The sequence below is a fragment of the Aplidium turbinatum genome, chromosome 7 (genome assembly GCF_918807975.1).
Source record: "Aplidium turbinatum chromosome 7, kaAplTurb1.1, whole genome shotgun sequence".
Classification (NCBI taxonomy): domain Eukaryota; kingdom Metazoa; phylum Chordata; class Ascidiacea; order Aplousobranchia; family Polyclinidae; genus Aplidium; species Aplidium turbinatum.
In genome coordinates this window covers 23897102-23969190 of record NC_137478.1, presented here as the reverse complement: position 1 = coordinate 23969190, position 72089 = coordinate 23897102, and the positions used below count along the sequence as shown (strand labels likewise).

General features: G+C 38.2%; 2 protein-coding genes and 1 long non-coding RNA gene across 3 annotated transcripts in view; 1 reads left to right on the top strand and 2 right to left on the bottom strand.

The window, feature by feature from the left end:
• The window catches only part of LOC145774776 (kelch-like protein 26), a 15195-nt gene extending 6883 nt beyond the window's left edge, over nt 1-8312 (bottom strand). The window contains exons 1-2 of the mRNA XM_082586085.1: nt 8206-8312; nt 1173-1331 (exon numbers count right to left, since the gene is read on the bottom strand). Of these exons, the coding sequence (XP_082442211.1) occupies nt 1173-1331; nt 8206-8248 (202 nt within the window). The 5' untranslated portion in view covers nt 8249-8312. The remainder of the gene's footprint in view (nt 1-1172; nt 1332-8205) is intronic.
• Nucleotides 8313-32347: 24035 nt separating this feature from the next.
• Nucleotides 32348-34974, top strand: LOC145774047 (uncharacterized). Its single transcript, XR_014290000.1, has 2 exons — nt 32348-32406; nt 34819-34974. It is a non-coding gene; the product is annotated as an uncharacterized LOC145774047 (long non-coding RNA).
• Nucleotides 34975-35227: 253 nt separating this feature from the next.
• LOC145773870 (kelch-like protein 12) lies at nt 35228-52929 on the bottom strand. Its single transcript, XM_082584991.1, has 9 exons — nt 52814-52929; nt 46032-46105; nt 45039-45162; nt 43049-43202; nt 42289-42506; nt 41492-41641; nt 37542-37644; nt 35586-35642; nt 35228-35406 (listed from the first exon to the last, which is right to left on the bottom strand). Exons 2-9 carry the CDS (start codon nt 46088-46090, stop codon nt 35228-35230), a joined length of 1044 nt encoding a protein of 347 aa, XP_082441117.1. The 5' UTR covers nt 46091-46105; nt 52814-52929.
• Nucleotides 52930-72089: the final 19160 nt, after the last annotated feature.

Genomic DNA, 72089 nt, shown 5'->3' with positions numbered 1-72089 from the left:
AGAAGAGAAGTTAATGCAATGCAGCAGGTCTACTCATGATCAACAGAACTTGTTGAAAGTTTTGCAAAACTAAACTGCAAAACTTGCAAAGTTTTGAATTTTTGGGACTTTGTAAGATTTGTGTCAAATTGAGCAATGTTAGTTTGACCATTGACATCCAAGAATCATCCACATTTAGGTCACAACCCAGTGGTTGAGTAGCACTGAATCAAGTTGAAGTTCCCGTGCCTGGTTAGGCGTAGGGTGGCGCCAATCTATGCTTTGTCATCCTTTGTTCACATAACTTCTCAAAGCGCCGGACACGCCACACTCAATGCGTTGGACTGGCCTTGTGACGTAATCTTGTGTACACTTCCTCCAAACTGCGCTGTTCTGAACGCCACGAAGGAGGATTGTGAGTACCGGGTTTGGTTTGTTTTAAAACTTTGATACTTATTTCGTTTGTCATGGAACCCAAGCTTGTATAAACAAACGATCCAGATACTAAGCCAATGAAATGGTTACTAAAGTCAAACATGGCCACCTGAAGATGCGGCCTGATTTGTCACATTTTGCAGATTTTGATTACCGTTGCTGCTAGTGTTTGATTGACATTTTCTGAATTTTTTTTTACATTTTGCGGTCTCTTAATGATATAAAAGCTTTTTGTTGCCTTGGGGAAGCAGTAGCAAATGAGAAAAAGTAAGTTGAAAAACGCTCAATCAGACTGTTATTGAAAAATTAACAGTCTGACTAAAATCTTCGAAATCAAATTGTCTTTGTTTTTCATCATCTGAGAATGTTTAAACCCATTGTATCGTCTGGGGAAAACAGTAAAGAAAGCGTAAAAATATAATATTTAGAAAAATTCAATTGAACATTTGCCTAATGTTGGCAAAATCTGGAAATTTCTGCAAAATGTGACAAATCAGGCCGTATCTTTAGGCAGCCATGAGTCAGTTCTCAAAAGTTGAGAAAAAACTCGTTAATTAAATCATTTAATTTAACATTAACTTTTTTATTAATCAACTTTGAAAGCTTTTCTCATGCTCGCCTGGTGCTTAGTTGCGTATGTTCTATTAATTATATTGAGCTACTCAGCAAAACTTCTGATTTTAGAGTCCTAGTTTTTTACAAACAGATTAATATAAACATGGCAACAAACGTTGATATAATAACACAATCAATCCTACCCATTGCATAGACTTGATCGTTCAAAACAACTGCAGATAAACCAAATCTTTCAACTTTCATGGACGGAATTCTTCTCCACCGACCTTCTCGTGGATCCATGCATTCCACTGTGTTCAACACCCCTCCATCATTATAACCACCGACAGCGTATATCAACCCTGTTGGAGATTGATAGTTTGTTAATAATAATATTCCAATTTTATCCTCATATTTTAAATATAAAAATGCAACAAATAGTGATTGTTGCGACTGTGTCAATAATAATGATGGAAGATGCGACGACTACAGGAGTGCTGCACACCAGCAACTACATCCGTTCATTTTACGAACTCAAAAATTTGGCATTAAATATTTCCGTTCCAAAAGTTTTTAAATTTGAAAAAATATTTTCTCTTATTAAACATGAATATAAACCAAAATAAAGTGCAACAAAGAAATTTGTTTTGATAAAAGTCAAGAAAAAAATTATTACGTTAGCATTGTAACTTCATCATCTTTTGATAAGCAACAAGTGTGATTGTACAAAGGCCTACACAAAGAATTAATAAAGAATTTGTAACACATCTTTATAGGCTATTATTTTAAAACAATATGGCGCCATATTTCATAGCAACACAAATATGGCAACCTCGACAAAATGTCAAATTCGGCAATTGTCAGTGACAGCATTTGCATGCGTATGTTGCCGTTCCCATGATGAAAACGGGCGAACATCATTACATACATTAAACAAAAATAACTCAATGAACCAATCTAGGACTGAGTTATTTTTGCATAAAAATCGATTCGATGAAAATCAAAGCTATGGAGTCGAACGAAAATTTGCAAATTCTTGATTTCTAACTGTACGACTAAGTCCAATCTAACGTTCAAAACTGGCACTTTTTTCAAATTCCAAGCTGCATTGTGAGAAGAGTGATCGGTTTAATGATGTTCTTGGTATATCGTCACTTAACTACCAAAAATCGTTATTTAATTTGATATGAAGATACATAAAACTTGTAAGAGAGTGACTAAAACAATGAAAACTATTAATACTACAAAAAGTGCTGAATGCCAAGCAAAAAGGCAAAGCAGAGCAAATTAAATCAAATATAGTTATTACTATCTGAAGCCTTTACAAATTGTTTCACCTAACGGATCATCAGAAGGTCTTAATCAAATAGATTCTATTTGAATAAGACCTTCTGATGATCCGTTAGGTGAAACAATTTGTAAAGGCTTCAGGTAGTAATAACTATATTTGATTTAAGAGAGTGACTACATATATTTAAGCATAAAAGTGTCCGACACGAAAACATTTCAAAAATACTTCAATTACTTTAATTTGACGCAAAAGAGTTTGTCTTAACTGAATTTAAAATTAAATGGCCAAGAATTTCGTTTTCATTGTAAAAAAAACGTCATTTCGAGCAAAACATAAGCTACTGTACGTACCACTAAGTCAAAAGAACAATCATTGAGACAAAGAACTGAACTTAAAACAGAAAACTGAAACAATCGAGGACATAAAAATAACACAACCAACAAACGTGCTATTGTTCCTCGTTTTATATCAAGCGAGTCGGAATCGTGCTTTTTCCACCGGTTCCGACTCCAGATACCTCACAAACCTTCCGACTCCACAGCCCTGATAAGCTCAAATAATTCAATACAAAATTTAGAAATAACAATTGCTGCATCCGATATGTAAGACATGAATTTTATAAAAGTTTCAAGATTTGTTTGGGACGCTAAGATCACAAATTATTTTAATTTCATTGAAAAAAGAAATCAACAAAAGAACGGAACCAACATTTGGTGCAAAGTGAATAATGTTAAAAAAAGCATTGAAAAGTTAATTTCCGGATGAACAAACGTGCAAACATTTTGCATCTATTTCTTTTTCTTGGGTTTTACTCTAACGATTTTTTTCACTACAAACAGTGTGTTGCACTGGAAGATCATTATTTTGCGAATGTAGCTTCGATGTCATGTCTCATTACGTTGCAGTGAGTTGGATACACAGAATATACGATGCATGGTATAAACGAAAAAGTTTTGTGTTGGTTTCAACTTTTTTTGTGTTTTCCATGTTGCTCATTACTCTTCATTTGCATGCACTAGGGCTGCTTGAAACAAACTTTGTTTGGTCAAAACGAAACGAATTCCTTCAAAAAAAGTTAAGACAAATACTTTTGATTCGAAGAGATGTAACGATACCAATATTATCACCGATACCGATATCACTTCTTTAGGTCGATACCGATATTTTGCCGATACTTTAGTGTTGCAAAAAGAACTGTTTTGGTATTAGCAAGGAGTTAGATCAAATGCTAAGTTTGACCTTATTTGCATAAAATTATTAAAAAAATTTTGAATTGGCATATTTCAGTTGTAAAGATTTGATTGATCCAATTTCTCTGCATTGTTGTGCCATAATAGTAGTGTATTAGTAATAAAAGGCCGCCATGATTGAGGACTGGGGCATTAGGAAATAAACATCATAATTGCGGTTTCTGAAAAAATAATAAAGGGTTTGCGCAAACTCTCCACATAAGCTATCATAATTTGGAATAACATACAAAACTTAAACCAAGTCATTTCTGTAGTCATACAAAAGTATTCGACAAGTGTTCAACCTAAGGGCGCTTGTTGTTTGGTTGTTGCTTTAGCCAGGATTGATAAGATTTACCCAGTCAGCAAAGATGTATAATTTTGCATCGTTTCTACATCGCTAGACGTTTAAAAAAACATGTAATTTGTTTTTTTTAATAGACTGGTTCTATCAGTTTGTGATCTAATTTCAACCTTTTGTTGTTATAACTTATCAAGCTTGAAGAATGTCATGACAGTGTAAGTAGGCTACGGGCTACGCAACAAACTCCCACAGTGATCACCACTTGCTCCTGACAAGTCAAAGAACATCGTTGTCTTGTGATGTTGTCAAAGTGCGTCCAAGGAAGAGCAGTTTGGAATGCCGAAACCGAATCGGTTCGAATCATAAACTGTTTGAATAATTCGAATCTTTAATTGGATTCGGTATATATCTTTTTTCGCGTCACATTTACGTTATTTATCACGGATGAACTGCGTGCAAGCAGTGCAACAAATACGTTGTGCAAGCGTACACACGCCGATTGGCTTAGCAGTTGTAGGTTTTCCTTCACAACTGTGATAATCCTCGTTTAAGCGTTGCAACTTGCATGTATTTGGCCGGCTATATGACCCAGGATTACTGTGATCAGCAATTTTATTGCGTTTAGTTGATATAATGTTGCATTGTTTGGCTAATTTTTGAGAATATATGTTTGAGCGTTTTGGTTCTTCTCAATTAGATTTTAAAAAATTAGCGAAAAGTAAAAAGCGAATGGACGATTTCTGTGCTTGACTGAACGTCACTCTGTACTTCCAAGATGCTAACGGATTTGCGGCGATTTTTCACCATTTATCACTTTACAGCAACGTCAGGAAAATTTATAATGTTAAACCGTTTGACTTTGCAAGAAAAGTGCGAAATTTTATTTAGAATCGATTCATTTGGTTTGAACAGGCTTCAAATGAAAACTACGTTTGCCTCTGAAAACGTTAAAGCAGAACTTTCGGGAGAACCTCAAGTGAAACAAGTAACATTAGCCAACATACGTCTTTTGCTAGTTAACATAATATTGTTAATTTAATTTCTTAAAGTCAATAATGATTATCGTGATCTAACGTAGGCTTTAGTATTTGATTTGTGCGGTCAACACCACTGCATCCAACAGTGCAACAGCCATTAATGCAACAATCGTTTGGTTCATTAACACCAAGATTAATAAGCATTTTTCTTGCATGACGTTCTCGTAGCACACCGTTTTTAATTTTTTTCAACGTTTGCAGACAATAAATCAATCTAACCCATTGTCTGTTGCTTTGTTTTAGGTTTGAACAAGTTTATTGCATCAACGGGAGCAAAACAAAATCTTGTCAGTGGATAGGAAGAGGCTTGGAAAGCCATAAACACTGCACTGTAATTACTTACGTTTTGACAGGTATAGTTGGTACCCTGAAACAAAAGCTTGACTTCATTTTGTGTTTACTTCATTTTCTTTGGCGGAAATATAATTCTGGATTTGTTCTAATCATTGTAGAATAGATTCGAATCCTTAACTATTCCAAAATGCCCATCCCTATTTGCCTCACGTTTTTGTGGTTTCTTATAGGCCTAGCGATAATTGCTCTTCGCTATTTCTGTTGCGTTGCTTGGTTTGCGTTGATGCAACAAAATGTCGGTCTGTAAAAAACTTCAAAAACAAATCCATGAATGCTAATTACGAAATGTTGCTTTGGTGTATTGTAATGTTAATACGTTATGTCTGATAAGAATGAATTGAAAACGAGTCTAATCACTCAAAATGAAAGCAATAGGACAACGAATCCTCACTGAACCAATCAGCAAAAGGTTTTGTTACGCCTCAACCTTATTTTTTTTGATTTGCGGAGCAGATATAAACCTTAAAAATCATATGGATTTATTCTTGATATGTGATTTGACTACACATACCACATATTGATTAATGGATACTTTGCTTAACTGAACTTCAAAGTCAAAGCGAATTAATTTTTCACATACCAAACCACCTGTGGTGATCGAATTTGATGATTCATAATTCGATAAAATGTTGAGATGATGTTACGTCATTACGCCGCTTTGAGATGTAATTTCATGACGTCGTATGGACAAAAACCTTAACTAGTTTTATGCTCTATTGGAAGTAAAAAAGAAAGACACATGATAAACATTGGCGAAATTGAGTCTCATTCACAATTTAAGAATGGAGCAACGCAAAACTGCTGAAACAAAACGTTTTGTTTGAGTGATATAATCACTGCAAGTAACCAATGCCAAAAGGCGCGTGCAAGAAGTCATGGGAACGTGAAGTATCAAACATTTGAACAGGTTATTATTCTACATCAGTGTGACGTTAGTTACTACGGTACTTCAAAAAATCTTCTTGCTAACTGTGAAAAATCCGCAGCAAATGAATTTTTCTACATTTTTAAATTCGGTAAAATTTTGCCGATACCGATACTCCAAAAATGGCCGATATCGATAGAGATATATCGGTACATCTCTAACTCGAAACGAAACAGATATATAAAAGAAACCCAATCGTTTGAACTGACAAAATCGTGATAACATTGCAAATGAATAGAAGCAGTAGCAAAGCCAGGGAACTGGGACAGTCGTAGGTCGTAATGTCTTATGGCATGTATGACGTGAAAACAATTGGTTTTAACTTATAAAAGTGACGGATTAAGGGCCAATTGAGCAAATGCATGCAAATTACGCATGCATTCTATTTCTCACAACCCATACATTAATGAACACTTCCACAGTTTGCTTCAATAACAAAGAGGAATGAAACTCACTTTGGAACAATATTGATTGAAATTAGCGTTGAAGCTAAAATATATTTAAAAAAATGCAAACTGAGTGACGACTTCAAAAAAGCGTAAGGTATAAAGGTTTAGTTTTCAGGAAATGATTTTCATAAGCAATTCAATATCTCAAAAGCATAAGCTAATATCTGCTTGCTGTTCAGAGGGCATTAAAAATTGTTCAAGTGTTAATCGCTTCCTTACAAAAAGCTACAACACGTCACAAAATGAGATTTTTACTTTTGCTGTCAAAAAGATGTTTTGAGGCTCAAAACAATATTAAAATCAATATTTAATTCAATGGACATTAGTTTGTACGTATCCATTGGGTTTCCAAAACTGTTGCAGTTCATTCTAAACATTTACACCTGGTGCTTTTTCCAACTATTTGTTTATATTTTCTTGAAACTCAAGTGAGCAGTTTTGTCATATCCAGGCTGATGCTCTGTCATTGAAGATTTAGATTAAGTGGACGTGAAGACAAGGAAGCCAACCTATGTGCCACCTTCAAGCATGTCATTGTGTGTGCCAAGGCACAATGGATAGGTGTCAAACCGACGTCACCAGCATCGTGCAAGCGCTCTCACCTCTCAGGTACGTAGTCGATAACCAATAAGATGATTATAATGAACAAAGAAAGGAGCACAGGGTAGTTATCAATTATCTCATTTTGTGGTAAATATTCAATTTTGAATGAAATGGCGAAATATCATTCAAAGCATGTTGATTTTTGAAGCGGTCAGAGATGCTTGTGCGTTTCGATTCAAACTCATAGAAAACATCGGACATATTTTTTTAATATCAGGACTTTAAAATTATCTCTTAAACCTGAATTTTTGTAAAGTCCATTTAAACTTGTTAAGCAATATGATTTGCTGCTAAAAACGAAATAAAAAGAATTATTTGACAAAAAATGATGACGGGCGATATTAGTTTTCTTGTTTTTTGACTTAAGACTGATCTGTTTTCCTGAACGCAGTTATGCAGAGGCAAGAGATTAAACGACAAAAGAACTTGAGCATTGTGCAGTAATGGCTTGTTCGACACAACAGTCGACTAACTGTGCAATAATTACAGTTTAAAAACATTCGATTTGATGAGATTGATCAATCCCACCATGAATCGAATGGGATTGTGATCATGTTGTTGTGCTCAATACAATAAAGAATGGTTTGTAAAACCAATGAAATTATGAGATATATAATGGATTATTAACTGCAGACAGTGACCTTCCGGTCTCGTCCACCTTCCGGTCTCGTCAGTGCAGTGTTTACACTGGAATGGCCATGGAGGTATATACCTCCATGTGACATTTTCCTATCTGCGGTACGTAAGCACCAAAAATAGTACTACTGCCAACCTTGCCAAAGTGCTCAAACTGCAAGCAGTGAGCTTTGCGCAATGCATAGCAAGGTGCCCCCAGTAAAGTGCTCAATCGGCGTAAGCCAAGAGCGTCAATGGTTTTATTAATGGATTATTAGTTTTATTAATGGATTTTTATGTGCTCATAATATTTACTTATAAATTTAATAAATGAGTTTTACGGTATGACAGTATTGGCACCATGTATGAATTACTTCATCACAACACATTGACTTAAAAACTAATTTAATTTTTCAACAAAGTTCAAACCTCCAGTGGAAGCCAAAGCATGAACACAACGACCTTCAATCATATCAACGCTGTTGTACCATTTGTCTTCAACAATGTTGTAACTTTCACATGAAGTCAAACCAGTCCTAAAACTTTTCCTGCCACCAACAGTGAAGATGGAATCTGTTCATGTATAAACAATGGTTCTCCTCAATGGTAATTTTGTTTACAATAATATATTAAATAAATAATAGAAAATTAAATAGATTTATTTTTTTCATAATTACTGCCAAAAAGAATACAAATTTTATATTAAACAATGCGAACAAATTTTGTTATGTATAAGCGCTGGAATTAAAGCATAATTAAAATCCTGTTATTTTGTATTACATAACAATCAGAAACAAACCAATAATTTATGTTGCTATTCTTATTGATTCAAAGATCTTCAAAAAAAAGAACCTTGATTATTTTCTGGAAGTAGGTAGGAACGAAAAACTCATTGAGTTAAGTGGACACCTTCGTTACCAGAAACTCATTCAATATTTATTCAACGCTACGTGTGAGTATATAAATTATGCCTGATACTTCCCTAGAAAAGATTTCCTGGAGGAGGAAAATGAGAGGTGGCACAAGGTTTTCAAAAATAAAAACGGAGGACGTTAAAATAAAAACATAAACTACGCAATTATAGACTATTACTAAGCTATATTATAGATTATGTTTATACTTTATGAATAACGCAGAAAGCCTCATGAAGTGAAAAATGCTTGGTCTTGCGTATAAAGCGCTTGATCAATGTATATGAACTTGTTTGGCTCAGGGGTGGTTTAAGCAACACACAAAGTACTTCAAAATTGTTTGTGTTTTTTAAAAATTCCTTTGCTTTGGTCTTCTTTCGAGTTCAACTTTTCATTTCAGGAAATTCCTTTAGCAGATTTGCTTCAAATATTACTAGTTTATAACTATTTGATCACCTTTCAGCAAAAGCAATCAAACTTTGTTTCCAACAAAATAGGCCTGTTACAATATTGCAGATCAGTGGGGTTCAATTTAATTTTGTCCTTGGCTATTTGGAACCTTATTTGCGCTCTAGTGATGATGCTCACTTGAAGTAGCGATTCTGAATCCATAATTAGGTTATTTAAATCTGTTTTAATATGCCAGTCAATATGTCATGTATGGTCGAGGCGATGTATCAACATAAGTATAAGATAGTCACACGGTTTATAAAAACTTTCATCTTGGACCTAATTTGTTCTGCAGCAGAGTAAACGTAAATCACTACAGTAAGCATTTAAAAAAATATCCTTTTGATGCAAACATAAGTTAACATCTTATTGTAAGTCCCATGAAAATTGTTTTCGTACTCCACAGAAATTTTTTTGCATGTTCGCTACAATCGTTCAGATAAACTTTATGTCACTAACCTGGATATCGAGTTTATTGATTTGCAGAGTGTTTTACAAATCTATTTTCTCTTTTTGAGTTTATTATCACTTATTAACATAAGGTGACATAGACATATAAAACTCTGCACTTTATTGTTGATACATTAATATGCGTATTGGATCTATGTGTTGCTCTCAGCGCTTTGCGATCGCAGCCGTACGGACGGGTACATTATTACACCGACTCCACTTCTTCAATGCTTAGTGCTAAGAGCAAGAACACAGTTTAGTGCTAATTTTATAACGTCTCAGACATGACCCGACAAGGTATAGAACTTACGTCTACCGATCAAGAGGTGGACGTTCTATTCACTACACCACATAGCACATAACATTGTTCTGAAGGCTAAATCGCCTGCAGTGTCAATTTATGTTATTGTAGAATGTAGAGTGTACCAGGCTGTGACGTCATAATTTCAGTAGCATCTATGCAAAACTAAAATAGATTGGTGAAAATCGCTGAACAAAGGCAGCGCCCTTCATTAGTTTAGTTTGTCATGATACCGTCCGGCCCTCTTTTCTGTTATCGGTTAAAGACGTTCGCACGTTCGACGTTAGTGAAAAACTGACAATCGCTGACAAAGGCAGCGCCCTTTTCTTACTATGTGCTAAAACGTATTTTAGAGATCACCTTACGTAAATACAAGAGCATCGTGATGCTTATTATCAGCAGGGTTGGAAAAAATCATGATTTTTTTAAAAAAATCAGAAAAATCGGATTTTTTTGATTTAAATCGGATTTTTTTGATTTAAATCAGATTTTTTTGATTTTTTTTATATAATAAAGCGTCGAGTCTAGTTGGGGGAAGAGATCATTTTAGTAAGATAGCAGAATTATTTTTAACCCCTTGATTGATTGAAAGGCTTTGCTTTGCAAGTGTTTAATCATTTTTATTATCATATTGTAGGCTAACCTGTCTATTGCACATATTTTTAAGTAGGTGTGATATGTTGCTTTATACTAAATCATAATGTGCATATCGAGATTGAGGTACGTCTCAGTCTGTCATCTCACTACACTAAGATCTTTCCTTACGTTTAAGCACACATCACTTTGCTTTTTTGCTCAACTGATGCATAGCCTACAACCAGACTTTTTGCAAAGAAAGTTTAACTGTGTAATATTAATTATGTTACCGACGTACCATACCAAAACAATAAAAGTTCAGATGACACAAAATTGCAGTTTATTTTGCATTGAGAAGTTTGTACATAAATACAAGCTCGCCAGCTTTTGCAGTGCCCAATCGATTTCGAACTTCTGATTGAACCTGACCAAAAGTGGAAAAAACTCGCTCAAAAACTATTGGTCACAGCGGTAAACCATAATCTCTTCGTGGGAAAATTGTAACATAAGATTCCCGAATCCGTTCGTCTGTACGTAATGACCGAAAAATAAACACACTTTCGAAACGTCTATTCAAAGGTGTATTCCAGTAAAATTAGCCCGCGGCTATCAAAATCGAGGGGGTGCAACGCCGTACACCTCTAAAACTGTCACGACAATACAAATTACTTGGATAAAAGACGGAGAATTTGTCCAGCTAGCAAGCACCAAATAAACCAGTTAAATGTGCGACCGACTTCCAACAAACAACTTCGAGAATGAATCAGAAAAATTTGTGATAACTCAAAGGCACGAGAGCAGTTCGTGTGACGCAATTTCATGTCCAAACAGGTTTCAACTGAAACAGGTTTAAACAGGTTTGACACGAGTCTTACGGACGATGGTGCAATTTTGGCTCATGTTTTAGGAATTTCCATGACGTAATATTCAGTAGACCCGAACGGTTTCTACATGACGTTTGACCAGGCGAACAACCGTCTGGAACATAGCGGCCCCTAGTTATGACAGTCTGACATGGCATAACTAAAAAAGAATTGACGACAATTGTGAGCCAATGAATAAAAACACATGATACACAAATTGTTTGAATCACTCATAGTCCGGCAGCCCGTGACGTTTTTGTAACATCATAAGGTACAAAAGGTTTGAGTGTTTTATCAACCTTGCCCCACTGTGGGATGTTCAGAAACCCACATCCGAGGTTTCACTGCTGGGGCGTTTGGGGGCTATGGCCCGGTGAAAAACCCATTTTGGGGGTCAAAAAAACATCATAATGTACAAGAACAAAACCTACGCCAGAGTTTATGCCTTCACTTGTAGACTTTGGAACAAGTCGATCTGGGTGCCCCAGGTGGGGCATTCCCGAATAAGGGGCCCCCAAAGTTGGGGCAAAATACGTAAAAATAACATCATAAGGTACAAAGATGGAACTTCTTTCATCAGTTGGGGCATGTTCCACTGAGTTCGAAACAACTTTTCTTATGGCTCCAAGGTGGGGCTTGACCTCATTTTGGGGGTATAACCCCTAAAATTCACAAAATTAACATCATAAGGTACATGGATGAAACCAAGTGTAGGTGATAGTACCTCACTTACGGACTTCAGAACATTAAAATTTGGTCGCCCCAGGTGGGGCATTCCCGAATAAGGGGCCCCCAAAGTTGTGGCAAAATACGTAAAAATAACATCATAAGGTACAAAGATGGAACTTCTTTCATCAGTTAGGGCATGTTCCACTGAGTTCGAAAAAACTTTTCTTATGGCCCCAAGGTGGGGCTTAACCTCATTTTGGGGGTATAACCCTTAAAATTCACAAAATTAACATCATAAGGTACATGGATGAAACCAAGTGTAGGTGATAGTACCTCACTTACGGACTTCAGAACATTCAAATTTGGTCGCCCCAGGTGGGGCATTCCCGAATAAGGAGCCCCAACGCTGGGACAAAATACGTAAAAATAACATCATAAGGTAGGCTACAAAAATGGAACTTTTATCATCAGTTGGGACGCGTTCCACCGAGTTCGAAAAAACTTTTCTTGTGGCTCCAAGGTGGGACTTAACCTCATTTTAGAATATACAACCCCAAATTCAAGGTTGTAGCCTATTTGGATGGAACCAAGTGTTTGCAAAACGTCAAAAATTTTTTTGTTTCACCTGAGGATTTTTCCTAGCACAAAGACTGATACCGGGTGCGAAAGTCATAATTCCTTAAGCAACTATAATTTAATATTTCACCGGTTAAAGACTGTAGTGTACAGTAGCATACGTACATGTGTTAGCAAGAGTACCTGTGTGCAGGCCCGGATTAAGGTCAAATGGGGCCCCTGTGCTAATGAATTTTATGGGGCCCTTACCAGCTTACGTGGAGCGTAATGGAAGTAAACTGGTTTCGCTTGCAGAGGAAACCGAGCTTAGGTAGGTTAGATAACTTTGAAATCGCACGTGATCAATGATTAAATAAGCATGTGCAAATTAAGTCAACAATGTTTACGTTATAATGGATGCAAAATCACACACATTAAATCAACGAAACCGTGCAAGGGAAAACATTGTAGCAAGGGACCACTGTTAGTAGGCTACTGTACTGCACACTACACTGCAAATTGCAATGAAAGATTATTCTGAATTTCCATTCTAAACTGCTCTTTCATTCACTACTAACTACCAATAGGGTTTAGAAAACTATTATAAAATTCAGTCGAACGACGTTTTTTTGGCTTTCTTTGCTGCAAAGTCTGTAAGGATAGCATCAAAATTAAGAAGTCGCAATTTATCACACTCTATGCTGAGAAGGCTCTGATTAGCCAACCGCTCTTGTGTCATTGTAGACCGAAGTACGTTTTTGATTCTTTTCAGCTTAGAGAATGATCTTTCTCCAGAACAGTTAGTGACCATGAAACAAAAAAACAACCTAAGAATTGTTTCTACATTAGGGAAAGCAGCTTCACCTTTGTCATTCTTTATTATCTGGCACATATTCAGGAAAATTTTGTTATTTTATTTTATTATTTCATTTTTAGGAAAAGTGGGGCCCTTTGTCTGCGGGGCCCCTGTGCTTTAGCACACCCTAGCACAATGGTTAATCCAGGCCTGCCTGTGTGTTACATACGATCTGGCTATTGCAAAACATTCCCTCATCATTCAACAGCAAGAAAGTCCAAAATGTGACCGCTTGTTCATATTACTGGGTGGTTTCCACATTTCCATGGCGTTCTTTAAAGCTATGGGTAAGTACTTGGATGGTTCAGGTGGTCCATACATCCTAACAGAAGCTGGTATTCTTGCCGAAGGATCCCTTAACGGATTTCTGCTTGGTACTCATTACAATAGCTGCAAACGAATACACGTTCTTTTCGGAACAGCATTAGAAATCTTGCATTTTAATCAATTTTTGTTACAATGCCCTGCTCCTGAAAATCTGGACGAAGAACTATGTCGTTTATGTATTCGTCCATCCCAGTCAACGATTGGCTTTTTGGATGACGATGTTAAAGACTTTTTGAGTTCCTACCAAGAATTTTCAAGAAAAACCGAAACAGGAGAAAATGGCAAGACTGCCCAGTACTGGTATGGATACTTAAAACTTGTCAAGACGTACCTACTCTTTGCTCGGAGTATTCATTCTGCAAATCATCAGTTGTTTGTGCACTGCATAGGAGAGATGTCAAGCGTGTTCTTCATTTTCAACCAACCAAATTATGCAAGATGGATTTTGCGACTGCAGGATAACATGCTAAAAATGGAAGCAACTCACCCTGAAATAAGTGATCTGTTTGAACAAGGCATCTTGTCCGTAAAAAGAACTCAAATAAACTTCTGCGGATGTGCTGTTGATCAAACTTTGGAGCAAACAATCAATGCAGAATCTGCCAATCGACTCACTGGGATTTCGTCTTTCACCAATTCAATTGGTGCCAGACAGAGATGGGCACTTACCCACTTTATGCGCCGATCGATCCTTTACAACTTCTATGAAGATCTGGGGATGACATCAGCAAAGGAAGCATCATTTGACCTTCGTCCTTCAAGCACCGATAGAGACCGCAAACATTTGGATAAACTAATGCAAAAAATAAGCAGTACAGTTAATCCATTTAATGCAAGCTTCGATGTATCCTTTCTATTCAATTTTAGCACAGGAAAAGCAGTCGCTCCTGCCACTTCAAATTTTCTTTTGAATGTTTTTCAAAAAGGAACTGAGGATAGAAACAAATTTATAAGTCAATGCCACTAGGACGCTAGCACCTTCAACAAGCCAACACGTAGAAACAAAATCTGCAACTTTGCTTCTAAAACTGCCGTTGTGAAAAGCATAACCCGCGAAGGCAAATTTTCTAAGTTGAGAATGGAACGCAATTTGATGGAAAGGCTTCTATGTTCAGCAGTAGATCAAAAGGTAGACGTGGAATTGATGCTGTCTTACCCCCTCACACCAGTACCACTGTATTTGTGCCATATGGATGCAACGATGAAATCAACCCAAAAGTCAATGCTTTTGAAGGCTCTTGAAATCGATAGTATGTTTCTTCTTCACACTCTTGGAGATTTGCCGATGACGTTCGGAGGTGTTGCAAAGACGACTTTGAAGAAATTGTGCAGACACAGAGGGAAAACAATACACGTTGTTTTCGATAGAACTGTATCGCCTGTCCATGAAACTGTACCGATAGAACTGTATCGCCGTTGTTTTCAATAGAACTGTATCGAACTGTCCATGAAAGATGCCGAGCGAGATCGCCGAGCAATTCATGGCTTCCGCGATCAGCAATACGTCATCGAAGGAGAGGCCATAAAACAACCTGTTAATTTTGCAGCCGCATGAGGAATGACAACTTTAGGCAAGCATTGGTGCATTTTCTTGTTAATTCTTGAAAATCAGATGAGTATTCCAGCTTTCTCGACTTAAGGTTCTTTTACGCTACACTTGATGAAAAATGTTATGTTTATCGAAAAGATGGCGAAAAAATGTTGTGTGGTGAAGAGGAGTCCTTGTTATGCTACCACGAAGAAGCAGATACGCGCCTAATGTATACCACATCGTCACCGCATGCCAAGATGTGAAAAATGTGGTAGTCCGCTCTAATGACACGAATGTTCTGATTATATTGTTGGGAAATTTGTCGTTTGTACAAAAAGACGTAACATATGGATGGAAGGTGGTGTAAAGGCAAACAACACTCTGAGATATATTGATGTATCAAAGCTTGGCAGTACTTTATCTCCAGACATGCTTCGGTCGCTTCCCGGTTTTCATTGCTTTACAGGCTGTGATCATACAGCTGCTTTTTCGGGTAAAGGGAAGGCTCGACCCCTTAATATATTGGAGAAAAATGTGCATGCTCAACATGCCTTTGCTGCTTTGGGGTATTCGAAAAATCTTGATGAAAACATTGAAAAAGGCATTGAAAAATTTGTGTGCCAGATGTGTGGATGTAAAAGTGGTCATTGCGTTAATGAATTACGATTTAAAAAATTCATTGAGACATACAAACCGAAAGGTTCCAATCCATTGCGACGACGGAAAGGTTCAGATGGAAGCAACTTTCCCCTGAGCAAAACTGTGCTCCATCAGAAAATACTCAGAGCGAATTACATTTGTGGCATTTGGAATCATGCTGCTGAAAAAGGAAGCTTTTTCCAGACACCACTTGAAAGCGGCTGGCGTTTGGAAGATGGTAAATTCACTGGTTTGGTTTCATGGAGATCCAGTTCCGTCCACGCTGGACAACGTTCTGCAAAGTGAGAAGGGTTTGGACCAACACGGAACAGAATCAGATCATGAAACAACAGAAACGGATGAATGCAACTTTTCTGACGACGAACCTGCAAACCTTTAATGAATAGATGTTTTTGCCTTTCTCCACCTCAAGCATAAATAAACTGTAGGCTATAGCCTACATAAGCAACTTTTTACCTTTATTCTTGTAAACATGGGGATAGAGTATGATTTGAACTTGTATTAATTTTACGGTTTCCACCAGAACTTACGAAACCACATAGAACAAAGTGTTAAGATTGATCTTTTCACATGGCTGCAAACCGGGGCCAATGGTGCATAGCCTACCCGAGAGAGATTATGCAGGAGGCATGCTTTTTCAAGAAGCCCTTTGACTTGATGAACAGGCCATACGTTTTTAAATAGTTCAATGTGCATCTTTTCGTTCTACTAGTGTATAATTTAACGTTTCTTTCACACGCCGTTCCAGGTTTCGTTATTTTGTAGCGAGCAATTTTTCCATTCCTTTCAGCAGAAGTCACATGTTATTCGAGAAGTCTTCTCAGTTGTTTAAATAAGACCACATAGTGTGATTTGTTTCTGTTCAGTGTTTAGTCTGAGAGAAACTTAAATGTAGGTAGGCCTACGTACAATCAGGGGCGGATTAGCAAATTGAATTAGCCCGGGAATTTAAAAATAATAACGGTCCACTTCTATCAAAATAGATTTAGCATAAAAATATTCGTTTCACAAACAATTTATTTCATTTCAGAAAAAGTCTTTCACTGGTAATATGATGTAGGGCGTAGGCTATAAAGTTAGACATTGCACGTATTTGTATAGCAAGCTTCGATTTGTAACTTGAATCATTGTCAGTGTTATTTAAACAAAGAATAAGGATATAGCGCTACGACTATTATATTTCAAATAAAATTTTCTTTTGTACATAAAACAGGACAGTGACCCTCTGACTGGCCAACCGGGAACGTTCTAGAATTCCCAGTAGGCTAATGATTAGCCGCCAATCCACCCCTGCGTAGAATATCTATTTTCATAGTGATAAATTTTAACCTAATAAGCAAATGTTATGCTGTGTAGATATTATATCTTACATGCTTCATTGATTTTCCAAAATATTTGCAGACGTTTTGAAATATACACGAGAGACACTTGGTTTTATACCTTATGATGTTAATTTTGTGAATTTTAGGGGTTATACCCCAAAATGAGGTTAAGCCCCACCTTGGAGCCATAAGAAAAGTTGTTTCGAACTCAGACATGGAACATGCCCTAACTGATGAAAGAAGTTCCATCTTTGCACCTTATCATGTTATTTTTACCGGTAGTCTACGTATTTTGATCCAACTTTGGGAGCCCCTTATTCTGGAATGCTCCACCTGGGGCGACCAAATTTGAATGTTCTGAAATCCGTAAGTGAGGTACTATCACCTACACTTGGTTTCATCCATGTACCTTATGATGTTAATTTTGTGAATTTTAGGGGTTATACCCCCAAAATGAGGTTAAGCCCCACCTTGGGGCCATAAGAAAAGTTGTTTCGTACTCAGTGGAACATGCCCTAACTGATGAAAGAAGTTCCATCTTTGTACCTTATGATGTTATTTTTACGTATTTTGCCACAACTTTGGGGGCCCCTTATTCGGGAATGCCCCACTTGGGGCGACCAAATTTTAATGTTCTGAAGTCCGTAAGTGAGGTACTATCACCTACACTTGGTTTCATCCATGTACCTTATGATGTTGTTTTGTGAATTTTAGGGGTTATACCCCCAAAATGAGGTTAAGCCCCACCTTGGGGCCATAAGAAAAGTTGTTTCGAACTCAGTGGAACATGCCCCAACTGATGAAAGAAGTTCCATCTTTGTACATTATGATGTTATTTTTACGTATTTTGCCCCAACTTTGGGGGCCCCTTATTCGGGAATGCCCCACCTGGGGCACCCAGATCGACTTGTTCCAAAGTCTACAAGTGAAGGCATAAACTCTGGCGTAGGTTTTGTTCTTGTACCTTATGATGTTTTTTTGACCCCCAAAATGGGTTTTTTACCGGGCCGTAGCCCCCAAACGCCCCAGCAGTGAAACCTCGGATGTGGGTTTCTGAACATCCCACAGTGGGGCAAGGTTGATAAAACACTCAAACCTTTTGTACCTTATGATGTTACAAAAACGTCACGGGCTGCCGGACTATCACGTTTAAGTTAATACGCAAATACAAAGGGCATGCAAAGAATGAACAGCAATAAGAATAAACACGACGATACATGAAATTGGTACCATAGGTATTAGGTATTATACACGCAAAAAATGACGCTATATACCATGGTTGCGATAATAACCGACTGTTCTGGGCTCAGACAAGTGTCGGCCACCGCAGACAAAACCAGGCTCAAACCCTAACACTTAGGTGTTCTTTACGGGGGCGAGGCACAAAATATCCCTCAACACACAGTCTACTTTCACTTTCCCCGTACTCTCATCCTAGTTGCAGACGGCAACTTTAGCTCTACGAACCACGGCTTCCCTTTCCTAATTTGTGGAACTACCTCATGCACCCTCCCAAGTTGATACTTCCCACGTTTACCAATGTCCTGGAGAGAACCTACCACTACAAGTTGACCAGGCTCCAAATTCTCGGCCATTTTTTCCGGCCCTGAAGACCTGGCAAGTAAAAATCGATCCATTTACTCCTAAACTGCTGAGAAAGTGACAAATTGAACCGATAATCCCTTCTTAATTGGTCACGATCATGTGGTTGCCCAACAGCACAGTATAGGTCTAAGTATGGGGTCAAAAGTGAGGCAGGGGTGATGACAGTAAATTCCCTAGGGTCGTCACTCAAAGGTACCAAAGGGCGTTCGTTCACGATCCGAACGGCACTACTGGTGTACGTAAGCAGTTCAATAAAATTGGGCTTACGACTTGAAGAGTCCAAAATGTGAAAAAATGCAATTTTAAATTGTTTAACCATTGCCTCCCAGGCGCCACCTTGCGCCGGAGCATACGGAGGTATAAATTCCCAGTTTATCTCTCTCTGTCTCAGGGCGTTGTGAAATTCAGCTGATCCTATCAACTCGGGTAACTTTATTTGAAAGAAGCATTTAGTCACATCAGCCATGAGACCAAATCTACCAAGCCGAAATCTAGCCAAGACATCTACCAGAGGGTTTAACAAGTCAGGACCCGAAAACATTCCATCATTAACACAAGTTCCTCGAAATTCAGACTTGCCATCGTAAACAATGCGCTTTTTTAATTGTGACGTAACAAAGTATGGTAAATACCATTCAAATCCCTTGACATTTCCTGCTTCACCAGTACGCTCAATATAGCCATTTGATTTAAGATCTTTCATGGTGTCAGTAAGGAAATCACGAAGTTCAGGTTGTTTTAAAGCCTTTTTCCTTAAAGCAGCAACTCTATCTGGCGCCAACACAAAATTGTTAGGTAGATCAATATCTTCCTTCAACGGAACAGGTATCTCAAATCGACCATCTTTCAACTCAATATTCGGTTCAACAAGTTCTCTAGCCAACTTATCATTGCGAGACAATTCACAGGTTTCATTTTGCAACGTCAAATCCTGAATGACTTTATTCAGGTCTGCTATTTCCATATCACGAGACTCAATTTTACGCTGAAAGCCAGAGATGACATCCGACTCTGAAGACGTCTGCACTCTGCACACTTTAGCAACGCTTTCATCTAAGGGTGACTTACCACCACAAGCCAACCAACCGAGAGGAGTGAGCAAAGCATGTGGTTCACTACGATTTTCACCAACAGGCTCTTTTTTTGCACACATCAAATAAGTGTTGTCGTTGCCAATCAGTACATCTACAGTACTACAATCATTCAAATGAAACATATTCACGTCATGAAAATGACGGAAACCATTTAAATCTTGTTTATGCGGTAAAGTTTTAACATCATCAGCCCAAGCTGGGTTAACCACCGAGGTTATATCACAAAACAGTTCATCTGTCTCTAACGACTGGATGTTGAGTTTGACAAGGTCAGCACAAGTAGCTTTCTGACCAGCCAGGGTATCCATTTTAAACGACGCTTTATCGTACGGTTTAAGATCAAGTTCACACACCAAATCACTCGAAACAAACGTCAACTGCGAACCAGGATCATGCTGACAATACACCAACTTCGATTTGCCAGTCATTGGATTCAAAACACGAGCAGCAGTAACGCGGTTAAAGGCTGCTTTAACATTTCCAATCTTAACATTACGCACAGGAACTCTGGCACCAGTATCATCTTTCCCAACCGAATCCAGAGAATCACGTGACGTCACATAAAAATCATGCAGAAGAAAATAGTGTTTCCTATCGTTGTTAGGCCCACACTTACGACAGTTATTTGCATGAACGCAATCCCTAACCATATGCTGGCGCAAACAATTCAAGCATTTGCCAGCTTTCACAATGACATCTCTCCGATCTTTAGGTGTCAAGCGCAAAAATTCTTTACAATTAGACAAAAAATGATATTCAACTTGACCACGTGACGAACAACAAATGCATGCCGGTAGGTTTTTACGTCTGGCTTCACCACCGCGCGGTGCGCCAACAACAGTCGAGTATTGCGAACTCCCTGACATCACATCATCATGGGGTTTTACGGACGTCTGCCTAACCGGACATGAAGGCAATTTTCCTTTGCCAAACTTTTTAAATTGCTGCGACTCACCAGAATCGCCCATTAGCATAATGCTAAAATCAGTCGACTTACGCGTTTCCTCCCGTACTACAAATTCAAACAAACTCTGAAAAGTAGGCTCATCAGTGCCACCATACTGATCACCTAAAAAGTCAAGATAACGCTGCTTAGCGTCAAACGGGAGTCGCTTAGCCAAATCCAAAACAAAACGTCCTTCCAATTTGTCACGCTGACCATAAGCTTGCGCGTAAAGCAAACACTGCGATAATTCATCTTTAAACTCTTTCAGATCACTGGAAGAGGTCGAAGTCAATTTGCTACCATAGCGATACTTTCTAATTTCCGGTTCTGCAAAAAGACCTCCACGAACCCGAAAACGCTGGGACAAGCGAGCTAACGACATTTCTATCCTGTCTTCCTCTGACAAGCCAGGGGTGTCAGAAACCAAATTAGCAATCTTTTGCGCAGCTGTCCTAACACAAGCTACTTGTAACAAAGTCAAACGAGTCCCCTTAAGGGGCGAAGCTGCCATTAAGGCCGTAACACGATTTTTAAAGAAGATAAATGGCATATTATTACCATCGTAACCAATCAAGGCCGCCTTATCGAAAAACGTCCTACTATTTTGGTATTCAAAAAAGCAATCCTGCTGTTGAGAACTCGATTTAGCGGGAGAAGACAAGCTATATCCCTTAAGGGGCTGAGTGGGCTCAGTCACATGCACAGCCCGATCACGATCCTCACACACGTTAAAATCAGGAGACACGATACGCCTCTCACAACCACCCAAATTACGTGTAGCTGGGCGATCAAAACCTAGCGGCGCAGAAAACTGTGAAGGGGGCAAAGCATTACTACTAATGGCGGCCCCGTGACCTGTACGCTCTGGGGGAGGAGTTCGGTTATAATTCGCAGACCTTGGCTCTACAGCATTCGGAAGACCCTTAGCCGCGGCCCCGAGACCTCCTGAAACAGCTGGAAAACGTGTGGATTGCCCTGGTCCACTCACAGGTTGAACGGGCGTTTGGAAAAGGTTATGTAAATTAAACTGCGATTGATGTTCATTTCTGGAATGCCTAGAAGAGCCCTTCTTAGAGCTACGCCGAGAGCCCACCTCTGATCGATATTCAGCTAAAACTACCTCTTTACGTTGTTCAGCCCTCAACTGAGCGTCTTTGAGTGCGAACTCAGCAGCTCTCGCGGCAGCCTCAGCTGCTCTCGCTTCGGCCTCAGCTCTCGCGGCAGCCTCAGCTCGAATGGCCTCAGCTCTCTCGGCAGCCTCAGCAGCTCTCGCTTCGGCCTCTGCTTGTATCTGGAGCTCCTCTCGTCTTAGCTGCAGGTTAATTTGTGCCACTATCCGAAACGAAGTCCTAGACATCCTAGTGCTTACATTTGAGGCGCTATCCTCAGGATGCATGTCAGCATCCAACATATCTGAGAACTCACTTTCTTTTTGTTCAAAGTTATTTTTTAACGAGTTAAATTCGGGATCTACCCTATCACGAAGTTCTGCCAAGATTGCAGAGTTAAAGATTTTAGTCAAAAGAGCATGGAAATGCCGTAATTCCTCTTCTAAAGTAGAGAACTTAGATCTAAAAATTAACAGTTCCTGCTTATCACTCAAAGAACCTAGGGCTACAGAAAGTTCCCCAATTTGAGTCAAAATATCCCGTCTAAGATGCCGGGCCTCTCGAACTGACTTAGCCTCATTGTTATTGGGTCCCTCCCCAGAATGGCCTGCCCGACCGCAAAGAACATCATCAGGCTTAAACTCAGTCGAGTCTACGGCGGTCGAGTCCTTGTCGCCACCGAGTGTAGACATATTAAATGTTGGGGCTAAATTAACAATTAAAAAAATGAAGTTACACAAACACACAAAATTATTAGGCTACAGTAGTTATAAAAAACTTAACTGCCAAGACCGTAAAAATACAAAAAAGAATTTAAATGCACGATACCGTAGCTGTACGGGTATGAAGTCCTAAAGTCCACAAACTTGCTTGGATTCTTCCACTTGAATCTACAAGCACAGATGGATTGTCTTTTAATCTTCTTTCTTGCCAATGAATGTCAAAGTTATTTTTTCTTCTGTACCAAACTGAGAAGAAATGTCTTTACTTTTCTTTGCTTCTGTAAGAGTGTAGACTACCAACCAACAAATCTTCTTTTATTATTTCTTGTACTTCTAAGTAGTTCTTCTGCACTAGCTGACCACAAACACGTCGTGTATTTTTATGCCTTCAAGTGCTTCTAGGCCTACCAGCTAACAAATTCGTTTTTTTATTTTTCTTGCTTTAATTTCTTCTTGACCTACAACCTGACAAGAACTCGTCTTTTATTTTTTATGCCTTCAAGTGCTTCTTGGCCTACCAGCTGACAAGAACTCGTCTTTTATTTTTTATGGTCACAGCGGTAAACCATAATCTCTTCGTGGGAAAATTGTAACATAAGATTCCCGAATCCGTTCGTCTGTACGTAATGACCGAAAAATAAACACACTTTCGAAACGTCTATTCAAAGGTGTATTCCAGTAAAATTAGCCCGCGGCTATCGAAATCGAGGGGGTGCAACGCCGTACACCTCTAAAACTGTCACTACAATACAAATTACTTGGATAAAAGACGGAGAATTTGTCCAGCTAGCAAGCACCAAATAAACCAGTTAAATGTGCGACCGACTTCCAACAAACAACTTCGAGAATGAATCAGAAAAATTTGTGATAACTCAAAGGCACGAGAGCAGTTCGTGTGACGCAATTTCATGTCCAAACAGGTTTCAACTGAAACAGGTTTAAACAGGTTTGACACGAGTCTTACGGACGATGGTGCAATTTTGGCTCATGTTTTAGGAATTTCCATGACGTAATATTCAGTAGACCCGAACGGTTTCTACATGACGTTTGACCAGGCGAACAACCGTCTGGAACAACTATGTTTAGTGAACAACTCTGTTTGTGAACTGCCAAGTAAACTAAGTTGCCTTTCAAAACATGTATAGCCTATAGCCTTTAGTATTTAAATATAACTTTTGTATTACAGAGAAGCAGTGAAACGTTTGTTGATGTTTTTATTTTAGCAAAAAAAAAATCATTTGATTTTTTTAATTGATTTTTTTGATTTTTATTGTTTGATTTAAATCATGATTTAAATCAATGATTTAAATCATTTGATTTAAATCAACCAACCCTGATTATCAGCATTATTTAATGCGAAAGGCAAATCATTTTAAAATTTTGTTTTAAAGCATGTTATTCAACAAGTGCGCAAAAATAACAACTTTTAAAGTTGTACAAACTTCGTTAAGTTACAATTAGGCCTAATTTGTTTAAAAAATAAGATCGGACGAGATATGAAAAAGCGGCTGTCACGCGAATGTCGTAATCAATGAAAAAAAATTCATTAAACATCAACCTTGAAAATTAAATCAACGATAGTGAAATTGTTGAGCGAGCGAAATTAAACACAAACATTGGCGAGCATGTGGCATTCCGAACCAAACTTCCAAACAAACCAAAGTAATCTCATCAAACATCAGCCTATAAAACATAAACTCACGATAGTAAAATTTGCATAAAAAATCGTTGAGCGAGTGAAATGAAGGTGAAACATTAGCGAAGATGTGGCACTCCAGACCGCACTTGTGTGGTGCGTGTCACATGCGCACTCGACGTTCATCGTTGTTAATATTCATCACTTTTGTCACAAACATGAGTTTATCTGCAAGTTATGGGACCAACTAAAATTGAATCTGAGCTCAAGTAGATTCTCACCATTACAAACAACAGAAGCAGCTTCCCATCTAACAACATTTGTGGAAGCAAGTTGAGTCCAACCAGATTCTTCATCATTTAACTTGAATCTTTCAATCACTTTAGTTTCATCTCCACCGATAACAAAAACCTCACTTTTATGACAAACAGCTGATCCACGCAAGTGTTGAAAGTTTGTGTTCTGAAGAAACATAAATTGTTAAGAATGCGCAAGATCAACAACGTCACGATTTCACAAGACTTGCTTGAATGTTCGATTGTGTTTTTTTGTAATAATTTCACATCAATTGTGAAACGTCGAGTGCAATTATTGCAACTGAACTGCATGTGATGTATTTGCTGAAGAGCAAGATATCACAAACACAAAAACATTTAAATATTAACAGCTTGGAGCTCACAACTCATAGTACAACATTATTTTGTTTTTGATCGCACCTCATCAAACAATAAATGCACTCATCCTAAGAACAGTAATTCCAAAAACTTTTAATGTTTTACCAGAAAGTCAGTTGCTTTTTTCTGTCTTACGTCATACTTCCACACATTCTTTTTATGAAACCCAAGAAATTGATTCCTCGATTCTGAAACAAACAAACATGAAAAAGTTAAAAATATTTAATAACAATCAGCGTGTCTATATGATTTTTACAGCAAGTACAGTGCAAGAACCCGCAAGCTTGAACGGAGATGGAAAGTTAAAGACTTTCATTCACACATTATCGACTGGTGGTATACGACTTCTCATTACATGCGAGATTGCAAGTCCGCCCTTGTGTACCGAATTCTAAGGAATATTTATCACTGCACATTTTCTAAGAAAACTATTACATAACACCATGTGGCATGAAAACTACAAAATTGCAAGCTCAAGCAAAAGCGGCTTTTCCGGTTACCTCGCTCTTGGTTTTGCTTGTTATGTATCACAGTTTCATTTAGGCTACTGTGCAAAATCCAAGTTTTTTGGGAAAAACTGAAAAGAGGCGATAATAACCAATCAAGTTGCATTTTGATAAGTAAAAGTTGAACAGATGAAAAATATTAAAAAAATACTTAAAATTTTTTTTTTAAGTCAGTCAAAGCGCTTCATTGGTTTAATTAAAACCGCTTTTGATGTGATGTCACATTAAGAACAAATTTGAAAAACATAAAAGAGGTTTGTGGCAAGACAACTGTAGGTTAGTTATCAATAGGCTGATGTCATGTCAATGTACATTGTATTGTATGTTATGTTATGCAGGAATGATGAAATTAACTTTCTCAAAATTTGCGTTGAATTGTTTTTGTTTCCTCTGAAAGCGCACTTTTGTCATTGTTATAATAGTAATAATTAAAAATGTTTGCAAACCACTCTTGCTTCCCTGCTTTTGGCGTTTTTTACTTTGCGATCTTTATCGTCAATCGACCTCAAATTCTCAAAACAGCAGATCTTGTGTTGTATTTAGAGATCGATGGCATATTCATGTTGATGTACGAGCAGTCACTGATACTTTGACGTACTAGCGGTTGCCTGCAAGTGGCCTCATGTCTTAGCCTAGTGCGAATTCTCATGTTCGCTGCCAGTGGGGTACGCTGAGGGCGGACATTGGCCCAGCTAACACAGCCATGCAGGTCCCGTGCAGGTTTAGGGTGGGGCTCTGCGGGCCCGTGCGGGCTGCGATGCCAGTGCAGGTACTGCACGGTCACCATACAGTTTCGCTGATGTAGACATATTTCAATTTCCTCTGATTGCTTTTTTAAAGCATTGTAATTCTCCAGAACTGACTTTATGATCATTGTGTTATGTAATAAGCAATCCCAGCGTGTTTGTAGCCACGAAAACAAAAATTATCATTTTACTTTTATGATACTATAAACTGTAGTGGACCGTTGCAGGAACCATATGCGGTGTAACATCGTTAACTTCTTTTTAAACTGTCGGAAATGATTTTTAGAGACTATTAAAATCTTTAGGTAGCCTTAAAATTTATCTAACTGTCGAATAATCTTGTCAGCGTAGTTTGAGCAGAAAACTCCAATACTCTTTACAAACTGTGGTGGAGCTGTACAGTAACTCTGCAGGCAGGTCGCTGTGAGTTTAGCTGCCATTAAAATTCGTTCATTTTTGTTTTAAATAATAAATTTTTAAAAATTTGCAGTTTCGAGTTGGTTTTAGTAATTGCCTTGATATATAAATAAGAATGAATTATAATATGCGGGCTTGTGTAGGTTTCGATGCCAATGCCGGTACTGTGAGGGAACAGCGCGGTTTACAACGTAAAGCTGTAATTAATTTTGCTCATTCTGCCATTTTCAAGTATTAATTCTTCTCAACTGACTTTATAATTATTATGTATAGCCAAATAAACAATTCCCGCGTGTTTGTAAGCTGTAGCTACGAAAACAAAAAGAATTGTTTTACTTGTGTGATGCTACAAGCTGCAGTGGAGCCCCGCAGTAACATTTTGACGTAGTTGACTTTTTTTAACTGTCGGAAATGTCTTTACTGTATTCTAAAAAGCTTCATGTAACCTTAAAACTGATCTGAATATCAAATAAAGTTATTAAGCGTAAATATTTTGTTGCCCCTTTCCTGTTATTATTTTTTGCTTTGTTCTCTACTGCCACCGCATCCGTTCTAACCACGAGGTTCTTGGAAGAGCTTCCACACAAGTATTTTGACCTCTCGTAAAGTAATGGAAAATGTATGGTAAGACATAGGGTAATTTGTAAGAATAATTTTGTGCTAAAACTTTTTCTTTGGGCAGTATGTTGAAACATTACTAGGGAAGTAGCCGACAAAACTTTAAAAACTAAAATTTAAATTTGAAAGCCTTCTTATATCGGACAATATTTTTTACGGTTCAGTGATCACATTGTCAGCAGAGCTAGCACTCAGCAGATCAGTGCTATTTGTGTTTTTAGTACGAACTACAAACTATGATGCATCGACAAGGAGTTTAACGCTTTCTATTATCAGAAATTGTGGTAAAGTAATTTGGCGTCTCATGTAGAGTAATTTAAACTTGGTGGAAGCGTAATTGTAAATTTATTTGTGGAAGCACTGGTTCTTGGCCTGCATCTTACCATGTGTTAGAATTAAAAAGTCTGTTCAAATCTGCTTTTCTGCTGTAATCGGATTAATCTTAGTTTAGAGGAATGTTTTGTATTAGGGGTATGTATTTATGAAAATTCTGGTTTTACATATAGGCTATGAATCCAGTTATTTGCATAATCAATTTGTATAGCTTTTTCCCTTTTTGTACCTTTAACTGTAGTAGCAATTTTCTGCAGATTTACTCAATACTTCTGTATCACATGCTATCAATAAATAATACTTGCAACTTTTTGTGATGGCAAATTCTACAAGTTCAAGGACAAAGCGTCGTCGTATTAATGCCAAAGTAAATGAATATGTTCGCCTTGCTAGTTTACCAGAAATTGGATGCACAACACAATCTTTGGATGTACAGCCACAGATGTGTGAAAGTATGGTTCATGACTGTGGTACTGAGGCCAATGATAGGGTGCAGGAAACTGTTCTTCCTGTTAATACTGACATTATTAACAGTGATGGTGATTTTTTTCCACCGTATGCTTCTGACTCTGAAGACAGCAGTGAGCTGAATTCTGACAATGTACCATATGATACAAGAGGAAATTTAGCAGAATGGGCTCTTCGATTTAATATTTCTAGCAATGCACTTAATGCATTGCTAATAATACTGAAAGCTTCTAGTATTGATGTCCCAAAGGATGCTAGAACATTATTAGCAACACCGAGAGAGTGTGACATTGTATCACTGGCTGGTGGTGATTACTATCACTTTGGAATTAAAAATGCTTTGGTTGGTGCACTTCAGCTCGCCAAGGTCAATTGCTTAGAAAAGGGATTTCCTGATACTTTTAGTCTCAGCATCAATATTGATGGGTTGCCCATTTCAAGGAGTTCTAATGATTGTCTGTGGCCAATTCTCGGCATGGTTAAGCAACTACCTCATGTCGGCATTTTCATGATAGGCTTATATTCTGGAAAGTCGAAGCCTACATCTGTTAAAGATTATTTGCAAGAATTTGTCACTGACTTTTTAACTTTAATGAAAGATGGATTTGATTTTAAGAATAAGCATTTTATTGTATCTCCACCAAGTGCATTTGTTTGTGATGCACCAGCACGTGCTTTTTTAAAATGTGTTAAAGGTCATTCTGGTTACTCTGGTTGTAAAAGATGTGTTCAATCAGGAGAATATTATCAAAACAGAATAATCTTTCCAGATGTAGAATCACCTTTACGAACTGATGCCCAGTTTAGTACAATGCAAAATGAATCTCATCATACTGGTTCATCACCTCTTCTCGAACTTGGGATTGGGTTAGTCAGTCATTTTCCATTAGATTACATGCACCTCGTATGCTTAGGTGTCATGAGAAGGCTAATAGATCTGTGGATGCCTGGGAAAGGATCTGGAAAATTTAGATCGGTGGTTGCAAGTTCAATTTCCAGTTCTTTATTTAATTTTAGAAAATGTGTGCCAAGTGAGTTTTCTCGAAGGCCTCGCTCCCTTTTTGAGTTTCGGCAGTGGAAAGCTACAGAGTTTCGACAATTTCTATTATATACTGGTCCTGTCGTTTTGAAGGGCCAACTCTCACCTCCACTTTATCAAAATTTTCTCAACTTCTCTATTGCTATCAGAATTCTTTTAAAAGGACCTGATTCCGATGCTTGTGACTACGCATGCGAATTGTTAAAACTATTTGTTAAGAAAGTTCCTGAGCAATATGGTCGCCAAGCTTTAGTCTATAATATGCATAGTTTAATACATCTAGCACAAGATGCCAAGAAGTATGGAAGTTTGAATAATATTTCCTGTTTTCCATTTGAAAGCTTTTTAGGACAGCTAAAAGCTATGGTGCGTAGGCCTCAGAATCCTGTTGCTCAAGTTGTTCGTCGTTGCACAGAAAAAATGAATGCTATTAGCCAGGAGGACTTTCCCCCTAAAGATGACACAACCAAGTGTTATAAGCAGCAACACTTAGCTGGACCAATACCACTTTCTCACAGACACTGTAGTCAGTACAAGAAGTACATTGGAGATTTTTTAGTATCTACGTCGCAACGTAATAATTGCTTTGAAGTTAATAACCAGATTGTTTTGGTGAAGAATATACTTGTTGCACCTAACGGAGAAGTTAATGTTGTAATTCAACAGTTCTTAACCTTGCAATGTTTTTTTGACACCCCATTGAACTCTAAAAGTCTTGGAATTTACGTTGTATCAAGACTTGCCTGTGATCTTTTGGTTGTACCAATAAGTGCATTAACCAAAAAAATTGTGTTATTACCATTTAATGATGATTTTGTAGCAATGCCGTTTGTGCATAATGATCATGGAAAGTTTTTATAGTCAAGTAAGTGTTCAGTATTTAGGGTAAATCGGGGTAAAATGGGACACGTCTGGGTAAAATGGGACTGTTTACAAAAGGTGCTCAATTGTGGTGTAATTGTTTTCCATGATGTGTACTTTTGCTTTAATGCAGTATTTTATTTGTAACTTTTACATTTACACTTTTACAGCTGCGCAATGACCACATGCACATTAAAATCACAAAGCAGTGCTCCTGCTTTTTTTCGAAAAAAGTAGGGGCAATAAATCATATAATATTACAGCGTTTAGTGGTAATGTCTATTCCAGCAATATATCATTCTGTAATTTATAATATCTTTTTAAATTTTAAATGCCAACCTATTAACTTTACTACTGCATCACCCACTGTTTTTTGTTCATTTTGCTTTTTATTCATGCTACTTATCTCAAAATAGTGTTTATTTGTACATGAACATTTCATTTTGTTCGTTGTGTTAAATTAGCAAAATGCTTGTTCTTTCAATAAACTGTTATTGTAAAAAGTTGTCTCACTATACCCAGTGAATAAAAAACGAAACAAAAGGAATTTCTTTTAAGTGTCCCATTTTTCCCACACCCGGGAAAAATGGGACACTTTTTCTTTTAAAAAAAAAAGTTGACCTTCTCGAGGCGGTAGCCTTGAAATTTTTATGGGCTTGTGCCACCCTTTGATTGTTTGCAAAATCTGCAAAAAAATATTCATGCTAGCTGTAAGGTTATTTAGTCCAGCAACAAAAATAGTCATTTGTGTCCCATTTTACCCCGGTTTACCCTACACTATTAATGGGGTCTGCTACTATTCGGTGAGTCTGATTCGGTGAGTTCCTAACTTCTAACCCCTAACCTTAACTCCTAACCCCTAACCCTAAAACGGCAATGATAATTAGGCTACGGTACCCGATAATTTAAAAAAAAAAATTGAAAAAATCCCCCGTTAAGGGATCGGACTCACCGAAACGGGCCATTCCGCTATTAATGCATTGTGATATGATAATGTGTATGCAACTATGCATAATGTGAATTTTTTAGATTATGTTTTGTATGTGCTGTGGCAACCTCAATGCTTAATTACCAACTTTGCTGGCAAACATGTTCATAAATGTATCTGTTAATATACTTTTCAGTGTGTATTAATCTTAAACCTGTCTTTTCAGTGTAGGTATGATGGCTCAATATGCAATAGTTGAATTTGTTTCGTCCACAACTGTAGCAATTATACCATATACATGGTTTCATGGAGATGAAGAAGCTGCATGTTACTGGCCCCCAAGATCATGGAGTGCTTCCAAACGAGAAAAGTCTGTTAAAGACAAGTGTGACTATTGCACATCCTGGTTTGTTTATGATATCCGTGTTCTCGGAAAAGCAGGTGTGAAAATACTAATCGTTTGAAGCACTTAAACGAAAGTTGTTTAAAATGCTGAACTATTGAGTTATTTTTCTCTTAAGTATAGAATTGCTTGGTGTTTATAAAAACTGTCAATAAATAACACAAATAGTCTAATTATTGTGCTTCCATAACTATGCATTATTTATTATAATCAGTATATTGCAGATTGCATGTATTTTATAGTATCTGCTAACATGCTTCACTTTTCTTTTAGTCAAGTGCTGAATGTAATAGCAGAAATAAGCTAATTTTCCCAGTTGAATAACTGCTTTGATGTCTGTCAATGCAGCAGCATTAATGTTCACACAATGGGAACTGATAGGAAAAGTACTGATTTAGTTTTCGAAGAAGTTTAATGTTCTTGGAGTAGTTTTTCATCCAAACTCTAATCTTTATGATGATTGGATGACGTTAACTTATGCTTAATATATTTATATAACTATTAAATGCAATTTCTTTCAGGGACATATGAAAAAGCGTTGAGGAAACAACAGTTGTCACTGGATACATCTGATCTTGCCACTGATAATGGAGTAGTGACATCCACTCCTAGAAGGAAAAAAAGGTATGCTTATAGTTGACTAGAGGAATTAACTGCTGGAGTTTTTCACAATTGCTTCTGGCATATATGTTCAGATTATCATGCATAACACCAAGGGAAGAAATGTTTACATGTTATGTTGTTTTCGTTTGGTGCCTAGCTAAGAAACTAGTACTGATATAATAATTCAAGATTACAATATTCCATTCCACTTGTCAGCAACTCAGTTTTGAGAGAAAATTAACGTCATGCAGCTTAACCATTTCATTATGATTCAGAAAAACTGAAAAATATGAAGAGCACTTCAAAAGGTATGACACTGATAGTTCTTCAAATGACGACAGCGAAAGTGTTATGCCGCATGTACCGCCAAGCCTCATGTCCTCCCATGTTGCTGAACCTCAGCATGAAGTGCCAATTGATCCAGAAACGAGCAGCAACACAAACAGGAATGGTGCGTTAGTTAATGTAATGAAAATACCTTATTACTCTCTGCTTAAAACAGCAGTCATCCTTTTCGTTTGCAAAGCTGATTACTTGAGTTAACTGTAGTGAGCGTTTTTGCTTTTGAGCGGCATTAATCCTTAAACATGTTGAAATGCATATATGTCAGAAAAAGTGTTGTTACAAACTAATATTGGGTTTAAAGTAAGTGAATAGTGTATGCAATGTTACATTGTAGTGAGGCTTAAAAAAACTTTGCATTTAGACGCAGTATTGATGAGTCCGACAAAAAAATTGTTGATACAAGTTCTACGAAACCAAGAAGAGATAAAAGACACGCTAAAGGTGCATTCTGGCATCTTGTCATCAATTTTGAGGAAGACAGGGATGGAAAATATTTCACCAGATATTTTGCCAGACGGAGCTTCGTTTCCCATTAAATCTCGCAACGAATTGGAGGCGATGGAAGAGAAACTAAAAGAAGAAACTTTTATGAATGGCGTTGTAAGTACATGTAGCATTTATACAGAGCACTAGTTATTTCACTTGAGATTTGGTGCGATCTTTGTTTTCAGATACCGTTTCAATACATTGCTGTAAGAAAAAATCAGAACAATTTAAAACATATTTCGCTGTAGTTTTCAAACTTTATGAAAACCAAGTATTTGACTGCATACTAAACAAAACACTGTACTTCAGTTGATGTTTGGCATGTGTTGTGTGCAATCAATGGGTTAAGCCATTAAGGCAGTGGTTCGCAACGTTTTTGACCTTGCGGCACCCTATCAAAGAGATAAATAGTTTGCGGCACCCTGGAAAACCGGAATTAATTTTATGAGGTTGTCATGTGGCAAAATGTCATGTGGCTTGCAAAATCGCTGATTTAGCAACAACTGTCCACCTGCGAGTGAAAATTTACTAAGTCGTGAAGATTTACTGAAGAAACTACTTGACTAGTGAATAATATGCAATAGCTCCCGGCACCCTTGCTAAACGTAAACGGCACCCCGGTTGAGAACCACTGCATTAAGGTAACAGCCAAAGTTAGTGCCATGACCTATCAACTGCTGTACATTACAGCAAAATTGTACAATGCTTGTTTTACGTTTGAATTTTTTTTTGTAGGTGGCAGTCCTGTCCAATATTGGCGGCCAGACGTTAGACCATGCAACGCGCCGCATAATGTCATTTGCTATGACGAACGATGTCGCCCTCTTGTATAATTACAGTGGCAGATGCGACAAGGAGTGTTTTTCTTCTTCGCGACTTTGTGAAACTGTGTTAAGTAAGTTTTGTTACATGATAAATTTAGGATTGAATATTATCAAAATGGGGCCTAATACTGAACCTTAGGAACTCCACACTTTAGCGTAAAGTTATATAAAAATTAACTTTAACTCTCATGGTCCTACTTGTTAAAAAAGAAATAAAACATTGTAATGCTATATAAGTAACACCAAGTTCTGTATTCAGAATGTCAATCAATATGTTAAATTGTTAACATCTACAGTATCAAACTTAAATCTATTAAGAACAGTACACTCGCAGATTTTTCATCACATGCCAGAAGTATGTCATTTACAATTGTTAATAAAAGAGTTTCACTACTGTGACCTTTTTTATATCCTTACTGGTTCAAGTCAATCATTCAGTCCTCTTGCTCGATGTCCGGGTTGACATCATGCGTAGAGCGAATCAAGTGGGTTATGGTCCTCCATTTACTGGGGTCTTTTGCAAAAAGTGAGGCCTCTTCCAATGACAGGTTTATCTCTGTGAGGTCCCTGGACACCATGGGCGTTTCCATCCAGCCTCCTTCGGATCAAAATGAAGTAAGGCATATGTTGGGTGATCGGCAGGGAGGCGAAGAATATGTCCGAGCCAGCGGTGGCGGGCAGCGTGGCATGAGGCTGGAAGCTGCTGGGTTTGCCTGCGAAGCTCAGTGTTGGTGACATGCTGTTGCCATTTGATACCCGCAATGGCTCGGAGTGCTCTGCTGTCAAAGCCATCATCATTAAAAATGATCGCTTAGCGAGACATTTTTCACACATTTTTCTGTGGTTCATTAGTAAGTAAAACATCCAGCAAGTGACCCAATTTATGAGTGGGTTCAGAGATAATTTGGGTCAAGGAAAATGACTCCAGCAGAGCATTGAAAGTTACTTTGTTAATATCAACAGCATCCAAATGAATATTCACATCACCACCAATCAATATCAAATCACATCTTGTTGAAATAATTTCAAGCAATGAAGAAAATTCAGTAAAAAAATGTGTGGAAGGGGATTGATAGGAGCCTATAAAATGATACTAATACCATTCTTTCATTCCTATATATTAATATTAGGCTATGTTTGTTCAGGTAATCAACAGTACGTAGTTGGTGAGTAAAAGACAATCAGTTTACATCATTTTTATTTTGTAGGAGCACTCAAAAGAAACACTTCAACAAGTCATGCATCAAGAAGTGATGCAGAGAGGAGTGTCAGTAAATGGCTGCGAGGAAGCAGGGATCGTGGGGGAAGAAGAGCCGAACGATCAAAAGCTCTTGCTCTATAAGTGATCCTCAACCGTTGCTCTGAGGGCCTGTGGATTGTTGTTGATTTCAGGGTCATCAACATTTATCGTTACAACTTTGAAAGGTTATAGTAAGGAAATGAAGCAAAATTTTTGAGTAAAAAAAGTGTAATATTTAAGGAAAACCATTAAAAAACTAATGTCAAAATTATCATTCAATATGTCCGCCCTTGGCGTCGATCAATCTCGCATCCAAGGAGGCACGTGACCGAATATTGTTTTCAGCGACGAAAATAAATTCGATGTTCAACATCATTTTAACCCTCAAAACGATTGTGTTTGGTCACGTCAGGGGGATGAAACACCTCGTGTCGCGTCTCGGACCCAAAGTGCTGCCGTGACGGACTCGGGTAGTTTGTTTTACGTGGATCAGGAAGTGAAACTGAACCAGGAAAACTACGCAAGGATATTCTCGATGGTTCATTGTTGCTCTGGGCTAAAAAGCATTTCAAGAAGCGTGCTTAGTCTTTACAGCAGGACTCAGCTCCGTCTCATGGAGCTAAAGATACGCAGGGGTGGCTTTCAGCCAATGTGCCACACTTCATTTCCAAGGAGGAGTGGCCACCCCCCCCCCCCCCCGATCTGAATCCTCTTCACTTCAGGATCTGGTCTTACCTTGAGAGCACGGTCTCGTCGACATGTCAACGAAGTTTGAAGGCTCTGAAGATGAAGCTTCGAAAGGAATGGACCAAAATTCCAGAGAACGTAATTCGTGACTCGTGTAAGGCGTTTTCTAAACGTCTTCAGTTGGTGATCGACGCCAAGGGCGGACATATTGAATGATAATTTTGACATTAGTTTTTTTAATGTTTTTTCCTTAAATATTACACTTTTTTCACTCAAAAAATTTGCTTCATTTCCTTACTATAACCTTTCAAAGTTGTAACGATAAATACTGATCACCCTGTATGTGTTTTGTTTTTTGGTCTTGTGTAATGTGTATTTGTGAAATTAAAAAAATTCACTAATTTTTGTTGACTTGGTGTGCTGTTACAGTGTACAGTTGATCAGCAGTTTGTACTTCAGATACTATAGTCAACAGTGGCATGCCCTTTCGTAACCACGTCCAACCCGCAGTGGTTAGCATTTCATAAACCGCATTTAGCCTGCACAAATATTGCATTTAGCCCGCTCGAGACCACTGCTTCCCCCTCGCTCAGCCCGTGCACAAACCGCAGGTATCTCGCGTTCAAACTGCGTTTAGCCCGTGCACAAACCGCAGGTATCTCGCGTTCAAACTGCGTTTAGCCCGTGCACAAACCGCAGGTATCTCGCGTTCAAACTGCGTTTAGCCCGCTCGGGACCACTGCTTCCCCCTCGCTCAGCCCGTGCACAAACCGCAGGTATCTCGCGTTCAAACTGCGTTTAGCCCGCTCGGGACCACTGTTTCCCCGGCGGCCAAAACCGTACAGGTACTATAAGGGCCGCCCGCTAAGGGCCTGCAATGCAGCCCACACTCTACCTGTACAGGGCCTGTATACTTGTGTTAGCTGGGGGGCAGTACCACCTTTTTTCAAAAATGTTGATTGATCACCTACCACCTCAAATCTTACACAATATGACTTAGTGGCTGTTATTAGCAAATGGACGTTTTTTAATTCGTTTTCATTCGAAAAATATTTTGAATGGCCCCCCACTTTCAGAAAATCCTGCGTACGCCACTGTTCACTGCTTAAATGACCTGATAAACGCCCAGACTGACATTATTACGTCATAGATCAGACAACTTCAAACGAACTTTATTTTATACTGATTGTTTTTTTTGAAAAAAAAATGAAACTGCCAACATAATAAAAACCTGCTTTGTGGTGTGTATGCGTTGCTTATTATTCGTCCAAAACACACTTATTTTATCACTGCGCATTTTGCAGTTTATCGCTGCACAATTCTGGTTTATCACTGCGCCTTAGAAATGCTGCTGAGACAACTTGATTAGTCATTCTGATAATAGCATAGTAACATTGTGTCACGTGATGTGTCATTTTCATACAAAAAAGCAATATGCAGGATTGCAGGTTGCAGGCTTAAGTATTTTATAAAAGTTACATATCACCGGATGTGATGAGTTAGAATGTCAGTTATCTGCTTTTCCATTATAAATTGAAACGTGGACGTCGCTACAATAGCATAGCGACGTCCACGATTGAAATGTCCAGAATTTTTGTAAAACACAGCGATGTTAATATGAAAGACGAAACTGACGTCTTGATTTCAAAACCCAGATCAAATTCGGTTTAAGACTATTGGTGAACAAGCATGGTTCTCTTGGCACACGTTTGCATTTCTGGAAATTTGTTATTATTCAGCAGCTTCCCTCAATTTGCGTTGGATCAATGTTTGAAGTTGTTAATAAAAAGTAGAAAAAATTACTCCTCGTATATTTTCCTAACAAAACCTTTGATTAGTGACGTCAATAAAGAAACGATCTGAAACATTTGACTCTGCTTTGAATAACTTTCATCAATAATGCCACACAAACTTTGTGGGTCATAAAAGCTGTGGGATATTGTGACTCAATGAACAACTCTTACATGCAGTACAAATATTTTAAACTAAAAAGGTTGTCCAAACCTTCCTTTGCTGAAGGAGCGGGAAGAACTTCAGTTGCAGCAGCACGTGGAATTGCAGATAGAAGTAAAATATTTGTACATTCCACTGAAGTCATAATCAATTCCTGATGAATTGAAAGGAACTTTAGCAAATTTACACGCAAGTTTAGTGTCATTATTTCATTATTTATGAGGTAGTTGTTGTTTGTTGCAACATCGGTATCACAAATTCACATAAACCATTTGTGAATTAGATTTCGGCACCAAATTTTACGAATGATTGCAGATAAAAATACCCAAGTCCTTCTCCACAACAGAAGCCATATGCTGGAGTGGAACCACTTTTGCTTAGTTTATATTGATTACATCAGTACGTTAGTTTATTGTTTTGTAACGTTGTATTCAAACTTCTTGTTATTGTAATAACTCGTGTTATGTTTCCCATCGTTATGGTGAGCTGAATGTAATACTTCTCGTAATTCATCTTACTTATTGTTGAAGAATCTTGTTTAGACTAATGGTTGTACACTGTCCAAGTATATAATACACTATGCTATCTCTTACAAACTTTTAAAGTGATCACAATAGTGACAATATTAAATGGGCATTTGGCAGCACTGTTTTGATGATATTCACTTATATTCCACTTCATCGTTTTTCCTAGCACAACCATGCCAGTTACAAACATATAAGAAGAATCATCAACAACATATGCTCACTGTTGCTACATGTCAGTTAGTCGTCGTCGTCGTCGTCGTATGAGCTGTTCTTCTGGACTATATGTTTGGGCATGATGTCATCAGCCACTCGACAGTTTCGTCATCCAGGGCCTTCAGTCCAAGCGCTCCATGTGGTGGTTGATGGATTGGGCAGTCATGGACGACATGATCTACTGTCTGGTCTGTGGCGCCACACTCGCATCCCGGTGAGGGAGCCAGGCCCCATTTGCACATGTCTGAACGAAAGCGACCGACGCCGGTTCGTAGGCGGTTAAGCCGGACCCACGCAAGTCTTGCGAGGGACATTCCCGGAGGGTGGGGATCGACGTCGGGTAGGAAATCACGGAGTCGGGAGGTGTTGTTTTGCCACTCCATGTTCCATGTGTAGTTCGTCCAGTGTGCCGCACTTATTCCAAGATCTTCAACGTTGTTCAGAAGCTGTCGTGCGGCGGGCACAAATGGGCGTCTTGATTTCAGTCGCTGCTGTCCTCCAGGTAGGCGCTGGAATGTACTGTGGAGGAGGTGGTCGGGGTCCAGTGCGCGACGAGCAAGGGAAATCATGGCTCCTTTACGGCGAAGCTCAGCAGGTTGGATGCCTGCAAGGATGGGAAGGCAGTCCGTTGGAGTGGGACGCAGGCATCCAGTCACAGTGCGTAGTGCGTCATTGATGGCGGTGTCAATGTGGCGGGTGTGAGAGCTGCGGCACCACACTGGTGCGCAGTACTCAGCGGTAGAATGGACAAGGGCCAAGGTAGCTGTGCGAAGGGTTTTCGCATCAGCTCCCCAGCCGGAACCCGCCAGCCGCCTCAAAAGTGCAACGCGCGCAGATAGTTTTTTGCGCAGTGACTCCAGGTGTCGTCGGTACGTGAGTGACCTGTCCAGGGTTACGCCGAGGTAGGTGGGTTCGGCGCAGTAGGGGAGGTGTTCGTCATCGGTGGTAATGTTGATCTCACGTTTTGCTTCCTTGTTGTTTAGGTGGAAGGCCGCCGACACTGTCTTTGCCTTGCTGAGCTGTAGCTTCCATTTCTGGAGATATGTTGATATAGTTGACATGTCCTGGCTTAGGTTCCTCTCCATTGACTGCCAATCTCCGGCTGGATGCAGGAGAGCCAGATCGTCTGCATAAGCATACTTCCTGGAGATGGTGTCAGGCAGGTCATAGATGTAAGTGTTAAAGAGGAGGGGAGCCAGGACAGAGCCCTGTGGGACGCCGTTCCTGAGTCGACGTAGTCTACTTCGTCGGCCGCTACCGGTGGAAAGGGTAAAGCTGCGGTTTTGCACAAGTTCCATAATCATATGGACCATGTGCCTGTCAGGAAGGAGACGAAGTAGTTTGCAGGTAAGGCCGCTGTGCCATACAGTGTCGTAGGCAGCCGTGAGATCGACAAACACGGCGCCAGCCTTCTTTTTTGCCGAGAAGCTGTCCTCGATGTCTTGGGTCATCAGGGTGACCTGGTCTACAGTTGATCTTCCGTGGCGAAAGCCGGCTTGTTCCCGAGGGAGCTGAGGGTCTATTATCGGTTCGACACGGGCGTAGATAAGTCTTTCGAGTATCTTGAAGGGGATACAGAGCAGAGAGATGGGGCGGTAGCTCTTCGGATCCCCTGGGGGCTTCTTCGGCTTTGGGACTGCAACCACTAGGGCTCTTCTCCAGATTCTTGGGATGCGCAGGTGACGCAAGCAGCAGGAAAGGAATTCTTTTAACCAGGACCTCATAGAGGGGGCAGCTTGGAGTATTAGTTCCGGGCATAGGTGGTCAAGGCCCGGGGATTTGCCTGGCTTTAGGTGCTGGAGGGCGGAGGCAAATTCTTCTGGGGTAAACTCACCAGAGATGTTGCCCTCGACAGGTGTTGGGACCTTCCAGAGGTCCGTCATTTCCTTGAGGACGGACTTGTCTGATTCACGGTCTCTCGTTCTGTGCACTCCATTTTTCACAAGTTGTGAGGCGATGGCATTTGCTGAAATGGGGCATTGGCGACGAGAGGCACGTGATCTGCCAGTGAGGTTGTTGAGTGTACTCCAAGCTGTGCGGCTGGAGTGCGTGAAGTCGATTGAGTCTATGGCTTCTGTCCAGCGCTTCTTCCTCTTTGAATCCAATCTTGCCAGCAGGGCTGTTGCTGAGTTGGTGGTGGCGGTACCCTGGGGGGAACGGAGGAAGTCGCGGTAAAGCCTGTCGCACTCCACATCCCAGCAAGGTATGTAGTTTTTCCGTCGACCTCGCGGGATGGAGTCTTTTGCCGCAGATATGATTGCATCACAGAAGTCCTGGTAGGCTTCATCCACTTTGATGGTGTGTGGGGATGGGAGGTACTGCGTAGCTTCGTTTGTGAGGAAGCTGTAGTATTCCCAGTCGGCCTTTCTGAAGTTCCATCGCTTGACAGGCTTGCTCGGAATAGGTGTGGCAAGCAAGGGGGCCGTGATTAGCGAGGGTCGGTGTTGAGACCTTGGGAACTTCTCTAACACACGTCTGTCCGGCTGGCGATCATCGGGGTCATCACTTGCGAAAGCCAGGTCTGGGTTCGTGCCAGTGTTCCAACGACCGGAGTGGAAGCTCGGTGCGCCCTTAGGATCGTGTAAGAGGGCGAGGTTGTTGTTGGTTGCCCAAGCGGCCAGACTATCTCCGTCGTTGTTGATGGAGTTGTATCCCCAGTCAGTGTGGTGGCAGTTAAAATCGCCAGCATAGAGGCTGGGGTGGGGGAACACTGGGATGGCTGTTGATGTTATCCGCGAAGGTGGGGGCTTGTAGACATTGACGATGTTGTAGCCTGCTACATCTACACAGAGCCACTCGATCTCCGATTGAGCTTGGGATTGGTCAACCAAGGACCAGCTCAGCCGGTCATGGACAAACGTGGCGAGGCCGTGTTTCCTGCTGCAGGTTGCGCCTGCGAGTGTGAAGTTGGTTATTACCAACTTATCCACAGATGTACAGTGAGTCTCCTGGAGGAGGATGATGAGGGCTTGATGCTTGGTGGCCAGGTGCTCGATGATGTTGAGCTTGCTGGCCGTGATGCCCTCGGTGTTCAGCTGCAGTACGGTGGGTCGTCGGTACTTTTCGACAGTGCGAGCACTGCCGTGCCCTGAAAAGGGCATTTTCCTACCCACCCTGCGCTGAACAGTCTCATTAGCTCTTGTTTGACAAGCTTCGTTTCGCATACGTATTTTGTATAATTTCGTATGTTACTGACGGGGGGGACCACGTGAAGGTGCTTGTCAGTTAGTGATTACTAATTGTAATATTTGTCAGATTTACCTCTTTCAATGCAACATTTTGCAAGAAGTTCCAGGATAGTTTTCCAAGTTTAACAAAACCGAAAAGTTTAACCATGTGCTTCTTACGTGTGGTGACGTCATGTTTGACCCAATTTATGAGCGCATTAAAAACATTTTCTTCAGAGGATACCTGAATGACGACATAAATTATTGCTGCGCTTTATCACAAATGAGAAATAACGTCACAGAACAACAAGATATAAAATGTCGACTCCAATTCTTCAACTCAGTTCATGGATGGAAAAGCAGATAATGGCCAAGCAAACAATTTACCAAAATGTTAAGTCCAGTACTTGCTAATATTTTTTACACTTTTGAATATGAACGGCAGCCACAAATTTAAACTTTACTGTGAGCGTCAGCATTACTAGTCTAAAAAGTTGTTCTTCTGCACTGGTTTAAATCGACTAACATTGAAGTAGAATTCATTTATTGGAGCTTTTATAAATCATGTAGACATTGATATTTTGTCGCGTAATAACTATTTATGCAGTCCCTGATTAGTTATTGCTTATTGTATGTTTACCATGGAGAATAGGTATTTGATATACAGGGATGGTTTGCATAATGAACGGGCAATGATTACTGGTATATGACTTGCCGTCTAAATTTCTTCGCACCCACACGTAGCACCAGCCTTGATTATGTGACTTGTTAAAGAACATGGAGAATGCTCACAAATTACATAACTGGAGAACAGTCTGGTACAATTTTGTTTGTGGAATTTGTGATTGTCGAATTCTATTTGGAGTCTTAATTTGAAATAAGCCTACAAACCTTTTTCTCTTCCACTTGCATCACTTCAAACATCACGTCCGGTGTTAGCTCTTTGAACTCTTTTCCATCGATGACTGATTCAAAGTTTTCAGCAATGACGATATTTGCTTTTGCCACAACTTGGTCCAGATCATACATTTTCGAATATGCTTGAATTGTTAAGCAATTCGTCACATCAATTTCATCAAGAAGAAATTCGATGCAATATTGCTTGAGATCTAAACAACAACCAACATCAATGAAAAACTTTATTGTGCAATGAAACCTGTTAAAAAAAATTATGAATAAATAAAACTGCCAACTCCTGCCATGGTATCTTTGCTATGAAATTTGAAAACTCAAAACAATGATTGTTTGTTAATGTTTCGAGTTAACCTAGCCGACTGTGACCGAAAAGGAGCTCAGTTAACATGCCTGGGTGCGGCTAAATAGCCTCCGCACAGGAATTAGGCTCTTCAATTCTATGCACAAATGGGGCCCATCAGCATGCGCGACATGCAATTGTGGGTGCAGAAAAACAATCTAAACACCACAGAGTGTACGTACAGCTGTCCAACTTTTACTTTATCAGGAACAGCTGGTCTGCCAATCCTGGATGACACTGCTATCAAGGGCTGCTCAACGAATGCCCGGACATTTAACTTGATGAAACGCTGTCAACAGTAAGAAACAATTCCTCATACGAACGAAGCAGACTTGCAAAAAGATTTTCGTACATTTGTAAAAGTTGGTTTGCTCCCAAACGATCGTTGACACTTACTTGGAATTTGCATATAATTTGATGCTTCAAGCAAATTATAGACATTTTCATCTGTCACTTTCACCTCGCAAGTGTAAATGAAAGTGAGTATCAGCTCCATTGTTTCCTCATCAATGCCTTGTATATCCGCCTTGTTTTCATACTTATCCCTCATCTAACAATTCACAAAACAAACCAGGCTTGATTACAGCAATTCTCATTTCCTAAGATAACTTTTCGTTCATTGCGATACACAGTTTTAGTTAGCCTATCAATTGCAAGCAATGAACACGTTTGCAAAAACAAACAATTTAAACAGACACAAAAAACAGTCCACTTGAAAAAATGTGGTTTCTCTGTCAAGCAATAAATGCTATTAATACTACAAATAGTATTTAATGCCAAGGAAAAAGCCAAGCAGAGCGAATTACATCAAAATTAGTTACTAGTTCACTAAAATTAAAAATTATTTACTAGTTTTAATAAACTAGTAAATAATTTTGATGTAGTTACTCTGTTATGTTTCAAATCAAAACAATTTTATTTTGCAAAAATAAATTAAATTCACTTTGCATTGTCACAGCTGATTTGTTTATATTTTGTGATATCTATGTAAATATCTAAATTGTGTGTTCACAGAAAGATATGAACTATGAAGCTAACCTTCGTTTCTTAAGCATGCCATTGTTTTGTAAAGACACAGCGTTATGCCCCTAGTGAGTGTCGAACCGACAACCTTCGAACGCAGGTAAGATGATCTCACCATTAGGCTGAGCAGTTGACATTACAAACTTTCAGCAACGTTCTTATTACTTCTATAGCAATGCACATTGTGTAGAAAACAAATTATACATTTTATAGAAGAATATCCAGCTATTATTCTTAATATGTCAAATCTAGAGTATAAACCAGAGGTGGGTAAGCTTTTTGGACCACGAGCCAAAACTTTTTAATCTTTGACAAGAGGGCCAGCCATGTGAGTATAGTTAGCAACAACTAACCTTATTTAGCTTCCACATTAAAACTGTTGATGATCTCCCTTTTAGGGTGAAACAGGCTGTATTTTTTAGAGAGTATACTATATTTGAGGTAATTCGCTCTGCTTGGCTTAAATTTGCTTGGCATTGAGCACTTTTTGTAGTATTAATAGTATTTATTGTTGAGACTGTTACTACATGTAAGCATAACTTGATTAAGTTTGACACTTACAAAGCTTTGAAAACTTTACTAAACGAGCTTTTCTATAAACCTGAAGGTTAAGTTTTTGTGAGATAACAACCTTGCTAGGCTAGCCCTGCTGCCAGCTACGACACTACCACATATCAAACATGTGATTAAACAAAGTTTCAACAATTGTTTGACGATGACGGAACAATAAACCAAATTAATAATGTTTAGTTGTGACATAACAATGAACTATAGTATAGACACTACTTAACAAAATTTCAATAAGATAAAATGATTGTGTGTGCATTAGAAAATCAGTTGATGAATTAGGTTAAAGCATTCGTTTCCGTCAATATCAGGTGGGCCAGATTAAATAACCCAACAGGCTGGATTTGGCCAGCGGGCCATAGTTTGCCGATGTCTGGTATAAACCCTCCTATACAAATGTTATATTTTTTACACCATTCAATAGCTTTGGTTGAAAAGAGATAAAAATCCAGTCAAAGGAAATGTAGAGTTTGTTTCGTGAAATCTAAGCTCATTAACATTGTAAAATGTATTTATAAGTTTACATGTGATTAAACAATCATGAATTACCCTCAAACGAACCATCATTGTTTACATTGTTATTTGGTATTATTTAGCTTGCTTAAAGCTGGTAATGAAGTAATGCTTTGTGGTATATATGACTACTACAAACCACATAAAGAATTTCTTCCCTCTCACATAGAGAAGTTTGTGTGCACATAAGCATGGCATCGAACACCAGATGTTTGCATTTAGCACTCGATGTAAAACACTTTGCCACCTCGGCATTAAAAAGTACAAATAACATAAAATTCACCTCTAAGAAAAACATTTTTTGATAAAAGGTCGAAAATGCACTGAGAATGCATTTGTGGCCAGCAAATTCACCATCTCCAGCTGTCAAAGTAATGTCACAACAACCATTTGTAGACTTCCTTTCTCTAATAAAAAAAAATTGGAATATTCATCAAATTGATTTTTAGAAACTGTGGATACGTCATTTGACATAGCCATCGATTTAAACAAATATTGTTAGCATAATTTAAATAGCTAACACAGTCCTATCTTAGTAGTAGTTTAACTTAAATAAAAAAATTTTTGGCCCAAAACAAAATTTGTTTCAAATGTCAAAAAAGACAAAAGCTTAAGAGTAAAACCCAAGATGTAAAGCATCATGGTAAATGGAAATAACTGATTTTTTGGAAAAATCAACTTTCTGCAGTATCAGCATGAAAAAAAGTATTAAATAAAAAAATATCTGAGGATAAAAAAATGTGTGATGTGAACAGATCCAAGGTTGGTATTTTAAAATATATTGGCTCAAAGCACAAACTGTGTTAATATGAAGCACAGAATGCTGGGGAAGTTACTTCATAAATACTTGAATTTTCCTAGAGTTTATTTAAAAATACATACATACAAATGATGATGAAACAATAGCCTACTAACATTTATAATAAATTCAAAAATAATTTGACAATTTTATTTGTTATGTATGAGGTAAAATAACAGCAAAATACAATCAAACAATAATTACTATTAATACTACAAAAAGTGCTCAATGCCAAGTAAAAAAGCCAAGCAGAGCAAATTACATCAAATATAGTTATTACTTTCTAAAACATCTACAGCCTGTCTTACCCTAATAGGGGTTCATCAGAAGGTCCTTATTCAAATATCTATTTGAATATATATATCCTATCTATTTGAATAAGGACCTTCTCATGATCCCTATTTTAGGGTGAAACAAGCTGTAGAGGTTTTAGAAAGTAATAACTACAATTGATGCAAAATGCAATCATATATTTACGTGTTCAGCTTGGACATGATATCTTTCATGTGATCACTTTGAAAAACTTTGAATCCCATTTTTCTAGTATTTGTCTACAACAATAAAACATATTAGATATAGTTATTCTTTACTGCTGTTTTCACTAGATAAACCACAATTGCACAAGCACTGTTTTAATTTTCACTTGCAAATGCTTGTATCCACAAAGAGTTTTTTCAAATTTTGTTTTGTCATTATAAAATACAATCATTCTTACACTTGTTCATTGCCTAACGTATATACCAGAAAAAATAACATCAAATTTTTTGAGCAAAACTGGACCAGTGGATCTCAACCTGGTTGTCAAAATGTTATGGACCTTTTCAAAAATTTATCATGTCTGCAGATTCAAAAGTCTCCAAGAGCAATCTTTAGTGCTTACATTTTTTCTAATATCAATGCATTTATCAACCCCTTGAAACTTTCCATGCACTCCCCAAGGTTCTCAGTTTATCGACGCCTGGTGTTACGGCCAATCTCTGTACAAATCAAACGTCATATAAAACCGTTCAAGTCTACTGAATATTACGTCATGGAAATTCCTAAAGCATGTGCCAAAATTGCACCATCGTTCATAAGACCTGTTTGGGCCTGTTTAAACAGGAAATATTACATCAGCTTAAACACCTGTTGGAATGACTTCATAATTGTCTTTCATTTATTGCGTCACAGTTACTTTCTACGTGAATTTGAGATATTGATATCTATTCTGGTCATTCGTAAAATAATTGTTTGAAAGTTGGCCGCACATTTAACTGTTGGCTTAGTGCTTGCTAGCTGGACAAAAGTTCCGTCTTTTATCCAATTAATCTGTATTGTAGTGACAGTTTTTTAGAGGTGTAGGCGTTACACCTATTTTCGATAGCCTCGGGCTAATTTTACTGGAATACACTGTTTGAATAGACGTTTCGAAAGTGTGTTTATTTTTGGGTCATTGCATGCAGACGAACGGATTTGGGAATCTTACGTTACAATTTTCCCACGAAGAGATTATGGTTTACCGCTGTGACCATAAAAAATAAAAGACGAGTTCTTGTTAGCTGGTAGGCCAAGAAGCACTAAAAGCATAAAAAATAAAAGACGATTCTCTGTCTAGTGTTTGGCACAGAAGCACTTAGAAGCAAAAAAATAAAAGACGAAGTTAGTTAGTTGGTAGGCCAAGAAGCACTTAGAAGCAAAGAAATAATAAAAGAAGATCTTATTGGTTGGTAGTCTAAAGAAGTAAAGAAAAGTAAAGACATTTCTTCTCAGTTTGGTACAGAAGAAAAATAACTTTGACATTTATTGGCAAGAAAGAAGATTAAAGGCAATCCATCTGTGCTTGAAGATTCAAGTGGAAGAATCCAAGCAAGTTTTGTGGACGTTTGGACTTCACATACTCGTACAGCTACGGTATCGTGCATTTAAATTCTTTTTTGTATTTTTTACGGTCTTGGCAGTTAAGTTTTTTATAACTACTGTAGCCTAATAATTTTGTGTGTTTGTGTAACTTAATTTTTTTAATTGTTAATTTAGCCCCAACATTTAATATGTCTACACTCGGTGGCGACAAGGACTCGACCGCCGTAGACTCGACTGAGTTTAAGCCTGATGATGTTCTTTGCGGTCGGGCAGGCCATTCTGGGGAGGGACCCAATAACGATGAGGCTAAGTCAGTTCGAGAGGCCCGGCATCTTAGACGGGATATTTTGACTCAAATTGGGAAACTTTCTGTGGCCCTAGGTTCTTTGAGTGATAAGCAGGAACTGTTAATTTTTCGATCTAACTTATCTACTTTAGAAGAGGAATTACGGCATTTCCATGCTTTCTTGAGTAAAATTTTTAACTCTGCAATCTTAGCAGAACTTCGTGATAGGGTAGATCCCGAATTTAACTCGTTAAAAAATAACTTCCAACAAAACGAAAGTGAGTTCTCAGATAGGTTGGATGCTGACATACATCCTGAAGATAGCGCCTCAAATGTAAGCACTAGGATGTCTGAGAGCTCGTCACGGATAGTGGCACAAATTAACTTACAGCTAAGACGAGAGGAGCTCCAGATACAAGCCGAAGCGAGAGCTGCTGAGGCTGCCATGAGAGCTGAGGCCATACGAACTGAAGCTGCCGCGAGAGCTGAGGCCATACGAGCTGAGGCTGCCGCGAGAGCTGAGGCCGAAGCGAGAGCTGCTGAGGCCGCCGCGAGAGCTGAGGCCGTACGAACTGAGGCTGCCGCTAAAGCCGAAGCGAGAGCTGCTGAGTTCGCACTCAAAGACGCTCAGTTGAGGGCTGAACAACGTAAGGAAGCGGCATTAGCTGAATATCGATCAGAGGTGGGCTCCCGGCGTAGCTCTAAGAAGGGATCTTCTAGGCATTCCAGAAGTGAACATCAATCACAGTTTAATTTACCTAACCTTTTCCAGACGCCTGTTCAATCTGTAAGTGGACCTGTACAATCCACATGTTTTCCAGCTGTTTCAGGAGGTCTCGGGGCCGCGGCTAAGGGTCTTCCGAAGGCTGTAGAGCCAAGGTCTGCAAATTACAACCGAACTCCTCCCCCAGAGCGTACAGGTCACGGGGCCGCCATTAGCAGTAATGCTTTGCCCCCTTCAAAGTTTTCTGCGCCGCTAGTTTTTGATCGCCCAGCTACACGTAATTTAGGTGGTTGTGAGAGGCGTATCGTGTCTCCTGATTTTAACGTGTTTGAGGATCGTGATCAGGCTGTGCATGTGACTGAGCCCACTCAGCCCCTTAAGGGATATAGCTTGTCTTCTCCCGCTAAATCGAGTTCTCAACAGCAGGATTGCTTTTTTGAATACCAAAATAGTAGGACGTTCTTCGATAAGGCGGCCTTGATTGGTTACGATGGTAATAATATGCCATTTGTCTTCTTTAAAAATCGTGTTATGGCCTTGATGGCAGCTTCGCCTTTTAAGGGAACTCGTTTGACTTTGTTGCAAGCAGCTTGTGTTAGAACAGCTGCACAAACGATTGCTAATTTGGTTTCCGACACTCCTGGCTTGTCAGAGGAAGACAGGATAGAAATGTCGTTATCTCGCTTGTCCCAACGTTTTGGAGTTCGTGGAGGTCTTTTCGCAGAACCAGAAATTAGAAAGTATCGCTATGGTAGCAAATTGACTTCTATCTCTTCCAGTGATTTGAAAGAGTTTAAAGATGAATTGTCGCAGTGTTTGCTTTATGCGAAAGCTTATGGTCAGCGTGATAAATTAGAAGGACGTTTTGTTTTGGATTTGGCTAAGCGACTCCCGTTTGACGCTAAGCAGCGTTATCTTGACTTTTTAGGTGATCAGTATGGTAGCACTGAGGAACCTACCTTTCAGAGTTTGTTTGATTTTGTAGTACGGGAGGAAACGCGCAAGTCGACTGATTTTAGCATTATGCTAATGGGCGATTCTGGTGAGTCGCAGCATTTTAAAAAGTTTGGCAAAGGAAAATTGCCTTCATGTCCGGTTAGGCAGACGTCGGTAAAGCCCCATGATAATGTGATTTCAGGGAGTTCGCAGTACTCGACTGCTGTTGGCGCACCGCGCGGCGGTGTGGCCAAACATAGTGACATACCGGCGTGTTTTTGTTGTTCGTCACGTGGTCAAGTTGAATATCATTTTTTGTCTAATTGTAAAGAATTTTTGCGCTTGACACCTAAAGATCGGAGAGATGTCATTGTGAAAGCTGGCAAATGCTTGAATTGTTTGCGCCAGCATATGGTTAGAGACTGTAATCATGCAAATAACTGTCGTAAGTGTGGACCTACCAACGATAGGAAACACTATTTTCTTCTGCATGATTTTTATGTGACGTCACGTGATTCTCTGGATTCGGTCGGTAAAGATGATGCTGGTGCCAGAGTTCCTGTGCGTAATGTTAAGATTGGAAATGTTAAAGCAGCCTTTAACCGCGTTACTGCTGCTCGTGTTTTGACTCCAATGACTGGCAAATCGAAGTTGGTGTATTGTCAGCATGATCCTGGTTCGCAGTTGACCTTTGTTTCGAGTGACTTGGTGTGCGAACTTGGTCTTAAACCGTATGATAAAGCGTCGTTTAAAATAGATACTCTGGCTGGTCAGAAACCTACTTGTGCTGACCTTGTTAAACTCAACATCCAGTCGTTAGAGACTGATGAACTGTTTTGTGATATAACCTCGGTGGTTAACCCAGCTTGGGCTGACGATGTTAAAACTTTACCTCATAAACAAGATTTAAGTGGTTTCCGTCATTTTCATGACGTGAATATGTTTCATTTGAATGATTGTAGTACTGTAGATGTACTGATTGGCAATGACAACGCTTATTTGATGTGGGCAAAAGAAGAACGTGTTGGTGAAAATCGCAGTGAACCACATGCTTTACTCACTCCTCTCGGTTGGTTGGCTTGTGGTGGTAAGTCACCCTTAGTTGAAAGCGTTGCTAAAGTGTGCAGAGTGCAGACGTCTTCAGAGTCGGATGTCATCTCTGGCTTTCAGCGTAAAATTGAGTCTCGCGATATGGAAATAGCAGACCTGAATAAAGTCATTCAGGATTTGACTTTGCAAAATGAAACCTGTGAATTGTCTCGCAATGATATTTTGGCTAGAGAACTTGTCGAACCGAATATTGAGTTGAAAGATGGTCGATTTGAGATACCTGTTCCGTTGAAGGAAGTTATTGATTTACCTAACAATTTGGTGTTGGCGTCAGATAAAGCTGCTGATTTAAAGAAGAAGGCTTTAAAACAATCTGAATTCCGAGGAACTTGTGTAAATGATGTAATGTCTTCTTGTCCTGAATTGTCTGACTTGTTAAACCCTCTGGCAGATGTCTTGGCTAGATTTCGGCTTGAAAGATTTGGTTTCATGGCTGATGTGACCAAATACTTTTTTCACATTTTGGACTCTTCAATTCGTAAGCCCAATTTTATTGAACTGCTTACGTACACAGGCAGTGCCGTTCGGATCGTGAACGAACGCCCTTTGGTACCTTTGAGTGACGACCCTAGGGATTTTACTGTCATCACCCCTGCCTCACTTTTGACCCCATACTTAGACCCATACTGTGCTGTTGGGCAACCACATGATCGTGACCAATTAAGAAGGGATTATCGGTTCAATTTGTCACTTTCTCAGCAGTTTTGGAATAAATGGATCGATTTTTACTTGCCAGGTCTTCAGGGCCGGAAAAAATGGCTAAAAATGGCCGAGAATTTGGAGCCTGGTCAACTTGTAGTGGTAGGTTCTCTCCAAGACATTGGTAAACGTGGGAAGTATCAACTTGGGAGGGTGCATGAGGTAGTTCCACAAATTAGGAAAGGGAAGCCTGTGGTTCGTGGAGCCAAAGTTGCCGTCTGCAACTATGATGAGAGTACGGGGAAAGTGAAAGTAGACTACGTGTTGAGGGATATTTCGTGCCTCGCCCCCGTAAAGAACACCTAAGTGTTAGGGTTTGAGCCTGGTTTTGTCTGCGGTGGCCGATACTTGTCTGAGCCCAGAACAGTCGGTTATTATCGCAACCATTGTATATAGCGTCATTTTTTGCGTGTACCTAATACCTATGGTACCAATTTCATGTATCGCCGTGTTTATTCTTATTGCTGTTCATTCTTTGCATGCCCTTTGTAGTTACGTATTAACTTAAACGAGAGTGTTTCAAACAATTTGTGTATCGTGTGTTTTATTCATTGGCTCACGATTGTCCTTCAATTCTTTTTTAGTTATGCCATGTTAGACTGTCATAACTAGGGGCCGCTATGTTACGGCCAATCTCTGTACAAATCAAACGTCATATAAAACCGTTCAAGTCTACTGAATATTACGTCATGGAAATTCCTAAAGCATGTGCCAAAATTGCACCATCGTTCATAAGACCTGTTTGGGCCTGTTTAAACAGGAAATATTACATCAGCTTAAACACCTGTTGGAATGACTTCATAATTGTCTTTCATTTATTGCGTCACAGTTACTTTCTACGTGAATTTGAGATATTGATATCTATTCTGGTCATTCGTAAAATGATTGTTTGAAAGTTGGCCGCACATTTAACTGTTGGCTTAGTGCTTGCTAGCTGGACAAAAGTTCCGTCTTTTATCCAATTAATCTGTATTGTAGTGACAGTTTTTTAGAGGTGTAGGCGTTACACCTATTTTCGATAGCCTCGGGCTAATTTTACTGGAATACACTGTTTGAATAGACGTTTCGAAAGTGTGTTTATTTTTGGGTCATTGCATGCAGACGAACGGATTTGGGAATCTTACGTTACAATTTTCCCACGAAGAGATTATGGTTTACCGCTGTGACCACCTGGAAACCAATTTTCTAGAAGTATAACTATCATCCAATCATGGGAAATCTCTGTCTATCATTGATTGTCTACTTCAAAAAATGAAGGTAACATAATTTCTCATGGTTTTTATTGGGGTGTAGTTGCAAATGCTTGGTTATAAAAAAGTCATACACTTTTGCCAAATGATAGTAGAAAAAGAAAAAAGTTTTGCGCCTCAGATTTCACAATAGGCTATATAATATATACTGAAATTTAATCACAGCAAAAAAGCTAAGCAGAGTAAATTACATCAAATTAACAATATATGATACAATGCATAAAAAATTGTAAACTCCAGTTCCATGTCAGTCACTTAATCCAGTCTATGCTTAATCAGTTCATATAAGTCTGCTTTAAGTATTTCAGCTTCAATGCAAACTACCTTATTTGATGCCAATAAATAATAAAACAATCACACATATGTGATGTACTTAAGGTTCATGTATGAACGTAAATTCTGTGACATCACCTACCTCAGATGTAACTTCAACACAAAATATATGACAGTATAGCTTCTTGGCAAGTGATGATGTGAATGCAAAAATCAAAAATTCTTAAAGGCCACAATTACACCTCAGAACAAGGTTATGCTATAAACATGAATTACTTAAAATTTTAATTGTGAGCATTCTATAACCTCAGCAGTCAGCAGGTAAAGACTTGGAACAAATGCTGTTATTTTCATAAGTGAAAATGTTGTTCTGAGAAATTTGTCTTGTCAAATAATAACTTATATATATCATATTATATGTCAAGCCAAAATTTAATTAATCAGTCATTACACTAACGACACTTTTCCAAAAATCTCAGAGTAATGCATGGTACCAAACCATGGCTTACGTAATACGTACGTATTATCAGCCGACTCTTTATCAGCCATATTCTCACTAATTGTGTGTTATCAGGTGTTTTCGAGCTTTGAAACTTTAAGCTACCGACATGTGCGACCATCGAAGTTACCAGCATTGTGTGGCACTGTTTACGTATTACGTAAGTCATGTACCAAACACATAAAAATAAATGAAAATGTACTGGCACCTTTAATCAAAATGGATGCAACATGCAGTTTATTGTAAAATATTATGTATAGCTTGAAACAACTTTTGCACAAAAATGTTAACAGTCTTGTTTTATTTTGTAACCATTCAAACAAACTAGTACATACTTTGTGCTTACAGATGCAATACAGTAAACAACAGGAAGCAGCGAAGGGACATAAAGTTATCAAGTCAGCTGCATAATAAAAAAGTAACAAAATAAGTTCAATTAGACAGCACCAATCACAAAACACAAACGATAGTTTTGAACCAAACAGTAGAAACTCAATAACTGACACAAGAATAGTAGCTTAGTAGGCTAACAAGTATACAACATTGCAAAAACCAGATTACATGAGGTGTAAGATAGCCTACTAGCACATGAAGCAAATGATTTGAAAATGCACAAAAGAAAGTTGAACCACAAGAAAATAGTTGTCGATTTGAAGGTGCATTATTGTGTTTGATGTTCGGGCCTCTATGATTTTTGCCTAGTCTGCGTGAGATTTACTTCTAGAAATTATTTAAAAATAGTTGATTGAAGCATTGTTAGTACCAGCTACACATAAAACTGTAGCAATCTATTATTACATCAAATAAGTTTCCCTTTCTTTAACTAGTGAACCAGCTTAACCTATATGTCATTTCTTAAAAGATTCTGTAACTTCCCATGCAGTCTGCTCCCTACATAAATAGGAAAAAGGGAGCAGACAATAAAAGGTTTCACACTCGCCTTTGGAGCCTAGAAAAAGAAAGTTTTGTTAAATATTTTTTTGCATTTTGTGTGTCAATAATTGGTCTTCTAAAATGTATTTATTTGTAATCTTGTTCTCTATACAGGAATTCTTAAATTCATTTTATCAGATTATACTGTATCTCCAAAAACGTGAATAAAAAAATTATTAGAATCAGACTATTAAAATATATACATAAAGTTTTCATCACACCGATAATCAATTGACATCAATAGACCTACAATACTTGTTATCATATAATATCATAAGCCAACGCGTTCCATAGGCTATTTGAACTTTTGTTTGTTAAATTTGTGTCAAAGTGCTCTCCAGCTCTCACTAACAAATGTCTGGTTGACACATCAATGTATGCCTAGTTGGTGTAAAGCAAACATTCAAACTTGGAAACAACATTAGAAGAGCAAGAAATAAGCAACTTTAGCTGAAAATATTAGCCCACTTTAAACATTTTATAACCGGATAAAGGTTACAAAAAAAAATTTTACACAAGTTTAGCTAGATTTTTTGCATATCTTACAAAATATTTTTCCACAAAGGGCAGAAAAATAAATTCCATAAATCTACATTAGGCATATCTTTTGGTTAAAGCGATAAGATTTAACCAGAATTCCACTTTTTAGGGCAGAGCATCACAATTTAAAAATAAACCAGTGTTTGTAGATTTTCACCAAACCTGGTATCAAAAGAATTATATGCCAACTTGACTTCTACTTCAACATGTAACAAAGTGACCTAGGCTAGTAATAGTATAATTTAATTCAACAATAATAAACCTGATGTTTTTATGCTGGGAATTTAGGAGGCCGATAGCTACCAGGCAAAGACTTGTCTCAGATCTGAATACCAAACAAAAATCATGGAAGCCCTGAATATCTAACACATTGATGTATCTTTTATCAGGCAATTCTTTGCCTGTGGCTCATCATATCTTTTTTGACTTTTGTAATCATTTGCTTCACATGCTTGTATTATAGCTTATTTTAAACCTCATGATCTGTTTCTCACAATGTTGTTAGATTGTCATGTCATTTGTTGAGTTTCTGCAGTTCGATTCAGAACTGCGCTACCGTATTGTGCACAATCAATTGAACTTCAAACTGTCACTTTCTTTTTACATATTAGGGATAGTAGAATGCTCATTCAAAAAAAGGTGGGCAGCTGAATGGTCATAGTGTATTAATATGTTATATTTATGGAAGTGGCTACAGTTACGGCGCCGTAAATACAGCCGTTTCATGCCTTTTTTTTAATCTTTACGTTGCTATTACTGCGCATGCGCGCTGGTGCGTATTTTTTCATTATATTTATTACTGTGTTACCTGCAACAGACTAGGGTGGCAGCCAGGGATGCCAGGTTGGCATTTTTTTATGTTGTCTGGCGTGAAAAAATCCTGTTAGGCATTTTTTTCAAAATTTTTTTCTGAAGAATACGGTAGGCCTACCGTACTCTCAAGAATGAAGATAGCTGGATTGTGCAATAGCAGCAAGTGTAAGCTGAGCTTTGTTGCAGTTTTAGCCATTTTTTACCGGATCCATTACTTATTAATGAAGAAACCTTTGATTTTGCAGCGTTTTGCCTATTTGGCTTTTTTAGGTCATTTGGCATTTTTTGACCAGTTGTTTGGCATTTTTTCCATAAGTGGACCTGGCAACCCTGGTGGCAGCTGACATAGATGACCTTACAAGTCTTTCGTTGCCATCCTGTTGTGCAGTTGTGCATAAACTGAACAGTGTTAAAACAAAATCGATTGCGTAGTAACACTCCTTCGACTATAGCCTTTGATTTCCTTCATAATTATGAGCAGAAAGCTGCTCTATAAAGAAACACCTATGACCTTTTTTAGGGCTTTGGTCTGCTGAACTGAACTGATTATTTACATTGTTGATGTAAACAATAAATACTATTAATAATACAAAAAGTGCTCAATGCCAAGCAAAAATGATAATGCAGCGATAAACTTCACACTAAAGTGGTAACAGCAGGTAGCCTCACACTGCTGCAGTATGGTTTTACTGATGGTCTAGCGCTGTGAGTACTTTGGTGTGCTTTAAAGTCTAATTAGTAAATCTGCAGTCTAGTTCACTGATACACGCTTATCGATAAAATAAAAGTAAGAGAGTAGCCTACCATGCTAAATGGGAAAATTCAAGTTTGCTCAATTTAAATTTAATAAACCTGAATTTGCCAGTTTAATTTCATACTTTATACTTTTGTTTATTATTTTATCACACAGTACTACACATCCTTTTGGATCAGTGGTGAAATCAAAAAAGATTTTAGTGACAAAGTTTTATTTTGGAAACTTATTGATGTCTTGATTATATCAGAAGATATTTCAGAGAAGAATAAATGTGCAAAATTTGTTCCAACATTTAAATTTTAGAGAGATTGTTGGTGCAAAAAAAACGATCGCTTTTTTGAATCATTCACTTCTTTACTGAGGGATACTAGTACTACACTAACCGGCTGGCTGTCAAAGTCTTATTGAAGATTGAACTTGCAAATGCCAAGCTTTCAGCAAAAACTTTATCACCATAGCATCCGAATCACAGAAACGGCCCTCCAGCGGTTAGATTCTAATGTTGCCAGATGCTCCAATTTAAATTCAAGATTACAATCGCTTTGTAAATTCCAAAATTGCAATTTTATCTCTACTTTAAAAATCATAAAAATTTCAGAAAGATAGAAAATTTACACCTCGTTTGAGCAGTGTTTCCTGCAATTCTTTTTTTGGTCTTTTTTGGAAAAGTTTTCGTCTTCTTTTATTGCAGTGTTTCCAGTCGTAGCCTACAGTGTTTCGGAAAACTTAAGCTTTGCCAAACCACAATTTCTTCTTTTTTACAATCTTTGATGTTATCAACTATTTTCTCCCCAGTGATTATAAATTATTTGTGTACCCGCCAACTGTGTATCTGGAAATTTGGAAAAAAAAATGAAATAAGAAGAAAATAGTTTTTAGAGAAACACATTCTGTGGGGGTTTCTTGGCAATATAGCCTAATATGTTGAACCATAGACAAACACTAGCGTACGCAGGGGGGCCATTGGGCCATGCTCCCCCCCCCTTAAAAATGTTGTGTGTGACGTCACGATATTGAGAATGATGCTTTCAGTCTCTTTATGCTTGGGAATGATGCTTTCATTCTAAAAAAAAACTTGCCTAATTTTAAACAAAACTGCATTAAAAAAGCGAGTTTTGCCAATACCAAACATTCAAACATCTCAGCCAGGTATTAGCAACAAGAAAACGTAGATACTTAGCTAAATTTCCGAAAAATGCCGAAGAAAAGATGATCTTATCCTTTTGCTATGCCACCTGACAGCACCATTTCACAAGAATATTCATACCCACATTTTTGTTGAAAATGCTCTCAGAATGCACCAAATGCAAAGTAATTTTTTAAAATTTTCTGGGGGAGGCCCCCCAGACAATGCCGGATTAAGGGTCTGCTGGCCTGTAGGCACATTTTATAAATGGCCCAAAAATTAGGGTTGCCAACAAAAAATTGGAATTATTAGTGTTGCCAAATCATTGTCACAAAGATCATTGTTGCAACTACAACACAAGGTACCGTGCAAAAACTTGGTCATATGCCTAACTAAATAACAACTTTGCGCTTTTTTGCGATTGAAAATGCGTTAACTAGTTTTTGGAGGTCAATCTTACGGAGTAGATCGCTTTCAATACACAAAAGTGCCAGTATACCAAGACGTTGTTGACACATTGTTGATCGTTTAACGTCTTTAATTCGTTTCAGTTGTGAAAACGAGCGTTTCCCCAAGCAATTCGAAGCCATTAGAGACAAGTACATTCTAAGTGATACTTCAGTGTTTGGAAATGCATTATAACCACCAGTAGTGTGCACCATTTTAAACATCTTCTGGGCACTTCCTGTTGCTGTTGTTTCATCGCATCTTTGCTTTTTATAGTCTAAAAGTTATTTCGAATTTCTTCACACAACACAACGCCACGTTTGTTTCGTTGCATTACCCAACAGAAATGCGAATTTTTTAAAACATCAAAAAAGAAGTGGCAACATGTTTCAACTCGTCATTTTTTAACGATTTTTGCAACCTTTAAATTCATCAGGAAAAACAGAGCCATTAAGATAAATACTTATTAGTTTAGAAAATAATTATTTTGAAAACATGACTAAATTTCCACTGATTTTAAAGTGGCCTGGATTTTTGACTGGCCTGTAGGCAAGTGCCTACTTTGTCTAATGGTTAATCCGGCACTGCCCCCAGACCCCCCGCCGCTGGGTGTCGTCTTAGGCGAAAACGCCGTCGGGCTTTGCCCGACGGTCGTCAAACCCCCCCCCTTTCAAAATTCCTGGCTACGCTACCGTCATTGCCCCCCCCCCCCCCTTGAGAAAATCCTGCGTACGCCACTGTAGACAAACAAAACAAAGTAGCCTTAGCGGGTTTAACATGTTGTATTACATCCCAGATATCTATGATTACATAGTGCGTAGTGTCGTTAGAGTTATAGTGCGTAGTCAGATTTAACTTATGATTTTCATTTTATCTATATTGCAGATTTAAGAAATTCCTGATGAGGACATAGCCCTGCGTAGGCTACGTGTCGAAAACGTTTGAGTTTATTCTTTAATTATGTTATATTTCTGTGTAATACAACATATTTAACTTTCTACGGTTACTTTGTTTTGTTTGTCTATGGTTCAACCAGGGACAGGGCCGGTTTTAGGGGGGGCAGAGGGTGCAGGTGCCCCGGGCCCCCTTTTGAAGGGGGCCCCCGAAGTGGAAAAAATGTGATTTTGTGTTTTTTTTCTTTTAGCCTTTGAAGTTTCTGCAAAATGCTGTGCAGTGCTGGATTAATGCTACTGTAGACGTAGCAGGCCCGGATTTAGGGGGGGGCAGAGGGGGCAGTTGCCCCAGGCCCCCCGACTTTTGAAGGGCCCCCCTATGTGGTTAAAATATGATTTTGTGTTATTTTTTTTCCTTTTGGCCTTTAAAGTTTCTGTAAAATGCTGTGCAGTACTGGACTGATGCTACTGTAGACGTAGAGATCGTTTTTCGCGCCGTAGGCTTGAAAAAATTTTTTGTATTGGGGCCCCCCGATCTAAACGTGCCCCGGGCCCCCCATCAGCTAAATCCGGCCCTGAGACGTAGAGGTGGTTTTTCCCACGGGGGCCCCCCGATGTAAAAGTGCTCCGGGCCCCCCATCAGCTGAATCCGGCCCTGACCAGGGATATCTTAATAGTGCCAAGATATCCCTGGTTTCAACAAAGCAAACTCTCTACCAAAGCTTTAGCCTAATAAGTTAATGTTTTGTAGGTTAGGCTATTGTTTTGATGACCAAATTTACTTAACTTATCTACATTACCTTTTTAGAAGATCGTTTCCGAATGAAAAGTATTCTTTTTGTTCCATGTTTTAATTTTAATCACCCAAGCGAAAAATATTAGCCTACTTACAGTGGCGTACGCAGGATTTTCTTAAGGGGAAGGCATTTGAATTTTTTTCAAATGGAAAACGATTTGAAAAACGTCCATTTGCTAATAATAACCAGTAAGTCATATTGTGTAAGACTAGCCAACCATATTCAGCTTGCATTGACGATAATTTTTGCTTTGCAGCAACTAGTTTATCGTAGGCTACTTATTTGGATAGATTTTGTAAAGAAAAACATTTGTGAGTTTGCACTTATAGCCTAGCACTCGCATAATATAATCTTTACGTACACGACGTAGTTAACTTACTCAACCCAATAAACAACGCGTGTTGAGGGTACGTTCAGTGGCTTACGCAGGATTTGTTACTTGGTGAGGGAAGCGTTCGATATACTGTAAATTGACATTTTCTTTTATCAAGAGTAGCCTAATGCTGCGTAATTTCTGACCAAAGTTAAAGTAAAGCTAGCCGAGGCTATCTGTTGGTGAAATATGATTTCTCACTTTATTTTTGGATTGAATTATTAGATACTGTATGTGAATATGAAAAGCACAATGGTAGGATACGCCTAAACGGATAAGTAAAAACTGTAGGCCTAGAATAGTTCCATTAAGAGGCAATGTCCTTGGATTAAAGCATAAATCGAACTTCTCTGTGAAAGCTTAAATGTCGAATGCAATTTATTAAAGTAATTTAAACAAAATTATCGCACTTTGAACATAGCCTACCGTATATAACGAAAAAGAAGGCCTGCTCTACAGAATTCCCCTTCCCTCCAAAATTTGCTAGTGGGTCACTTTATTTTAGTATAGGTGCCTAAAGTGTTTTTCAAGCTATAGGTTTTGAATTCAGATCAAAAACACCAGACTGACTCCACAGTCCACAATCTGTTGGCACTCCATCTTCGACAAAATAGACCAACAATGCAAAGAGATGTGGAGTTTAACTAAAACGACTAAAAGATTTTACTGGGTTGTTTTCAGATGATAAGTTGGCAATGAAAAAATCCGTCACTACAACATGTAATTGCATCACTCTTGAAATATAAAAACTAGGGAAAAGAATGACAGAGCGTTTGTTTTGAAAAAAGAAAAAAATAAGACGCTGGGTTGAATGCAAAACAGCCTACTTAAAGGGGACCTGAAATGAAAAATTAAAAAATTTTTGGTGATTCTTTACTGTTTAAGTATTATATTTTTTGAAAAAATTTTTTGATATGCCTTTTTGTTTGGGAGATATAACCAAATGAAAATCGGCCACCTGATGGCGCTATGTGTCTTGTGACGTCATCGGCTGGCAACCAAGTAAACAGCTTCATGCATTTGCCTTAGAAACGTCGCATAGGTCATTGTATATTGAGCATAAACAAGATGTCTGAAACAAGACAAGGATTTCTATTTGAACCAAAAAGACGGCGACTTGACAGCGAAGAACATCATTCTGATTCGTGCTCTGACAACACCAGTTCGGACAGCAGTCGGATGGAAAATTTGCATTGAAAAAAATGCAGGAAAATAATTTGCTTGAACCAAGTGGTTTATATCAGCTAAAAGTAGCCTATGTATTCAGAGTTGCCTAATATGCCTACGCTGCCAATATTTTACTGTCCTACTGACCTGTTTCAAAGTCTTGTTGTTTTCTCGCTTTGCTATTCGATCCAAACGCCCGATCGTACTCACAGACCTGTACCTAGGTCGATCGAGTTTTGTGGGTACTGTATTGACAGTGGCTTTCACATATCTTGAAAAATCAAAGACAGAAGAAACAGCTTCAGGGATGAGCACTGAGCAGGTGTCTGGACTTGGTGCCTTGTAGCTCTGCCTGTAGATCACGTTGGTAGTCGCTGGCCAGAAAATGATTGCTGCACACACGGCAGTGCTTGTTTACAGGTGGGTTTTTGAGTTTCATCGCTGAGATCCATTTCTTCAGCTTGTCGTCATTATTCAGAGGTAAACGACGAAAGGATACCCCTTTGACGATTCCCCGGTTAGTACAACCGGGAGCCATACAAGAAGCCACCATTTTAAGGGCGTAAAAACTCCCTTAGCACAAAATTGTTCGTTGTTTCGGTAGCCTACGCGATTTGTTCCTTGTGTTTGCACGCAAAACAATAGACTTTGGATGCCGCTTTGCCAGCCAATGACGTCATCAAAAATTTTGACCAATCAGAATCATTCAATTCAAAAAAGTTTTTTTTAGGTTTTTTAATTAATGGTAACGCAAAAAATAAAAAAATTGTTGAAAAACGTTTTATTTCAGAAAGATCTACAAATACAAAAACCATGTATTTTCGTTGCAGTGCACCTTTAAAAGTAGCTACAAAAAAATTGGCGACCTGGGGTTTCCTTTAGTATGCGATCTCGAATGCAAAAGTATACGCTGGATAATCCGTGAACGCTTCTGGATGCTATTGTTGAACATTTTCGTCGTTACACGAGCATTTCATTTTGGACAAATCTGATGCTATCAACCGTTCAAAGATATTTTCCAAGAAAGCGAGAGCGTAGTAGGCTAAGCTATAATTTTTTCTGTAAACTTCAACAAAGTAGCATATGGATTTACTGGTTTTGGCTGAACATCTCCTGAGAAGTTTAAAAAGCAAAATTTTTGCTTTCTTGTTTTCTGCCCCAGAACAACTTTGATATGGAGTTATACAAATCTTATTATTATTGTTTTTAACTATCACTTCTCAACCTGCGTTAATTTCCTCATCCTCATACAAAATGTTTCATTTGCAACTAGAGCTGCTCGAAACAACAATTTGTTGAAATAGAATTTTTGTTATTTCCATGCTGGTGCGAATTCGCGACAGCCTTTACTGTCACAAGTTTTCTTGACAGCGCTTTTAAGTTTGACTTGAAGTCAATATTATTTTACAACTCTTCAAGTTGCTGCAGTGCAAGAATAGCGCGACACCAAACAAAGGCAGCAGTGGCCGAGTGGTTAGCGCGCTGGGCTCGCAGTCGAGAGCCTGCATGTTCGACTCCAGCCACCCGCACATGCTGTTGTTTCTCTGGGCAAGAAACTTTACAATAATTGCCTCTACCCAGTGATCGATTTCGAGTAATGGGTAGTACCAAATTTAAGTCATAAGTAGAGTAGACAACCGGAAACAGACATTGCCGTCGGCTGCAGCGTGGGTCAGGTGTACGCCCGAAGGCGTATAGCGCTCAAGTCCGCTTTCCCGCAATGCAGGATAAAGATATGAAAAACAAACAAACAAACAAACAAAAGAAACCAAGTTGTTCACACGCAAAGCAAAGTCAACATAAACCCTGACATCACAAACATATTTCAAATCTATTCAACCGTTAATAGACTTGAACAAACCATATTTGGTTGCAATCGCTTAGCAACAACATTTTTACATACTTCAAATTCATTCATCCATTAGTAGACTTGAACAATCCTGTTTCAATTGCTCAGTAACAACATTTTACAATTTTTAAATTTAACCTTACGATGGATGCAAACTACTTTTATTTGTCGAAATCATTTGGCAACTTTATGTCACCGTGATAGAATAAAAGTTAAAACGACGCAGTCTAGAAATAAAAGGGCACTTTGCTTTCATTGCTGGTTGTATTATTAAATAGGCTACATACCTTTTTTGTTTCTTTATAATAATTGTCTTTTCATCATAAGTTTTATGTTTGCCTGGTGCTAGATTTGAAAAACAAAACAATAGAACTTTTAGTAGACTAACAGAAGTTCTAAAAATAGGTTTTGCAAAACTGACTGGTGTTAAAGTTACTGTGAGTTGAAAGCTGCAAGTGACAAAAACGTCGTCAAGTAAAACGTCACATAAGATGGAAATACAAAATATGTGTGTTTCAATTGATTCTACTTCCTGTTCAGTTGTCATTTTTACATCATCATACCCATCCCGTAACATTAAAACAATGTAAAAATGACAGCGGTTGCTTGTTGTGATGTTGCAATTATACGCACGGAATTTTTAAGTTGACAAACAAATCTAGTGTAGTGATACTGTAGACCACGGCGAGCTATAATAGAGGCCAGCGCATCGTGCACGCACGAGATCTGACTGAAGGCCTATATGCTTTGTGTAGAAAAACACGATTTTGTCACTTTCCTGGAACGTTATTAATAGTTAGGTGATGTTTCGTCAAAATTTATTAATTATTGTAATTAATATACAAACAATATCACATGGATATAAGTTGATCGTCATATGTTTTACTGTCTTACAAATAGCATTTAGTAATAACAGCAGTTTTAGTAGTTTAGGCAAGCAAATGACAGTGGAATGGCTGCATAATGTTGATAGACCACAATTTCTACGAATCAGTTTTCTGCATTCCCCTATTGACTTTAAACAGTACGTACTGTAATTCAAAAAATTCAAGTACTGGATGCATAAAATATAAAACCATTAACAGTATAAACGCACAGAAAAATTTAAACATGGTAGAAATAAAGTACTGAGCATCATACATATCTGCAACTAATTTCCATGCAATATTAATAGCAATTTAAACAAAATCGTGCTGATCAATACTTTTCAATTGAATCATGCCTTTACAGTATAATGCAGGTGAGCCGGACGTTGCTCAAACTATACCGTTCGTTAGATCGCGCTGCAAAAGATTATATGTGTTGGCCTTCTAGACAGATATTACATCCAACTCCCCTATACAATCAGAAAATACAGTGAGATTAAAGCAGTAGAAACTAGTAAACAAAAGTACGCCTGCTGGTAATTTTATCCGAGAATAGTTTTGAGTTTGGACAATTATAGACATATACACAAAACAATAAGCATGTAAGCAGTTCTGGTCACATCAAAATGAGTCAGTGTTCACCCTCTGAATCGGATACATGGTTATCTCTGAGTCATCAGTTGATGGAGGGAGAGGCACCTGGTGTTGGTTGATCAGGATCGGCGTTGGTCTCTGTAGTTCATACCATTGATAGTGCGATGTTCTTCTGCCATATACTCACTTATAAATGGTGAAATTCTGTTTTCATATTCATCTGACAGACAGAGCTATACTTCAAAACTTTAAGCTCAACTCTTCAAATATCAACAGTCAATAAATTAATCAATGAAGCCAGTCTGCCTAGCCCTAGAGTGACTGCCTAAAATGCAAAAACAATAAGGTTAAACAGAATATAAAGCTGTAATTTTACAAAATGAACGAGTAGAAGAGAAAGTCAAATGAGTCACAATTATATTGTGATTTACTACAATAGAACTATAGAAGTGGTTAATTGTAGATGGTGAATGATTACTACTGATAAATGCAGCCGTATAACGAAGTCTTCTTCTTCTTCTTCTCTCGTTTGACTTGACTTGAGAAGAAGAAGAAGAAGACTTCGTTATACGGCTGCATTTGCCGTATAACGAAGTAGAAAATACTTACTAAATAAATACAGTAGAAATGTTGTTTGAAAACATTAAAAGTTGCATGGAAAGTAAAAGCTTACCTGGAAAAATATACAAATAAACTACAAGGCATTTTTATAACATCAGATCAGCTAAATAAAGATTCCAAGAAACATTATGCCTTTAGCTATCAGCATGTATAGACTATATTCTATGAAAGTTTTAGCACTTTCAATGCACTTTCATTTGAGCATCTGGGAGACTGCAACAGGGCATAGTTCTTTAAAAATACATTAGCCAATGTGCGACAATGAGACAATGTCGTTCAGATATGGATAGAAAGTTACAGGAAATAAATTTTCGACACATTTCGCCAACAACACTTGTAAAAAAGATGTAACAAAATACACACCACTGTAAAACACTATCCTTCGGACGTGTCAGACCACCTCGATTTAATTTATCAACATATGAACCAAATCTTTCATAATAGAAGTATGTGTCTTTTGCAATAGCACATCCATTCTTCAACTCAACATACCCAGCAATATAAACCATTGCAATTAAAACCTCTTCTGAAACTTTCCCTTCCAAAGCACATAAGCTATCCAAAAATTCAAGCTCACTTTCTACAAGATCACGATTACAAGGGGCACAAGCATGACCTTCGGCAACATCAAACTTTAAATCTAATTGCAGCGAGAGCTTTGCATGTTGAATTCTTACCTTTTCCAAAACTGACTGAGCAGTAATGAAATAGGTACCTCCAGACCCTTGTCGAAGTTTACTGAAGCACTTTTCTAATGGGTCTGTTGTAAACCAGCCAAAGATTACAAAATCATTTCCACATGAAAGTAAATACTTTGCTAGATCTACAAAACCATGGCATATATGATATAAGAAGTTGGCAGTATCTGCCGTTAACTGACGAATTCTGACTGAGCCAGTTTTCTTCATTTTTTCTGCCATGCTTGCAACATCTAGCAAAAGAGCTTGTAAGAGCTTGTAATCTTCACGAAATGGTTGTATAATGATCTTGACAATGCGAAATATTCAAATGCTCTAGTGACTGAATCTGGTGAATAAATAGCTTTCCCAACTTTCTCTTTTCCCATGGCACTCAGTTGCTCAAAAATGATTTGGGTTTTGTGATTTTGCTCTTTATGTTTTAAAAATCGAATAATTTCATGAAGAGTAGACCAACGATTGCAAGAAGTGACTCTGTTTGCTGAAAGTGTGTTAACTGTACATGAGGATCCACAGTGAAATGATTCATAGGTTAAATCACTTTTTATTTTGATTATGAAATGTGGTACACCTTGCGTCATTTTTTTTGACTGAATAATTTTACTTTCATCATCACTGTATAGAAATAATTCTGAATCATGTAACTTCTTCTCAACCTCATTCAGTGTAAGCATATCAGCCTTTTCAAACTCTGCGATCTCATCTGGCAAAACACTTCGAACATTGACAGAAGATTGTATATATTGTTTTTCTGCATTTGGGAGGAGGTGAGGACAAACAGCTTCTCGGAATATTGGGAAAGACACTTGGGGGTTCACTGGGGCGCAGTTTTCCACGACAAGCAACCATCTTGCAATCATCTGGCCAATGTTTGCGACAAATCGCTGTGTGTTTCGTTACTACTAAATTTGAACGCGGTATCATGGCTATCCATTTCTTTCTGTCTTCCTCATCTTGTAGTAACTTATATATGGACACAACAATCCCAGTAGACTTATAATTTGAATTGCAGTTTGGTACGCAACACTTTAAAGGCATTTTTTAAAACAGAGGAATTATCTTTCATGCAAATTAATCAGATTAGTAAATCTAAATAATATCAAACCATGCATGTTAACTACTTTCTACTGACATGCAGATCATGAATTCTCAAGATGTATCTATTGCAAAAATCAAAACATCTCGAGAAATAAATGAAAGCATAACAAATAAAGATCCCCATCATGCATGTATTAAATGAAGATGCTACAAAACTAAACAGTTGTTGAAACTGGGCAGTCAATCTATTAAAAATTGTTGTACTACCAGTATAGCCTATTGAAAGTTACTATTTAAATTAGTTAAGATTTGTTTGTTATCTATACAGTAAGTAATCCACACAAATTAATAACATTACATTCTACAAAGATTAGCTTTGGTACTGGTATTTAAGAAAATAAAATGTAATATCAGTGAAGTACTTTTTTGTGAATATTGATATGTTATCTATAAGAAAATGGTGAGTAGACAGAAGACATGTTGCTGGCAAGCAAAAGAATACGGTACATGAAGATTTGTAATATAAAGTACAGGTAAACATTTAGTATCAACATTAGGGTGGATCAAAAATGGCAAAAAAAATTTTTTTTTTCAATTTTAATTAGCTAGATATGGCAAAAGTTGCCAATATATCACCAAAACACAATGTAAAAAATTGAAGAGGTTTGAACAAGTTTTTGATCTCCCCCCGCGACATTCAAATTTAGTCACTTATACATACAAGAACTGCAAGGCAAATTTTTTTTCGATTTTAACTCGCTTTGCAGACATGGCAAAAGGTTCTAATATAACACCAAATACAATGAAAATGTGCGTAATTAAGAGTTTTGACTTCACCCTCTTTCAGCATATTACTTTTAAAGTGACTTGGCGGATGGACCAACCGCGATTTCAACAGGTAAACGCCTATTAACATTCACCATCAGATGGCCGACTATAGACTCACAAGCTTAAACTTTATATGACTGGGTTGACAGGTGGCCCATTGGCAAAGTCACTTCCTATTAATTTATGCGCTCATGCATACAAAGACTGCAAGCAATATAACAAACAGTTACAAATTGAAGTGAGTAAAGTCACGTTTAGACTCAAACGTTGGCATTAACTGACGAGAAGCAATTCGGGCACGAATGAAGAAGCCGTCTCGATATTTCGGTCCACAAACTGCTTTAGATGCGTCGGTAACCAGTTCCAAGAGCCTTTCAACAGCCTGCGCGTGACATGAAAATTTGGGGAAAAATATAGTGGGAGTCACATCTATCATGATGAATTGCCGAAGCTCAGCATCCGTCATTGCTTTAATTATATGAGGCTCCGTGATAGCAAGATCTGTTCAGTTAATCAATTCGAAGTATTTCACTGCATCAAAATTAAGCTTTGCGGGAACTTTAAATTTTTGTATTTTTTCGCTGGGTTTTGCAGCTCTAGCTTTCATCTCTCTACGCAGGCCTAGTTCTCGAATATGTGGTCGATGGTAAGTTATCATAGCCAAAATTATATTTTCCGGATGAGCAAAGTATGAGTTGCGGTGTAGCCTATAACTGGGTTGATAATTTTCTTGTGCTTCGGACTAAGATATCGTGATGTGGTTATCATATGGTGAATGTGTCTAGCTCCATCTTTGCAAGATGAGTGTGATTTTATTGTGAACCACATTGGAGCATAAACACGGATAATGAACATAACCAATGCTTGCCGTCTCCCATACGGATCGTTATCGCTGACATATAAGGGCTCTATTAATTAGCTGTAGTCAGCCATCGTGAGTGTCTGAGTGATTCAAGCATCCTGGGTTTCGCATCGCCAGATCAATGCTACATTCACCAGTGCAGTCACACTGCTATACGCTGAATGGTGAAGATTGGGGAAGGGAAGCACCACGTAATAATAAAACTAGGCCATCGCCCAGTAAGGTTACCCGTACTAGTCTAAGTGAACTGCCTTTTAATCTGTAAGAAGCACATATAACTTTTATTAAACTTTGTGGAACCTGCAGTGCAAGCAAATTCCAATAATTGTACTACAAAGCTTCTTTTATATCTAGAATTCTTTTGAAGAATCAAATACTGCATCAGCTAATTGTTGAGATACCCAACCAAGTATTTTAGCAATGGTGATAAAACGGTCAATTGTAGCCTATTTGTTTAAACACAATTCGCTTATTATGACATCATAAAGCGCATAAGTGAGTCACACAGTGTTCATGCTTTTGACCAATTTTATGATACAGTTTCTCCAACCCGATATTAGGGAAATTAAAACCTTGCGGGGGGCGATCAAAAAATTGTCAAAACCCCAAAAAATTTTGCATGTATGTTATTATGGGTATTTCGCACCTTTTTAACATACTAGCTAAGAAAAATAAAATTTTTGGATTTTTCGATCCACCCTAATCAACATTCAAAATTGACTGAAGCTGTTAAACTAACTTACCAGTAGTGAGTAACATTGCATACAACTGAACATATAAATGGAGATTTATTAAATAGGCCTACTCTATTTGCTAACTTTAATAAACCTGGAAGAAATACAATTTTCTACCTACTTTACCCACAACATGCTTCAAGGAAACTGGGCAGAAACTTATTAAAGAAAACATAGATTGGTAATGGCAGTTTGTTGTGAATTTTCTGTGTAACCAATGACTTCATGAACAGATAAAAGCTCCTTGAAACAAAAACATTGTACCTTATACCTAATTTTGTTAAACTAAGCTGCATAACTGTAAGTGCTTCAGCTTTTCATAAAGTTAGAACGATTGCGAAACTTGTTAAATACCAGCTCATATCAAACGACTACAAACTATGGAATCTTTCATTTCCGACGTCTTATTTGTACAAAACTGTTTTCAGGTTTGACGTTATTGCGATCAAAACAAAGAAATCGCCTTTCCATCAGCAAACTGTGTGATATACGATTGTACTGAACCAAAATGTTTCCAAATAATGAAAAGATCGTTGAAAATTACCAAACTCATCCATCCCGTTTAAGAAAGGCCATTTACTGGGACTCGTGTTCTTTCCAAACAACCACTTTATCTGGTCCAGATCTATCCAGTTAAGTGGCTGTTTGGGTTGTTTAATATATTTGTAATAGGCCTAAATTTGCAACGTGTTTATGTGTTTCTGGGGGCCGATGATAATGTAGACTTCTGTAAGGAGGGAACAGTAGGCCTACATAAAGATTGAAAACCACTGCTCCAGAGTCTAAGCTTCATTCGGGTAATATACGAAGAAGACTGCAAAGTTACACCCTGGATCTCGGTTGGTTGGTTTTGAATCTTTATCGTCGGACTGACAAAGCCTTGATTGGTTGTTCCTGGTAGTTTCGCATACTTGTAGAGGCTCTTGACACAGGGCCGGTTACCGATATTGGCAGAGTGAAGTTTTCCGATTGTTGAAGTGTTGTTGCCGGGGAATTATTCCATTCACTATGTGCCACTGAATGGAGAGCAGTCCTGAAATGCGTTGCTCAAGCGCACACCCCGAGAGTTGAACTTGCGCCGCGTGATCTTGAGACGGGCGCGTAACCACTGAGCTAACAGGGCGTTGTAAAACGTTGATTGAGTAGATGAAATAACCTAACTTGCAGGTAACTATAGTTCAACGAGCTTAAACTTCAAGTAACAAATACTATACATATTTTTCCCTGAGAATAAATCTTTGACACGAAGACAAAACAAGGAATTTTGAGTCAAAACAAAGTTTTCAAAAGGTGTGTTGTTTTGAACAGCTCGAGCTGTAGCATAGTTTTCCGGTATTATTTATAATAGCCTACTTCAAAAACCCTTGAAAAATAAAATAAATCCAAAGCAACAGATCGGCCACGTTCACAAGTATTTTATCAAAACGACTACCAAGCAATTTTTGAAACCTTGTTTTTTTAAGAATTGTGTTCGGCAGTTGACGCTTTTGTCCGAAGCTCTCCAAACCAGTGACGCAAATTTGATTATGCGGCAAAGTGCAATTTGTCAGGTCAAATGATCGCATATCAGTCAATACAATTGCTCAAGAACAAGGTAGGCTAGTAAATACATTTGCAATAAGTTTAAGTGGATTTTCTCAAAATATTTTGATCACACCACGCTATGATCAAAGCTACTACTTGTATTTACGCTGTTGGCCGTAAACATCAATGGACCAAGTCTTCAGAGGCTACCATTGCAATCTAGAAAAAGGTTGCTGAGTAATTGAAAGACACTGGATACTCGATCAGGTTATAGTCCAGTCGCTGAATGATTTGACCCGGAAAGAAATAATATCAAGCTGAAACTATGTCAGGAAGTTCGATTGATGATGTGGAGTCACCAAAAAAGCCCCATGATTCCCCCCTTGGGAATAGTGAGTTTTGGCCATTTTTCAATAATGGCCGCAATCCCATAGGCCAAAACTATTGTCTAAAATTGATGTTTTATACCTCATTCGAAAGATAATTTCATACTGAATCACTTTCACAAAAGAACTATGGTCAAAAAATACACACCTTTGAAGTTATTAGCCATTAAATGCGGACTATAAGGCAGAATCCACCATTGGGCTTTAGCCTGGGGGATTTTTGTGAGGAGTGACAAGCAATGAATTACTCCATGGTTAAACCAGAGCTTACGAAAACGTGCACAATTTCCCATCCGAAGTTACTCCTCAAATTGATTTTGAAAAACTCAATATATAAACAACAAGTGTCTATAAAAGTGGAAAATTAAAACCAATTGTATATAGTGTAGAAATTCAAAAGTTGCTGAATCTATAATTTTTGGAATATTTTATCCTGAATTACTCTCAAACCAATATTGACATATTTTTGACATTAAAATACACCACACCGAAAAAACCGGTAAATAGCAAAATTGTAGAAATTATGTCGGAAACGTGAAATTCAAGATTTTACCTTTTGGGATACTACAAACAAAACACCGACCTAAATAGTAAAGGATCACTTTTTACTTATAACAAATTTCAGTTCATAACTTTTTTTAAATCTTGTAACTAATGTCCAAGTACTGGCATTTTGATATTTTATATTAAAATAAATCAAAGATATTCCGTTCATCGTCATCGTCGTTATCATCATCATTTGATTCGTGAACTTCGAGTATCTAAAATTAATAACATTGATGTTAAGATATGAAATATCTGATCTGACTGCATGTCACCTGACATATAAATAGTTAAAGTTTTGTCTTGGCAACTTTGCACAACCTATACAAAATTAATTCAATTTTTATTTGCTAAATATACCTAAAAGATATTAAAGAAACTTTAAGCATATTCTGACAGTTACAAACAACATAAAAGCAGAGCAACTGTCTCCAATCGAATTTTATATTAATTGGCAACAAAACATTCGAATGTCTTATTCTGAAATACATTGATTCCAAAACATTCATCTACTAATTACTGATAAAACA

What these genes read in the sequence shown, in the direction of transcription:
- LOC145773870 (XM_082584991.1), bottom strand. Translation starts at nt 46,090, where the DNA reads ATGGGATTCAAAGTTTTTCAAAGTGATCACATGAAAGATATCATGTCC. An exon ending in ATCATGTCCAAGCTGAACAC is followed by an intron (nt 45,163 to 46,031) that starts GTAAATATATGA and finishes TTTTTTTATTAG; the next exon opens with AGAAAGGAAGTCTACAAATG. An exon ending in AAAAAATGTTTTTCTTAGAG is followed by an intron (nt 43,203 to 45,038) that starts GTGAATTTTATG and finishes GTGAATTGTTAG; the next exon opens with ATGAGGGATAAGTATGAAAA.